Source organism: Ranitomeya variabilis, chromosome 3 (assembly GCF_051348905.1).
Source record: "Ranitomeya variabilis isolate aRanVar5 chromosome 3, aRanVar5.hap1, whole genome shotgun sequence".
NCBI classification, from domain to species: Eukaryota; Metazoa; Chordata; class Amphibia; order Anura; family Dendrobatidae; genus Ranitomeya; species Ranitomeya variabilis.
In genome coordinates, this window is record NC_135234.1 from 27,783,825 (window position 1) to 27,855,913 (window position 72,089).

Here is a 72,089-nt window from a genome sequence, read left to right on the forward strand (position 1 = left end):
GAGTGGATGATGAGGGTTATACTTCTGACTGTTTATCTGCGGTGTGTGCTTCTATGCACGCTGGGGTCTGGCTGGAAACTGGGTTACTATCTATCTGGGAAATGTCCTTTTATCACTGAAGTTCAGCACAGACCTTGAGTTACTGTCTCTGAAAGCAGGATATTTCTTTTTACTATTCTGACTATTCATGGATATGTAGAACGTAGTAGTGCCTGGATAGACCTCTACTTTTAGGCGCTTCCGTATTCACCTGTACTCACATTCATACTGATTAATCAGACAGCTTAACTCAGCCACGATCTCATGTAAGAAGACTTCAGGAAAAGAGGGTTGCTTTAACTGAAATTCTTGTATTATGATGAAAGTAGCAGGTAAAAAGGAATATTCAACAGAGGACATGTAGTAAGATGCATACAGATGGAGGAATGATGACAAAATGGAGAATAAGGGCGAGAACCAACATACATCACAGGACTACAGGGAGAGAGTTGGGACAAAATACAGAGAAAGGCAAACTTCTGCCTAGAAAGAAGGATTGAACACAAGCAATGCAAATATTAAATGATTTCCCAAGTCGTGAGACATGACATGAACAGCAGGACTGAGCTTGATAGTAGAAGCTGGTTGCAGGATAGCAGATAATAATTAGAAACTTGGCAGTAGCAAAGTAGAGTGAACGCGGTAACATTGTGCATTACTACCTCAATACTCGGGCAGTGTATCAGTGCTTAAGCCGACCGTAAAAGTCCTTGAAAGATGACATCAGATGTGCTTGTTAACATTGTAACTCAGTGCGGAGTAGCACAGAGGGAGCAAAGCCCGGCGCTAGAGCCGGGGCAGATGAGTAGCAGCAGCACTTCCCCCACATTTGTTCGGTATCTACCACTTAAACCACCATAAGCATAAAATGATTCTATGTATTAATAGCATTTCACCAGTTCGATGTTTGATCATGTTTGGTTTTGATGATATTCTCCTCTCATCTACATCCGTGGAGATATATCAGAAGTTACATTTACTGACATTAACTACTTTTAATAATGAGATATGACACCATATAAAACAGCTAATGTTTTATTTCTAAGAACATTTAGTGTAAGACATGGAATTTGTTAGAATAAAAGTCCAGTAAAGATAATAATAATAATATGGATATTCTCCAATCAGCAAATGGGTCCAAACTCCTGGAGGTGATCACCTATTACAGTATGGAAGAACATCGTCCAATAACCTGACCAGGAACCTGTCATATGACCTAAAATTATGGATTCTGGGATTCCCAATTCAATTAGCATCAAATAAATTTGATGTAAATTTCTGTCCAAATTTGAGCGAATATGTGAACTCGATTTTCGTCAAATTCTTTTATCACTAATTTTCTAATTGGAATTCATAAAAATGTTCCTTCATACTGTATATTTTAACAAATTCTTACAAGCTGCAATACACTAATATCTACATAAATGCCCTTTGAGATTCATCACTCCTAAGTAGAAAGTTTATCCCCGGAAGCTGAGTAGACATTTTTGGGCCTCCGACAAGCGGTGGATTCTCTGCTTTAGGAAATTCCTGTTGCTCGTGAGATTTTTACTTTCTTCTAGAAGAGTCTTGTGATCTTCCCTTTCTTGCAGAAGCTGCAGCATCTCTTTCTGGAGCTGCTTCCCATATTCTTGTAAAAGGTAAAACTGGATGATCAGAGGAATCTGATTGGCAAGCCGGTCCGCAGCGCCCTGTGTGATCAAAAATGACAGTGGTGACCACAAATTTGAGCGGCTGTTCGAGGTTGGAATGTGTCCATCCATATAACACTATGTGATAAGTTCTAATACTAGCCAACAGTCTCACACATTTCCACCAAAATGTCCAAAATTCTGGTCATGCAGCCTGGTTGAGTACCCCTCAATTGCAGTTGATCTGGCCCATCTAATTTCTTACTGCCTAGAAGATCACTTGTGAGACGTCCGGTTTACAAACACATAACTTCTACTGTTTATTTTATGTTCTTACACTTCTTTGAATATTTTCAGCCTCTACTAATTGGTTGATAGTAATCTGATTCTTGGAAAAGGGGTAAAACTAAAATTTTGGGAAAGTTCAACTTAAAAAGTTGGACATCTATGTACCAGTTAGGGGCCCCTTGTGTTCCGTACCTATCACTTGGACCTACCTTGAAATACGCCTCTACATGGTTGGCCATCTCTTTGGTGGAGCACTGAAGGAGGTCGACCACCTGTCTCTGTTGTGCCACAGGAAGATCAGATCTTTGTTGAGGAGCGTTATTTTTAAAGATGGTTTCCAACTCAAGTCTGTAGCATTTATCTTGGGAGTAGACCATTAGCTCCATCAAAAACTGGATTTTGATGAGATTGTCCGCAAGGTCTTCCTGTGATTGTTTCAGATTTTCAATTTTAGACTAGAAGGAAAAAAATAATAGATCTCGTGATCTTGAATATTCATTGACCAACTGCTTTGTGTACTTTTTTGCCTTCCTAATAATACAGTTTGGGGCAGGTTTATTAACAGCGTGTAATTTAGATTAGACAGACTTAAAATACTCCAGATTTATCACAGTGGTTCATGCTGTTAATAAATGTCGCTTATTTTAAGACTGTCTTGTTTAAGTTGACTCCACCAATTAGTTGGCTTACTTTCTGCCAGAAATTGGTGCCATAATTTGGTGCATTCTTTAAGTATTTTTTGACCCATGTTATCACACATTAGGGCAAAACTTTTTTCTTCTCTTTGAGCGAGGTCACGTACCCTTATTAGAAGAGGTACTAAAAGTCTAAAACACAGAAATATGGTGCAAAACATAAGACAATTTTTTTCCTAAAAAATTGCACAAGAATTCTGGAGTATTTAAGCTAATGACATATGCCCCATTCCCTGTTTGTACTGGCTTTAGCGTCGTGGTTTACTCATTTTTTTGCTATTAAGAGGTTTTTTAAATAATTATTTGGCTTTACTTGTTTAAGATTAAAAATGCCTATTATTTATCTAACATACACTCTAATGCCATTACACATGCTGCAGATTGTGGTGGTGATGGTCGGGGTACTGAGAATCTCAGCGTGCTGAGAAACTGCTCTAAACATTGCTGCTCGGCAGACGGAAACACGGACCTCAGGAGGGAGAAGTGTACAACTTCTACATGAGCCCGTATACTGGCCCGTGCACATGGTACATTGCTCTGCGCGCTCTGTACACTGCCATATTCAACCCAGACACCATCTTGTGCACCCCATACTCTGTCTTGCGTGCCCCATACACCATTTTATGCGCCCCATACATCATCTTGTGTACCCCATACACTGTCTCGTGCGCCCCATACACAGCCCCGTGTGCCCTGTACTGTACACTGCTCTGTACGCCCCACACACTGCTCCGTGGGCCCCCATACACTGCTCCGTGGGCCCCATACACTGCTCCGTGGGCCCCATACACTGCTCCGTGGGCCCCATACACTGCTCCAAGCACTCCATACACAGCCCCGTGTGTCCCATACGCTGCCCCGTGTGTCCCATACACTGCTCCGCGTGCCCCGTACACTGCTCCATGCGACCCATACACTGCTCTGTGGGCCCCGTACTGTTGTGAATTTGCTTTTTGCTCCCTCTAGTGGTTACTAGTTTTTTGACTCTGGTTTTTCTGTCTTTCCTTTTATCCGCACCTGGGTCGTTAGTTAGGGGTGTTGCTATATAAGCTCCCTGGACCTTCAGTTCTATGCCTGGCACCGTAGTTATCAGAGCTAGTCTGCTGTGCTCTTGTCTACTGATCCTGGTTCCAGTTATATCAGCTAAGTCTGCCTTTTGCTTTTTGCTATTTGTTTTGGTTTTGTATTTTTGTCCAGCTTGTTCCAAATCTATATCCTGACCTTTGCTGGAAGCTCTAGGGGGCTGGTGTTCTCCCCCCGGACCGTTAGACGGTCCGGGGGTTCTTGAATTTCCAGTGTGGATTTTGATAGGGTTTTTGTTGACCATATAAGTTACCTTTCTTTATTCTGCTATCAGTAAGCGGGCCTCTCTGTGCTAAACCTGGTTCATTTCTGTGTTTGTCATTTCCTCTTACCTCACCGTCATTATTTGTGGGGGGCTTCTGTCCAGCTTTGGGGTCCCCTTCTCTGGAGGCAAGAAAGGTCTTTGTTTTCCTCTACTAGGGATAGCTAGATTCTCTGGCTGGCGCGTGTCATCTAGAATCAACGTAGGAATGATCCCCGGCTACTTCTAGTGTTGGCGTTAGGAGTAGATATATGGTCAACCCAGTTACCACTGCCCTATGAGCTGGATTTTTGTATTCTGCAGACTTCCACGTTCCTCTGAGACCCTCGCCATTGGGGTCATAACAGTTTGCCAGGCCAGTATTAAATGTTTAATGCATTGCAGAAGAGGGATTATAAGAAAGAAGATTCTGAGTTTTTTTTTTCTCCTTCCCCTTTACCTCAGAGTGGCTATGCTTGCTGCAGACATGAATGTCCAGACCTTGATTACAAGTGTGGACCAGCTGGCTACTCGTGTGCAGGGCATACAAGACTATGTTATCAGAAATCCTAGGTCAGAACCTAAAATACCGATTCCTGAACTGTTTTCCGGAGACAGGTTTAAGTTTAGGAATTTCGTGAATAATTGTAAATTGTTTTTGTCCCTGAGACCCTGTTCATCTGGAGATTCTGCTCAGCAAGTAAAAATTGTTATTTCGTTCTTACGGGGCGACCCTCAGGATTGGGCTTTTTCGCTGGCGCCAGGAGATCCGGCATTGGCTGATCTTGATGCGTTTTTTCTGGCGCTCGGTTTACTTTATGAGGAACCCAATCTTGAGATTCAGGCAGAAAAGGCCTTGCTGTCTATGTCTCAGGGGCAGGACGAGGCTGAAGTGTATTGCCAAAAATTTCGGAAATGGTCCGTGCTGACACATTGGAACGAGTGTGCACTGGCCGCTAATTTTAGAAATGGCCTTTCTGAAGCCATTAAGAATGTTATGGTGGGTTTTCCCATTCCCACAGGTCTGAATGATACTATGGCACTGGCTATTCAAATTGACCGGCGGTTGCGGGAGCGCAAAACCGCAAATTCCCTCATGGTGTTGTCTGAACAGACACCTGATTTAATGCAATGTGATAGAATCCTGACTAGAAATGAGCGGAAAATTCATAAACGCCGGAATGGCTTGTGCTACTACTGTGGTGATTCTACACATGTTATCTCAGCATGCTCTAAACGTATAGCTAAGGTTGTTAGTCCTGTCACCGTTGGTAATTTGCAACCTAAATTTATTCTGTCTGTAACTTTGATTTGCTCACTGTCATCTTATCCTGTCATGGCGTTTGTAGATTCAGGTGCTGCCCTGAGTCTCATGGATCTCTCATTTGCTAAGCGCTGTGAATTTACTCTTGAACCATTAGAAAATCCTATTCCTCTTAGGGGTATTGATGCTACACCATTGGCAGCAAATAAACCGCAGTATTGGACTCAGGTTACCATGTGCATGACTCCTGAACACCGCGAGGTGATACGTTTCCTGGTTTTACATAAAATGCATGATTTGGTCGTTTTAGGGCTGCCATGGTTACAGACCCATAATCCAGTCCTGGACTGGAAGGCTATGTCAGTCTCAAGTTGGGGCTGTCGTGGTATTCATGAGGATTCCCTGCCTGTGTCTATTGCTTCTTCTACGCCTTCGGAAGTTCCGGAGTATTTGTCTGATTATCAGGATGTCTTCAGTGAGTCTGAGTCCAGTGCACTGCCTCCTCATAGGGACTGTGACTGTGCTATAGATTTGATCCCAGGCAGTAAATTTCCTAAGGGAAGACTGTTTAATCTGTCGGTACCTGAACATACCGCTATGCGTTCATATATCAAGGAGTCTCTGGAAAAAGGACATATTCGTCCGTCTTCTTCCCCTCTTGGTGCGGGATTCTTTTTTGTGGCAAAAAAGGACGGATCTTTGAGACCTTGTATTGATTATCGGCTTTTAAATAAGATCACTGTCAAATTTCAGTATCCTTTACCGCTGTTGTCTGACTTGTTTGCCCGGATTAAGGGTGCCAAGTGGTTCACCAAGATAGACCTTCGTGGTGCGTACAACCTTGTGCGCATTAAGCAAGGTGATGAATGGAAAACCGCATTCAATACGCCCGAAGGTCATTTTGAGTACTTGGTGATGCCTTTTGGGCTCTCCAATGCGCCTTCAGTTTTTCAGTCCTTTATGCATGACATTTTCCGGAAGTATCTGGATAAATTTTTGATTGTTTATCTGGATGATATTTTGGTTTTTTCTGATAATTGGGATTCGCATGTGGAGCAGGTCAGGTTGGTCTTTAAAATTTTGCGTGAAAATTCTTTGTTTGTCAAGGGCTCAAAGTGTCTCTTTGGTGTACAGAAGGTTCCCTTTTTGGGGTTCATTTTTTCCCCTTCTGCTGTGGAGATGGACCCAGTCAAGGTCCGAGCTATTCTTGATTGGACTCAGCCCTCGTCAGTTAAGAGTCTTCAGAAGTTCTTGGGCTTCGCTAACTTCTACCGTCGTTTTATCGCTAATTTTTCTAGCATTGTGAAACCTTTGACGGATATGACCAAGAAGGGCTCCGATGTAGCTAACTGGGCTCCTGCTGCCGTGGAGGCTTTCCAGGAGTTGAAACGCCGGTTTACTTCGGCGCCTGTTTTGTGCCAGCCTGACGTCTCACTTCCCTTTCAGGTTGAGGTGGATGCTTCGGAGATTGGGGCAGGGGCCGTTTTGTCGCAGAGAGGCCCTGGTTGCTCTGTTATGAAACCTTGTGCCTTTTTCTCTAGGAAGTTTTCGCCTGCCGAGCGAAATTATGATGTGGGCAATCGGGAGTTGTTGGCCATGAAATGGGCATTTGAGGAGTGGCGTCATTGGCTCGAGGGTGCTAAGCATCGTGTGGTGGTCTTGACTGATCACAAAAATCTGATGTATCTCGAGTCTGCTAAACGCCTTAATCCGAGACAGGCCCGCTGGTCATTGTTTTTCTCCCGCTTTGATTTTGTTGTCTCGTATTTACCAGGTTCAAAGAATGTGAAGGCCGATGCTCTTTCTAGGAGCTTTGTGCCTGATGCTCCTGGAGTCGCTGATCCTGTTGGTATTCTTAAAGATGGAGTTATCTTGTCAGCTATTTCTCCGGATCTGCGACGTGTGTTGCAGAGATTTCAGGCTGATAGGCCTGAGTCTTGTCCACCTGACAGACTGTTTGTCCCGGATAAGTGGACCAGCAGAGTCATTTCCGAGGTTCATTCCTCGGTGTTGGCAGGTCACCCGGGAATTTTTGGCACCAGAGATCTGGTGGCCAGGTCCTTTTGGTGGCCTTCCTTGTCAAGAGATGTGCGGTCATTTGTGCAGTCCTGTGGGACTTGTGCTCGAGCTAAGCCTTGCTGTTCTCGTGCCAGCGGTTTGCTCTTGCCCTTGCCTGTCCCGAAGAGACCTTGGACACATATCTCCATGGATTTCATTTCTGATCTTCCGCTATCTCAGGGCATGTCCGTTATCTGGGTGATATGTGATCGCTTCTCCAAGATGGTCCATTTGGTTCCTTTGCCTAAGCTGCCTTCCTCTTCCGATCTGGTTCCTGTGTTTTTCCAGAACGTGGTTCGTTTGCACGGCATCCCTGAGAATATTGTGTCAGACAGAGGATCCCAGTTCGTTTCCAGGTTCTGGCGATCCTTTTGTAGTAGGATGGGCATTGATTTGTCGTTTTCGTCTGCTTTCCATCCTCAGACTAATGGACAGACGGAGCGAACCAATCAGACTTTGGAGGCTTATTTGAGGTGTTTTGTCTCTGCTGATCTGGACGATTGGGTGACATTCTTGCCGTTGGCTGAGTTTGCCCTTAATAATCGGGCTAGTTCCGCCACCTTGGTTTCGCCTTTTTTCTGCAACTCTGGTTTCCATCCTCGCTTTTCTTCGGGTCATGTGGAGCCTTCTGACTGTCCTGGGGTGGATTCTGTGGTGGATAGGTTGCAGCAGATCTGGAATCATGTGGTGGACAACTTGAAGTTGTCACAGGAGAAGGCTCAGCGCTTTGCCAACCGCCGCCGCGGTGTGGGTCCCCGACTACGCGTTGGGGATTTGGTGTGGCTTTCTTCCCGCTTTGTTCCTATGAAGGTCTCCTCTCCCAAATTTAAACCTCGTTTTATTGGGCCTTACAAGATATTGGAAATCCTTAATCCTGTATCTTTTCGTCTGGATCTTCCTGTGTCGTTTGCTATTCACAATGTATTTCATAGGTCCTTGTTGCGGCGGTACATTGTGCCTGTAGTTCCTTCTGCTGAGCCTCCTGCTCCGGTGTTGGTTGAGGGCGAGTTGGAGTACGTGGTGGAGAAGATCTTGGATTCTCGCCTCTCCAGGCGGAGGCTTCAGTACCTGGTCAAGTGGAAGGGCTATGGTCAGGAGGATAATTCCTGGGTGGTCGCCTCTGATGTTCATGCGGCCGATTTAGTTCGTGCCTTTCATGCCGCTCATCCTGATCGCCCTGGTGGTCGTGGTGAGGGTTCGGTGACCCCTCACTAAGGGGGGGGGTACTGTTGTGAATTTGCTTTTTGCTCCCTCTAGTGGTTACTAGTTTTTTGACTCTGGTTTTTCTGTCTTTCCTTTTATCCGCACCTGGGTCGTTAGTTAGGGGTGTTGCTATATAAGCTCCCTGGACCTTCAGTTCTATGCCTGGCACCGTAGTTATCAGAGCTAGTCTGCTGTGCTCTTGTCTACTGATCCTGGTTCCAGTTATATCAGCTAAGTCTGCCTTTTGCTTTTTGCTATTTGTTTTGGTTTTGTATTTTTGTCCAGCTTGTTCCAAATCTATATCCTGACCTTTGCTGGAAGCTCTAGGGGGCTGGTGTTCTCCCCCCGGACCGTTAGACGGTACGGGGGTTCTTGAATTTCCAGTGTGGATTTTGATAGGGTTTTTGTTGACCATATAAGTTACCTTTCTTTATTCTGCTATCAGTAAGCGGGCCTCTCTGTGCTAAACCTGGTTCATTTCTGTGTTTGTCATTTCCTCTTACCTCACCGTCATTATTTGTGGGGGGCTTCTGTCCAGCTTTGGGGTCCCCTTCTCTGGAGGCAAGAAAGGTCTTTGTTTTCCTCTACTAGGGGTAGCTAGATTCTCCGGCTGGCGCGTGTCATCTAGAATCAACGTAGGAATGATCCCCGGCTACTTCTAGTGTTGGCGTTAGGAGTAGATATATGGTCAACCCAGTTACCACTGCCCTATGAGCTGGATTTTTGTATTCTGCAGACTTCCACGTTCCTCTGAGACCCTCGCCATTGGGGTCATAACACCGTACACTGCCACATGTGCCCTGCACACTTCCTTGTGCACCCTGCCCTGCACACCACCCTGTGTGCCCCATACACTGCCCTGTGTGCCCCGTACACTGCCCTTTGTGCCCCGTAAACTGCCCTGTGCGCCCAGTACACTGCCCTGTACACCCCGTACACTGCCCTGTGCAGAGCTCAGTAATTCATGGCATTTTTTGGACTGATGGTAGTAGCACTTGTAAAATGCTAAGCACATTTCAATTGATCTTTATGCAACAGAGGAACCCATAAAAAAAGAATGATTTTACCTTAGAAACTCTGTAAAAATTGTTAAAGTTGTAGAAGTGTTTCCGGGCAATTTCACTGAACGTTTTTCCTACAATGTCTAAAAGAAATAATATTGTTATCATTGGAGAGAAATTTGAGACCCTGAGCAACAAACATAAAATACTACCGCTGCGTGCTATGGAGGTGTGCAGCAGAAGTTGCAGTAAGGATGCCGCCTTTTCTGACATCACTTTCTGCTCTGCATTTATATGTTACAGATACACCTCTCATCCTATGCACCTTCAAGGATCGTTTAGCAACTACTGCCCAACTCAAAAAAATTGTACCAACTCAATCCTTTAGTTCGGTCATCATATTCTACAGGGACTCCTTTAGGCATAGGTCTCTGTGGATCCCTCCTGCATTTGGGCACCCATAGCATTTGCTAGTGTTGCTCCAGATATAATTATACTTGTAATTTTTCAGATTCTTAAAATTGTAGTTTTTCTGTTTCCATTGGCTTCAAAATGGAAGATACTTTCAGTGACTAGGAAATAAAGGGAAATAACTAATCCTCTTAAGGGGCTCACCATTTTTGACAATCTATTTTTGTTGCAGGATTCCTCTGTTGATAAACTGATTACATGATTCGGCTCTAATATGTCCTTGGGTATCTAAAATTAAGTTTCTGATTTCCCTGCAGCACCCCCTCAGGGGACATAGAGAATTACACAGATATTATTGACATCCATGGAGTTTGGGTCTTCTCTTTTTGTAGTTCTTTACTCAATGAGAGTCCTGAATTGGTAACTCCCCTGTACAAACCAGATAGCCTCTTTCAGCAGGGGTGTCAAACTGCATTCCTCGAGGGCCTCAAACCATGCGTGTTTTCAAGATCTCCTTAGCATTGCACAAGGAGCAGGAATCATTATCTGTGCAGGTGGTTAAATTATCACCTGTGCAATACAAGGAAATCCTGAAAACATGACCTGTTTGCGGCCCTCGAGGAATGCAGTTTGACACCCCTGTCTTTCAGTCCTTTTAATATTATGGCTTTAACTATGGATAGATAACTACACTGTCTATTTCTACAGGTTGTTCCCAACCTATAGAGTTAATAGGATATAATAGGGCTACAAAAGCTAAACCGATGGGATATCTTGCCACAATTTTGAATCTTTTCTCTGGCATAACACTGCCTTAAGTAATTAACCGCGTAGTCCTTAACCTACATCCACCAAACCTCCATAAAAGACAAGGATATTCTTACCCGTCACCGTTTTCAGAATGTTTCTTGCAGGATCTTCCATATTTTCAATTTTTTCTTTAACGATCGCTTCAAATGTTTTATAATTAATAAATCCCGGAAGTTCCCTTCCACGATGAAACTCTTCAAATTCCTCTATTTCACTCTTAAGAGTGGCGTTAACTAGGAAAAAAGAAAAAAAAAAATATATATATATATATATATATATATACAGGTCCTTCTCAAAAAATTAGCATATAGTGTTAAATTTCATTATTTACCATAATGTAATGATTACAATTAAACTTTCATATATTATAGATTCATTATCCACCAACTGAAATTTGTCAGGTCTTTTATTGTTTTAATACTGATGATTTTGGCATACAACTCCTGATAACCCAAAAAACCTGTCTCAATAAATTAGCATATCAAGAAAAGGTTCTCTAAACGACCTATTACCCTAATCTTCTGAATCAACTAATTAACTCTAAACACATGCAAAAGATACCTGAGGCTTTTAAAAACTTCCTGCCTGGTTCATTACCCAAAACCCCCATCATGGGTAAGACTAGCGACCTGACAGATGTCAAGAAGGCCATCATTGACACCCTCAAGCAAGAGGGTAAGACCCAGAAAGAAATTTCTCAACAAATAGGCTGTTCCCAGAGTGCTGTATCAAGGCACCTCAATGGTAAGTCTGTTGGAAGGAAACAATGTGGCAGAAAACGCTGTACAACGAGAAGAGGTGACCGGACCCTGAGGAAGATTGTGGAGAAGGACCGATTCCAGACCTTGGGGAACCTGAGGAAGCAGTGGACTGAGTCTGGTGTGGAAACATCCAGAGCCACCGTACACAGGCGTGTGCAGGAAATGGGCTACAGGTGCCGCATTCCCCAAGTAAAGCCACTTTTGAACCATAAACAGCGGCAGAAGCGCCTGACCTGGGCTACAGAGAAGCAGCACTGGACTGTTGCTAAGTGGTCCCAAGTACTTTTTTCTGATGAAAGCAAATTTTGCATGTCATTCGGAAATCAAGGTGCCAGAGTCTGAAGGAAGACTGGGGAGAAGGAAATGCCAAAATGCCTGAAGTCCAGTGTCAAGTACCCAGTCAGTGATGGTGTGGGGTGCCATGTCAGCTGCTGGTGTTGGTCCACTGTGTTTCATCAAGGGCAGGGTCAATGCAGCTAGCTATCAGGAGATTTTGGAGCACTTCATGCTTCCTGGCACCTGCTCACAGTGCCAAAACCACTGGTAAATGGTTTACTGACCATGGTATTACTGTGCTCAATTGGCCTGCCAACTCTCCTGACCTGAACCCCATAGAGAATCTGTGGGATATTGTGAAGAGAAAGTTGAGAGACGCAAGACCCAACACTCTGGATGAGCTTAAGGCCGCTATTGAAGCATCCTGGGCCTCCATAACATCTCAGCAGTGTCACAGGCTGATTGCCTCCATGCCACGCCGCATTGAAGCAGTCATTTCTGCCAAAGGATTCCCGACCAAGTATTGAGTGCATAAATGAACATTATTATTTGATGGTTTTTTTGTTTGTTATTAAAAAACACTTTTATTTGATTGGACGGGTGAAATATGCTAATTTATTGAGACAGGTTTTTTGGGTTATCAGGAGTTGTATGCCAAAATCATCAGTATTAAAACAATAAAAGACCTGACAAATTTCAGTTGGTGGATAATGAATCTATAATATATGAAAGTTTAATTGTAATCATTACATTATGGTAAATAATGAAATTTAACACTATATGCTAATTTTTTGAGAAGGACCTGTACACACACATATACACACAGTATATTTTGGAAGAAAGCAGGAGGTATTGTCCTGGAGAGCAGATATGAGTCACTGAGGTGGTTGGCCTCAGTAATGTAAAGTCTGTACCAGTAACACTAAGTTTCTGAGAGAGTTTTAATAACACTGGACTTTGGGTCTACTGAAGAAACAGATTGGAGAGATCAGCGCAAATAGATTCTTAATTTCTTATCCAATGTACAGTGAGATAGCAAATGGATTATACTCACCAGATGAAGCTATTGTTGTAGTGTGTGCAAATACCCGCTGCAGCAGATCCACAGGTCAGCTATTGACCATACTATAGATAGATGAAGGGGTTAATGTCGATACGGTCCGCACTGCAGATATATAGTAAACCCAAAGATGTTTCATATAAAGAATGGTGGTTTATGCAACGCGTTTCAAAGTCTTAATGACTTCTTCATCAGGAAATACCACACAAATTAAGACTTTGAAACGTGTTAAATAAACAACCATTCTCTATATGAAACGTCTTTGGATTTACTATATATCTGCAGCGCAGACCGTATCCACATTAACCCCTTCATCAATCTGGATTTTGGGTCTGGGATTTAGGAACGACCAAAAGAGTCTGGGTGGGAAAGGTTGTTCTCATAATCCAGACCGTGGCTTGCAGGCCTAATATTAGCAGCTGGGTTAGCTCAGCAGAGTGGTGTTGGCTGAAGCTGAACAGAGGTGTGTTTGGTGAACACATTTAAATTGCTGTAGCTGTTACTGTCTGGAATACCAATACAGCATTGCAAACATGGTCTGAAGTCATGGAGGAGCTTGTTATGCAACTGGGCAAAGCCAATGTGCAGCAGCAGCAGCAGTGGCAGCATCAGCTGCAGTAGCAGTGGCAGAAGCAGCAGCACCACAAGAAGCTCACAAACCCCTGATCGAGCAGTTGCAGCAACAACAGCAGCAGCAGATGGCTCTTGACAGAAACTGTCCGGGTCAGAAAGACGGCACCTCCCGCCAGTCAAAGTGATGGTACCCTTTTAAGGCGAACAGTACGGGAGGTCTTACAGAGGTTGTCTTAGTCCACATCTGAGGGGTACACAAAGTCCCAGGAAGGGTTAGAGTCATTTTACATCTCTTACCATTGTCTGTTGGAGGTATCATGCTCCAGATCATATAGCAGTCCATTGTCCTATGGTGTCAAAAACCAATGGACTGCTATGTAGGCCGACACTTCTCATTTTTTCCACATCCTACCTTCAGGGTGAATAAGGTGTATCCATGGAGATAACAAAAACTATCCCATGGCCCTGAACAACATACCCACAAACTGTGGTTCAATGGCCCACCAAGTAGGAATTGTTGAGGACTTATTCATGCTATTGTTATTGGATGAGATTTTCCTTTTTTTTGGAACTCATAAGCTAAAGCTGTAGCACCCAGTAGTCCAATATGCAAAGTCCAAAGTCGCATGATGTAATAGGTGAATTTCCTTTTAGTGTACTGACTAGAGAGGATGATGAGGAAGCATTCCCTGAAGCCAATATTCCTGGTCTGGAGGAGCCTCAGGATAGCTTTGGGACTGCACAGAGAAGGGCCTTAACAGTGAAAGGTACTCTGGAAAATGTAATAATGTTGAATGCTGTTCCTCTGGAGCCAATAAATGTTTTCCACATTTGGCCGGGCATAATGATTTGTTGTGTTGCTTGAACAAAGTGAGTGGCCAGGAAAAAGAGAGCCTTCTCAAGGCCCCAGAGGCATACTCCAGGGGGTATAAAAGTGAGACAATTAAATCTCCGGGACCGTATAGTAAGTGGCATGGACCTTATGAGGTGGGAGAAAAGGTAGGAAAGTTCAACTATAAAATACACCGACCAGGGAAAAGGAAGCCTATCCCAATATATTACGTCAACCTACTAAAACCCTGGAAGGATAGAGACCTGTTCGAAACCCCTTGCTTGCTAGCTCCTTCAAAAGCCAACATTGCGAGTGTCAAAATGTCAGAAACGTTGTTGCCTTCCCTAAAACAGCATGGCTGGAAGTTGGTAAACCAGAATAGGGATAGGTTCTCAAAGCTACTCGTGGCATGAGGCATTAGATACTCACTGAGCCCCAATTTAAAGGCTATAGGATTCCTGAAACCCATGGTAATTTCAATGGAGACGATACAGAGCTGGCTTCACCCCCTCACAAAAAAACAGGTCAGAGCATTCTTGGGAATTGTAAGTGTGGAGACATGGGGGATCGGTGGGCGAGATAAATTGACTCTGGAAGGATGAGATGGATGGTCAGTGGCAGGATCTGTAATGGGCACAGACCTCCTCTTCCACTCAGCGAGGTGGAGGTCGGGCACTGCTGTGGGCTGGTGTTATTAAAGATCAGTTTGTTGGACCTTTTTGGGTTGAAGATAGAAGCAAAATCGCCTCCCAAAACTCCTGCCGGTGTTTAGAAGACGCTTTCTTCAAACAGTGGTACAGGAAAAAGGCTGCAACTTTCAAGAAAACCATTATTTTTTTTGCAGGACAATGCTCCATCTGCCACTAAAGGCCTTAAAGATGAAAGAATAATTATTTAGCCACTTCCTCACCTGACCTAAACCCTTGTTAGAACTTGTGGGTCCTTCTTACATGGCAGATTTATGATGAAGAAGAACAGTCACCTCTCTGACCACTGTCTGGTGGCCTGTGGTTGGTGCTGCCCAAAAAGTGACCGACAACAGATGAAGAAGCTGACAGACTCCATGAATGGAGCTTATGGCTGTTATTGAGAAGAAGAGAAGCCATATTACTATGTTAATTAGTGAGAATTTTTTTTGTGAAATTTCTTAAATGTATTTTTGTACATATTGAGCTGTTTGGTTCTTATTCTCATTGTAACAGGTGAAAATAAAAAAATGAGATGGAAAATTTACATTTTTCCTTTAGTTGCTCAATAATTCTGCACCAAGAGATATTCCCCTAAGAAAGAAGAAACCGCACATAATTTCTTAAATAAGCACATTTCAGGTTTATTAACCTTTTGAACTAACAACACTGGAGATTTTAAATAATTAAATTTATCATATAAAATACAAATTGCCTAATAATTGTGCACACAGTGTAATAGAAGCCACTACTGTTTAAATGAAAATAAATGCTCATAACTTACACCTGATGATGGACTCATCCAGTTCTTTTTGCCAAATGTTGAAGCACGTCCGAACTCTAGTGAAAAGCTTAGGGGTCTTTGTAAGGGACACACTTTCCTCTCCTTGAGTAACATGGGCAATGTCCAGGTTAAACTTCTGAATTATCTATCACAGTATAAAGTAATATATAGTTAAAGTCTGTAAGACGTGCACCAAGGAGTATGGATACACTGGTCTTCGAAGGATAGAGGGATTTCCCCAGTGGCTGAAAAAATGCAGACAGACACCCGTTACAGTTCTAGTGTATTTTACTCATTGAGAGGCACCAAGCTTGATGGTTACAAACCCTATAATGTAACAGGCCTGAGAAAAGGTAGGCGGTTGTTTATTTATGCACTACCACTGGAGATACTTTGCTCATATGTGCAATAGTCTGCTGGCAATCACCTCAGCAGCACTTCCTTCACTCAGGAGCAATCTTTTTGTTTCCTTCATAGTGGAACACATTTTCACAGTGATTGTCACGGAGCCTTCTCATGGTCACCTCTCCTGGCCGAGGTGCCCCATCTTTCATTTACAAGACCCTTCACTATACAAGGAATTTTAAACCCTCGAAGCCAATTTTAGCCAGGTTGCACTCTATCTTTATTTGCTATTCCTCTTGCAAACTAAAATTAAAAGTGTTTTCTTATTATTTATAAAGCAAAGCCTCATTTAAAGACTGGCAACTTTCTAATCCACTTCCTGATTCAATCCTCCACAATTTTCAGCTTGCTGATTGGAATGGGAATTTTATTGTTCACACTGAGATCCAATAGATCGAAATCTATAGCGATAGAGAAATAAATCCTTTCTTTTTTTGAAACTATTAAGTCCAGACTAAATAACCTTTGTGGACTCTTCACTGACAGCAAACAGAGATCTTGAACAGGTAATTAATTCTATACACAATATATTTGAGATGCAGAACATTTGATTATACAGCTACAATGATTCATTTACCTCCACCAGGAAAGACAGTCTCTCGCTCTCATCCTCGGGGACTCCTCTTCCGCACCTCTCTAAGGCTACGTTCACATTTGCGGTGTGCGCCGCAGCGTCGCCGCCGCAACGCACAGCGCAAATGTGAACACATGCACAACGCTGCTTTTTGCGCCGCATGCGTCCTTTTTTCCATTGATTTTGGACGCAGCAAAAATGCAACTTGCTGCGTCCTCTGCGCCCCGACGCGGGCGCCGCAGGGACGCATGCGGCGCAAAAAGCAAGTGCACCGCATGTCCATGCGCCCCCATGTTAAATATAGGGGCGCATGATGCATGCGGCGCCGCTGCGGCGCCCGACGCTGCGGCGCTAGCCGCAAATGTGAACGTAGCCTAACTCATCTTTTGTGATCTGCAGTTTAGTTTTTATCTGTTCCTCCAGTGTAGGAAGTGATCCCTGTGAATGAAAGAAAATGTGAAAGAAAACAGACCCTCTGTGGTCTTTTGCAAAAAAAATAAACAATACTCGCCTACAGATCCCCCATTGCATATTCCTACATGTCTCCTTCTTCTCTGTTCCTGAGGGAGCTGCACGTGTTGGCTGCAGAAAATTAGTGGCCAAAGTAGTGACACGTTGGTCATTGCCGCAGCCACTGATTAGCTCGCATCCAGAAGAGGAATCAAGTAGATTGGTGAGGGACACAAAAGTAGTATGGGGATCAATAGGTGAATGTATATATCTTGATTTATACACAAAATTTGATCTGTTACAAAAAAATTAAAAATCCTGATACATCTTGTTCTGAATAGGTCACTTGACAGCAGTTATGTTATAATCACTACTAGCAGGATGACAAAAACAAATAGGACATATACATAGATTACACTGGATTCACCATTCACAATAGGTGATGTCACAGCTCACCTCCTCCTGTACAATGACTGATAACACCTCTATATACAGTAGATAACACAGGATCCACCATTCACAATAGGTGATGTCACAGCTCACCTCCTCCTGTACAATGACTGATAACACCTCTATATACAGTAGATAACACAGGATCCACCATTCACAATAGGTGATATCACAGCTCACCTCCTCCTCCTGTACAATGACTGATAACACCTCTATATACAGTAGATAACACAGGATCCACCATTCACAATAGGTGATGTCACAGCTCACCTCCTCCTCCTGTACAATGACTGATAATACCTCTATATACAGTAGATAACACACGATTCACCATTCACAATAGGTGATATCACAGCTCACCTCCTCCCACTTCGTGAATAAGGACCTTAGCACAGATCACGGAACATTCGCACAACAAGCATAAGTCAGTGAACATTTCCAGACTACAAGTTCCTGAGACCTTTGTGGCAGCTATAAAGTATATATTTAAATGCTGTTAATAGAAGGCTCAGGTAAAATGGATGACCCCATAATCATGTACAAAAAAATCTACAAACAAAAAAAGAATATAAGAAAACTATTTTAGTCTATTATTTTTAATTATTGAAAAATAATTAAGGTCTAGCATTTCCTTTAAGATGAAGACCTAATACCCTAGTATGTGATGTGTCATCAGTGACTAAATATAGACCTAATACTAGAATGTGTCATCAGTGACTAAATCTGTAGGATATTAATTTGATTACAATCAGAGTTTACTCTATATTAGATAAATGATATGTTCCAATTTAATTCAACGGGCCGTGTGTAATGCATTATTCCTCTGCAGTGCTGAAATTAGTTGGGGTCTTCAAAAGACAGCCCCTTTAAATAACACCCTCCTTTAGTACTACAACAGGTAATGGATTTGTTAAGAACGCCATCTATTAATAACGATATTCTTATGACTTACATTAATGTGCTCCACAAGTTCTGACGTGAGTCGTTGAGCTAGAAATGGGATGGTGGCCTTCTCCTCGTACATGAGGTCACTGTAGAGATTGAAATGAGTTCATTATTAGATGTATTAAATGTAAAACCTTAAAGATGTAGCACAGATGAAATTATCATTTAAAAGAGTTTTAAACTCATACAAATATAAAGTCCCACAACTTTAGAATACACTTTATGCTTCACATCCGTAGCATCATGTTTAAGTACTTTTCTTGTTATCAGTCTTGTTTGCATTCAAAGCCAGTAAACCTATTTATAATGAGAGGTTCACAATTGTATCCAGTCTGTGCATTGCTGTGTGAGCTAAACATCCTGCAATTCAGACTGATCCATTGTAACAAACTACCAGAGATACTTCTGCTGATGTGTTTAGATTTCAGAACATTGTCTAGGCTGGATATGAAGTAGTGCTGTTACTATATCTATGCAGAGTTATGTTACAGTATATTTAGTAAGTTTGGTTCTGTTAATGTATCTATATAGTAAACTTAGATGTTAATGTATCTACTGTATATAGTAAACTTACATCTGTTATTGTTTCTGTGTACTGTTCTTGGTCCTTCTACAGTATTTATGTACTAAGGTTGGTTCTGTTACTTTATCTATATAGTAAGTTTTGTTTTGCTACTGTATCTACATAGTAAGTTTGATTTTGTTACTGCACCTATATAGTAAGCTTAAATCTGTTATTGTTTCTGTGTACCATTCTTAATTCTTCGACATTATTTATGTAGTAAGTTTGGTTCTGTTACTTTATCTATATACTGTAGTAAGTTTGGTTTTGTTACTGTATCTATATAGTAAGATTGATGCTGCTACTGTATCTATATAAAAAAACTTTGTTCTGTTACTGTATCTATGTTAATCGTGGTTCTGTTTCAGTATATATATAATAAGCTTGGTTATGTTACTTTTTTGTACTATACTATTCCTTTTTTCATTACAGCATGTATGAAGTAAACTTGCTTCTTCTGTTAAATTTATGTAGGATGCTTGGTGGTTCTGCTGAATCTATATACAAATATATTGATTGGCAGATTAGGTACAGATGCTGTCTAGGCACCAGCAGCTTCAGATTACACCTATCATTTTCAGGAGCGCCATTTATTCTATATTCAAATATTATTGAGAAACAACAAGTGCAAATAGGGTCTTATCCAGTGGGGAAAAAACGAGATGTCAGTGAACTGCTCACCTTTTGGGATTGTGAAACCCACAACTGAAGTATCAATGCGACTGTAGCTGCTGTAGCATCCCCAGAGCAGAGGAAGACTGTGCTGTTGATCAATGCTTGAATAATGGGAGTGGTGATCTGCACTTGCTGTTTTTTATCTAATGGAATCCAAAAGGTGTGAGGCCAGTTGGATTCAAAAGTGGTTTATTCTCAACACGTTTTGAAGTTGAACTAACTTTTTCATCAGGAGAACCACTAGGCTAGGTTCCCATTGCGTTAATGGGAGAGCGCTAACGGACAGTGTTGCACGGCGAAATTAACGCCGTGCACCGCGTTCGTTAGCGCTCCCATTGCCGGCAATGTTAAAGCGCATTGCTAGCGCGTGTCATTTTCGGCACGCGCTAGCGATGTGCCGGTCTTTTGTAGCGCGCTTCGGACAGCGTTCGCGGCGCACCAGAGGTCCGTTCCCCGCTCTCGCAGATCGGGGATCTGCGAGAGCGGGGACGTTAACACGACCCCTAAATGCGGCCCCGAAAAAGACATTGCGTTAGCGCAATCCGCTAGAGCTAGCGCTAAACGGATTGCACTAACGCAATCTGAACCTAGCCAAACTCCTGATGAAGAAGTTAGTCCAACTTCGAAATGCAATTTTTAAATCTGACCTCACGTCTGTTGGATAGAAATATCACAGCAAGCGCTGATCACTACTCCCATCCTCCAAGCATTTATTTAGAAATATTCGCTGTGTTTCTGTGTCTACAATATGTAGCATGCTTGGTTTTGTTACTGGTTCTATATACTATTATTTTAGTTGCAGTAGGCATGGTGCTGTATCGGTATATTTGCAGTGGACTCAGTTTCATTTCAGATTTTGGTTCTGTTAATGTATCTGTTAAGTAAGCTCGGTTTTCTTAGTAAACCTATATAATAAGCTTTGTTCTGATTCTGCTTCTATATTTAATAAGCTTAGGTCAGTTATCGTATCTCTGGAGTATGCGTGGTTCTGGTCTAAGAAGAGGGACAGTGCTGTGGATACCTGTTCTGTATCGGTTCCGGAACTGTCGGGGCTGTCTCCTCTGTTGTCTGGGGGAAAGCTTAAGGGACCGGACCAATCCTTGCAGGCGGAAGCAGGGGGTGTGGCTAAGGGTACACAGCCTCAGCGCGCGTGGAAACAGGCAGATCTGGCGGGAACAGACAGCCCGCAGCAGGGAGAAGTGAGTGCTCTGGCCTGTGAGTGTCGGTACAGCGCAGGACCGCGCCCGAGCATCGCCGCTGACAGACTGTGAGGTGAGGTGTGCAGTGTGCCCGTTGGCCATCACAAAGCTATGTGCCAAATGCTCCGGGCCCGTGAATACTGTGAGCACGCCGCCTAAGAGAGACCAGGTGCAGGACCGCCATCTGCGCCCTGATTCCTCAGTGTATATCTGCCGGACCATGGTGAGCTCAGACAGTGCAATGGCTCATGCTTCCCCTGCCACATCAGTATATGGACTAGGGGCTCAGAGGAAGATACCGGAGACCAACCGCTGCCGCCAGAAGACGGATCATCGTTGTCTTCAAAACTTCCTCGGACAAGTGCCGCTCCAGCCGTTGTGGGTGCCGTCACCTGCTCTGTGGTCCACCACGTCCTAGGAAACGACTGACAGGATAAGTTGACCCCACAAGAACTGTTAATACCTTTTCGACTGTTCTTTTACCCTGCATACTATTAACGTTTTGAGCTGTCTATCCCCCTGTTAACCATTTATCTCTCTGCTAGGAGTAATCCAATGTTAATTAAAATTGTTAACCCTTGCTCTGCCTCCTGCCCATCACTGCATCCAGAATCTGCTGACACTGGTACTTTATCTGTGTAACAAACTTGGTTTTGTTACTGTACCTATGGATGAAGATCAGTTCTTTCTCTGTAATTATGTAGTAAATAGTCCTCGACATGATGTATTTGTTACAGTTTACTACTATTAATTCTTCTTGGGATGCTGATGTTTTATAACACCGATAACTAGTTGTAGTACAAGACTTCATCTCTTGATTTCACTTGACTAAGAACTAATGCAAAATGAGAAAAAAAATATACTAATTCCTGGTCCCTCTAAATGATCAAGCTACTACTAGCAGCTAAATGATGTATCAGGGGTTACATATCGTTGTAGCACCTGGTGACTAGATTTGAAGACACCATACATTGGTAGGCAGAGGTAAGCGGGATAAGGATGAGTCTCTACTAATGACTAATGCTAGAATTTCCTAACTTGGGTCTCCTAATAAATTTTGTGTATTTTTCTCCAATGTAAACCTGACATAAGAAACATAATTCTTAGGAAATTTCCTCAAAAGTATATTAGAAAGTTTGAAGAACTTTTCATTATACAGCTGCTAAATTGTACCTACTGTATATAAAATAGAAGGTAGACCCATAGATTACACACTGATGAGTTGTCCATCTTTACGTTATGTTACCCGTCCTCCTTAGAGAAGAATAACCATATTGCTAGAGCCTAAGTCCTGTTTTTTGTATTGCAAACCCGTAATTTATAGAAATGAGTGAGCACTAAAATGCTTAGAAGCTCGTTCCTCAAACCGAGCAATTCCTAAAGCTCAAATGCTCGTCTCGAGTAACAACTATAATGGGAGTCACTGGGAAATCCGAGCATTTTTCTAGCAGACCCTACAAAGATCTGGGGGGCAGTGAAAATGTTCAAATGGATGGAAAAATTGCTTAATGGAAGGCGAACAGGAAGGGGAATGCTCCTGGAAGTGTCACTGACTCCCAGATCACTGCGGAGAACAATGGTGTCACACTTTTATTCCACTTTAAGGACTGACAATAAAACATTCAAAATCAATGAGAACTTGGAGTTTACAGGAAAAAAAAATGTTAAGAAACATTATTTCCTGTATAATGACTTTTATATAAGGAAAATTTTAAAAAGGATTTTTAGCAAAATTGTAAGCTAAGTAAACCAAAATTGAATTTTTTTGTAAAAAAAAAATGGAAATATCAGTGTAATTTATGAAGAAAGGATGTCTCTGACATCATGTCCTACCTCTGTCTGAAACTGAGTCTCTCCAAAACTGAACTTCTTGTGTCCCTGCCGCTCTCTTCTAATAGCCTACGTACTGTATACCTGACAATTAAATTACCTTGGAGGGTTCAACCATAACTTCCAAGCAGTGTGCCCGCTGTCTTGGGGTCATATTTGACACAGAACTTTCCTTTTATCTCTATGTCGGATCACTCGCTCGCTCCTGTCACCTGCGTCTTAGAATATCTCCAGAATCCGAAGTTTCAGATTTTTCGCATTTTTTTTCACTATAAAAACGCGAAAAAAACGCGAAAAAAAACGCATACATTATGCATCCCATCATTTAGAATGCATTCTGCAATTTTTGTGCACATGATGCGTTTTTTTTTCTGCGAAAAAAACGCATTGCGGTAAAAAACGCAGCATGTTCATTAATTTTGAGGTTTTTTTGCAGATTTCCCACTATATTATTGCATTGGGAACCTCCGGAAAAATCCGCAAAAAAAAAACAAAAACGCACCAAAACGCGGTAAAAACGCAGTAAAAACTTGAGAAAAACGCATTCGGATTGCTTGCAGAAAATGTACTGTTTTGCTCAGGAAATTTCTGCAAGAAATCCTGAACGTGTGCACATAGCCTTAGGTTGTGTGCACACGTAGCAGATTTTTCGTGTTTTTTTCGCGGTTTTTCGCTATAAAAACGCTATAAAACCGTGAAAAAAACGCTCACATTAAGCATCCTATTTAATAGAATGCAATCCGCATTTTTTGTGCATGTGCTGCGTTGTTTTCCTGAGCGGAATTGCATTCCAGGAAAAAATGCAGCATGTTCATTAAACACCTAGGAATGCATTGATCTGCTTACTTCCCGCACGGGGCTGTGCCCACCATGCGGGAAGCAAGCAGATCATGTGCGGTTGGTACCCAGGGTGGAAGAGAGGAGACTCTCCTCCACAGACTAGGCACCATATAATTGTTAAAAAAAAAGAATTAAAATAAAAAATAGTGATATACTCACCTTCTGATGGCCCCGGAGTCTTCCCGTCTCTCAGCGGTGCACGCGGCCGCTTCCATTCCTATAGATGCTTTGTGTGAAGGACCTGCGATGACGTCGTGGTCACGTAACCGTGACGTCATCGCAGGTCCTGCGCACAAAGCATCTATAGGAACAGAAGCCGCTGAGGAGATCGGCTGCCTTCGGAAGGTGAGAATAACCATTTTTTTTTATTATTATTTTTAACATTATATCTTTTACTATTGATGCTGCATAGGCAGCATCAATAGTAAAAAGTTGGTCACACTTGTCAAACACTATGTTTGACAAGTGTGACCAACCTGTCAATCAGTTTTCCAAGCGATGCTACAGATCGCTTGGAAAACGCTAGCATTCTGCAAGCTAATTATGCTTGCAAAACGCTAGTTTTTAGCAGGAGTATGCATGCCAATTCCGCATGCGATATACCCGCGGCAGGAGTTGCAGAATTGCCACAGAAATTTCCACGGCAATTCTGCGATGTGTGCACGTAACCTTTACTGTCTCTCTTATTCATTCCTGTCTGGACTACTCCAACTCTCTTCTGATTGGTCTCCCTCTAATCAAACTTTCTCCTCTTCAATCAGTCCTGAATGCAGCAGCCAGGGTCGTATTTCTGTCCAGCCCCTACACTGGTGACTCTACCCTGTGTCAGTCATTGCACTGGTTACCCATTCGCTACAGAATACAATATAAACTCCTATCTCTCACCCACAAAGCTCTCCACAGTTCTGCACCACCCTATATCTCCTCCCTCATCTCTGTCTATCGCCCTACACGTTCCTTCCATTCTCAAACTGACCTAAGACTAACATCCTCCAAAATCTGAACCTCGCACCTCTGTCTCTAAGACTTCTCCTGTCTCTGGAATGCACTACCCCAGACGATCCAACTGATACCCAGCCACCACATTTTCACGTGTGCTTTAAAACCACATATGTTTAAACAAGCCTATAACCTCAACTCACTAACTTAACTCTCCACTGCTCTCTCATTCTAAAGATTATTCAGAATCTACTCCCTCCTATTCATCTGTCTCCATGCACTTGATATTTGAACTTAAACACACTGGCCGATGACTAGATCATGCAGCTTTATATGAAAAGCCCTATTTATTAGAATTGCTGGATGTGAAATAACAAGCACTTTTCACTTATTGTGTTTTCCCTATTTCCTTGTAGATTGTAAGCTTGCGAGTAGGACCCTCACCCCTAATGTAATGATCTAAACCGTTCTACCTTGTATGGTATTTATTGTTTGCATATGTCACCACTTATTTGTAAAGAGCAAAATGTTGGCGCTATAAAAATAAAACTATTATCATATTATAAGGAAGCAAGTACTGACAAAATGTGATGTAAGAGGGACTCAGATATACTCTGTATTAGACATAAAGGAGGGCCTCATACACATTGTGTTCAAATTGTCATGTAGTGGTACTCCTAGACACATAAAGGCTATGCATTAAGTGCAAAGCCTGCCAAAAATTACAAGCAGGGTCATCCATACACCCTTGAAGGCACCAACGGTACTGTGTCATTCAAATATTGTGAGAAAAGTATAGTTGTGCTACTCCTACACTCCTAAAAGTTTTGGAGAGTGCAAATACTTCCAAAAATTACAAGCAGGGTCATCTATACACTCTTGAAGGCAACAACTGGACAGCCTCAGTAAAATATTAACAAAGTTTACACCTGTAGCAGGACAATTTTGCTTTTTATTTCAAAACAACTAAATTCCACACAAAGCAGGTTCTACAGTATATATGACAATAGTCAATTTGTTGACTAAAGATCATTTGTGAACTATACCAGGCCAAGCGGTTTTTAAAAATGTTAACCCACTGAGGTTTTAAACAAAGCACATTAAACAGTATGCATGAATCACTGAATCCATAAAAATTTTGTAAGCTTTTTTTTAGAGCTTTATATACCAGTTGTAAGGTTTCTCTTACTGAGAGTGTTGGGGGACACTCACTTGGCCGCGATATTCAAGCACACGGGCACGGGTTTATAAAACAAAGCAGTCCATGCGGTTTATTAAGCGTCATAAACCGGGTTACGCACAGTTCATAACATGGAACACAACAGGTACCAACTGGTGATATTAACTTGCATCTTCAAACACTTCAGTGTACGGCTTTGCCTCACGGACACTAACGTGCTGGGCCTCTCACTTCGCCCAGTTACCAGGGTGTCCGTACGCCGTACACTTCACCAACGTCCCAAGTCACAGACAGCACAAGTGACTCCGGGTTGTCGTCTCTAAACACGCTGGTACTCCCTTAACCAGCTCCCAAGGGAGACCACACAGTTCATAGAACTCACAAGCACTACCGGCCTGTACGGTACCTGACGGGAGCTCCGGCTCCACCTGCTGACTCCTTGCCAGTCCGCACCTCCGGGTAAGCTGCCTTACAGGGATCACCAACTTGCCTGGCCGGCACACACTAGTCAGTCCAGAGCCACTGAAGGATTGTAGCTTCCCCAGTTCCACTGTGCACTGCTCCGGGATCCGGTCCTCCTACTAGGACCTCCCACGCCAGCAGGTGCTTTCCAGGAAGCCTCCTCTCAGGCTTCCAACACAGGAACACACCGAGCCCTCAGGAACTCCCTCAGGGATTTTGCACTTGGACCCTTCAGGTCCAAACACTGGAACCACACAGGAACATGTGACCCACACCCTGGTCACGTTATGTACCTGTAACCACACCCACAGTAATGGATCACATGGGCTGGTCACGTGATCCTGACATCACTGCAGGTCAATTCTCACGGCCTCAATACAACTCCGTGCACATCCCGGGGAGACCATGCAGCGCCCCCTACCTGTTACAGGGGTTACTGCATCACATATATCACACAGTGAAATGTAACAATAACCATGTTACAGAGTGTGGATGAATCCTTGAATCTGTACAAAGTTTTGGAAGGGTAATTGAGTTTGACATACCAGCAAAATGTAACAAAAACCATGTATGGATGAATCCGTGAATCAATAAAAAGTTTTTCAAGGTTTATATATATATATATATATATATATATATATATATATATATATATATATACTAGCTGAAGAGCCCGGCGTTGCCTGGGCATAGTAAATATCTGTGGTTAGTTATAGCACCTCACTTCTCTTATTTTCCCATCACGCCTCTCATTTTCCCCATCACATCTTTCATTTTCCCCCTCACATCTCTCATTTTCCCCCTCACTCATCTTATTTTCCTCCTCACTCCTCTCATTCCCCCCTAACACTTGTCATTTCGACCTCACATCTGTCATTTTCCGATCACTCCACTATTTTCCCTCACTCCTCTCATTTTGCACTCACACCTTTTCATTTTCACCTCACACCTCTCATTTTCACCTCAGTATATACATGTTTGTCATCTCCCTTATATATAGTATACACCTGTATGTCATCTCCTGTATATAGTATATACCTGTATGTCATCTCCCCTGTATATAGTATATACCTGCTGTGTGTCATGTCCCCTGTATATAGTATATACCTGTATGTCATCTCCTCCTATATATAGTATATACCTGTATGTAATCTCCTCCTGTATATAGTATATACCTGTGTGTCATCTCACCTATATATAGTATATATCTGTGTGTCATCTCCTGTATATAGTATATACCTGTATGTCATCTCCTCCTATACATAGCATATACCTGTATGTCATCTCCTCCTGTATATACTATATACCTGTAGGTAATCTGCTCCTGTATATAGTATATACCTGTGTGTCATCTCCTCCTGTATATAGTATATACCTGTATGTCATCTCCTGCTGTGTATGTACCTGTATGTCATCTCCTCTATATAGTATATACCTGTGTGTCATCTCTCCTGTATATAGTATATATCTGTGTCATCTCCACCTGTATATAGTATATACCTGTGTGTCATCTCCCCTGTAAATAGTATATACCTGTGTCTTCTCCTCCTGTATATAGTATATATCTGTGTGTCATCTCCTCCTGTATTAGACCTCGTTCACACGTTATTCGGTCAGTATTTTTACCTCAGTACTTGTAAGCTAAATTGGCAGCCTGATAAATCCCCAGCCAACAGTAAGCCCACCCCCTGGCAGTATATATTAGCTCACATATACACATAATAGACAGGTCATGTGACTGACAGCTGCCGGATTCCTATATGGTACATTTGTTGCTCTTGTAGTTTGTCTGCTTATTAATCAGATTTTGATTTTTGAATTTTTGAAGGACAATACCAGACTTGTGTGTGTTTTAGGGCGAGTTTCGTGTGTCAAGTTGTGTGTGTTGAGTTGCGTGTGGCGACATGCACGTAGTGACTTTTGTGAGATGAGTTTTGTGTGGCGACATGCGTGTAGCAAGTTTTTGTGTGTCGAGTTGCATGTGACAGGTTAGTGTAGCAAGTTGTGTGCAGCAAGTTTTGCGCATGGCGAGTTTTGCGCGTGGCGAGTTTTATGTGTGGTGCCTTTTGAGTATGTGCAAGTTTTGCGTGAGGCAACTTTTGCATGTGTTGCAACTTTTGTGCATGTGGCAATTTTTCCGCGTGTGCAAGTTTTGCGTGTGGCGAGTTTTCCATGAGGTGAGTTTTGCACGTGTGGCGAGTTTTGCATGTGGAGAGTTTTGCGCGTGGCGAGTTTTGAGCGGCGACTTTTGTGTTTCGACTTTTATGTGGCGAGGTTGGTGTATGTGTGGTGAAATGTGCGCTGAGGGTGGTATATGTGTTCGAGCACGTGGTAGTGTGTGGTGCATTTTGTGTGTGTGTTCATATCCCCGTGGTGGTGTGATTATCCCATGTCGGGGCCCCACCTTAGCAACTGTACAGTATATACTCTTTGGCGCCATCGCTCTCATTCTTTCAGTCCCCCTTGTTCACATCTGGCAGCTGTTAATTTGCCTCAACACTTTTCCTTTCATTTTTTCCCCATTATGTAGTTAGGGGCAAAATTGTTTGGTGAATTGGAAAGCGCGGGGTTAAAATTTCACCTCACATCATAGCCTATGACGCTCTCGGGGTCCAGACGTGTGACTGTGCAAAATTTTGTGGCTGTAGCTGCAACGGTTCAGATGCCAATCCCGGACATACATACATACATACACACACACACATACACACATTCAGCTTTATATATTAGATATATATATATATATATATATATATATATATATATATATATATATATATATATATATATATATATATATATATATATATATATATATATATATATATATATAACACTGAATTGTAACAGAAAGCACATAATACTGTATGGATCAGTAATTGAATCCGGACAAATTTCTCACTGCTTTTTTATAGTGTAATATATATCACCGAAATGTACCCAAGAACATGTAACACTCTATGGATTAGCAATATAAAGCCGAAAAAAATTGAACAAATGTTTTGAAGGTTAGATACCACCGAAATGCACTCAAGAAGACTTATTACTCAATGGATGAGCCATATAATACCGATAAATTGTTGAACATATTTTTTGGAGAGTTAGATACCACTGAAACCTACACAAAAATGTGTAAAACTCCATTGATGAACAATATAATACCGATATATTTTTGATTAATTTTTTTTAGGGTTATATACCAACAAAATGTACCCCAGAACATGTTATACTCTATGGATGACTAATTTAATCCAGATACATTTTTTTACTTTTTTCGGAGTGATACATATCATAGTAATGTACCCCAGACCACGAAATACTGTATGGGTGATAAATTTAGCCAGCAACATTTTTTACACTGTGTTGGAGTGTTAGAGATCACAAAATTGTACCACAGAATATGGAAAACTCTATGGGTGAGAAATTTAATCCCGAAAAAAACACCAAAGTGTACCACTAAACACATAATACTTGATGGATTACACAACATATTCAATCTTTTCTCACAAAAAAAAGTGCAGCAGCTTTATATTTTGCAAAGGACTGCACAGCCCTAGTCCCTGTCTACTCACTAGATTCTGTCACTCTCCCTGCTCCTGCGACTCTCTCTCCCTCCCTAGACTAAATGCAGATTGTGTGTGATACAAATGATTAGAAGGGCTGTTAGTATGATGGCTCAGCTTCAGCACCAGTATCAACACTACAGGCCTCTGATTTTTTTATACTGTGAACACACAGGCATAGACAAGGACCCTCCCTCCAACACAAAGTGTGCAATGGCGTCAGTGTGCCGAGCCGGACAGCGCATGTCCTTTTATAACCCCTAATGTTGTTATACGGCCAGCCATTCATAGTAATGAACACAAGCAAGATGGCTACGGCATTACAGTCATGCGTAATCCCCACATGCTTATTCAAGTTTTAATTCGAGCACCACCCAATGCTCACCAATTAATGAGCATATTCAAGCACCCAGAAACTCGAGTTATGTCCGAGTATGACCGAGCACATTCACCGATCCCTAGTAATTTACCCTCTTGGTTAATGTCTTACCAGAAAATCTTATGGTCTTTAAAAAAGTCTTTCTCCTTCTCAATGGCATCTTTCAGTGACAGCTTGTCCTGGATTTCTTGCTGCCCCCGACATTTCACTATCATGTAGCCTTTCTTTAGGTAGATGACCTCATTATTTATTACATTGATGACATTTTCCTCTGTTCCCTTGTCAATTAAGTCAGGCTTAGTTAAGATTCCTGCAGTTACAAAAAGAAAAAAAATTAGGGTCCTTGGTCTAACCACAACATGTGTACATGCCACTATAATCTATAGACATCTTGGAATTTAGCTGTCCTTGATAGGTGGAGTGTAGAAGAGCTTGACCAATAGAGTTCAAGAGCAAAAATCTATTTTGATCTCCTTCCTGGAGCTGGTTTCTCCTCCGCATCACCACCATTCAGCCAAAATGGATTATTTCTTGCCATTCTTCATGCCCAACCATTTTAAAATCCAATGATGGGTGCCTCATGGTTGATTTGCTTCGTATTCTCTAATGCTTGAGTGCAAAGAGTTCCAACCACCCATAGAAAACTTAATGATGCCAAGAGTATACTCATTTCAGAAGAGGTCCACCCAGTTATCTTTGTAAAATCTAATAAATACATTTTTGCATATAATTTACCCTATTCTATGATAAGAAACTCACCTAAAGTTCTTTCTCCACTTGGGTCCACCTCTCGTGCCATCTCAAGGGCTTCAGTTGTTGCAATATCAACATTACAGGGCACCACAACCAAACAGATGGTTTTTTGCCTAACAATATACTTCTTGATGAGGTCTTTGATCTGAAAATATAAGTTGTCATTGAAATCCAAATGAGGAATCAGTCAGATTTCTTTTTATATTTTGAAGTATGGGTCTCTAGAAATTTCCAAGGATAATTGTAATGGCCATTTGAGGTCACTACACAACATCCATTAGGATAAGATGATGATTTGACCAAGATAGTTCAAACAATCTTTAACTTATACCAATTTTCAAAAATTTTGCAAATTCAGCTTTTAATACAAAAACAACTTCTGGTTTGGTCAGGATCTGTGTGTGACTGTCGTGTTAGTAATTTGGACAAACCAAAAACTATGCAATAGGTATTCCGCACAATTATTATAGGTAAAATCAAACCTTTTTCCCAATATCTTTGGGTTGGTCCCCTACAGCGACTCGAGCAATTCCGGGGAGATCGATGAGAGTCAGGTCAGGAACTTCAGGAGAGACCACTTTAAGGCTGATAAGCTCTGAACTAATCCCATGATCTGATCCAGCCATTACATCCTGAGCTAAAAATGAGATAAAATAGAATAAAAAGCTGAAAAATGGCCTAAAGATAATAGTATCCCATTTTCTTATATTCATTACCACCTAGGGGGAAGATGATACTTATGGATCTCCTGTGAAGGAACAAATTATGAAAGGTTCTCCATTTTGTGCTAGATTCTCCATTTTTGTGTTTTTGACTCCATTTTCTTGTTGCTTAAAGATAAATTCTGTTATTTAATTAGGTAAAAGGTTACAGCTGCCATGAAGTAACTTTATCTTGTTCACAAGCCTGGTATGCAACTAGGCTATTGTTCATAATTGGTATAAAGACCTTGAGTCTTCTGTCTCGAGCCAGATAAGAAATTCGTTGGTGTATCACTATACAAGACTGAGGCATCTGTTAGAAAAACACATACTGTGCCAAAAAGACATGACCATATCTGTAGTTTCCATTTTTCCTGTATCCTCATGGGTTAAGTTTTTCCTGCATTCTTATAGGTTAAGAACTGTGAGCGTGTTCTTATGCTGATTGGTTGAAGTATAATTTCTGTGACAATGAAAACTCATATGCAAAATAAACGGGGGCCAGAGATCAGCTCGATCCCCCATACAGAGACACACGTCTCCGTCTGGTCATTTTCAGTTGCCGGCAACACCTTGTATATTAATTTGGAAATCACTGGGTTAACCGTGAAGGATCAATTTAAATCCTCCCTCAACAGTTGGCGCCCTTGAACGTGGGGCTCTAAGCAGGAACGCCTCTGCCCCCCGGTGGACAACAAGACAAAGGACCCTCGGACTGGACGCAGGCACTGGAAAATTGGGACTGATCATCCCCCACAACCACGGTAGGTTGGCAGTTATACTGTCCAGACTGACCGTTTGGTGTGGTTTTCCTGTGTTTGTTGCTGCAAAGAGGATCTGAGGTTTGTCCCCGGAGGTGGGATGATTTTTGGGTGGAATCATATAGAGGTGTAGTTCCGTTGGAAGCCCAGTGCTCGAACCGTACCTCATAAGGGACGGACACCCCGGATTGACCAGTGATGTAATTCTCTTTATAGTCAAAATATCCTGAATTCCTGATCACTGTTAGAATCAGGCGCGGTGAGGTGATCGAAGATTGGGTAGGATGCGTAACTCAGGAATATATTGATTTAAATATTTCCAGGGGTGTCCGGAGGGTTAAGTCTAAGACGCCCTCCTCCTTTCACTGAGTACCGCGTTTTTGGGTTGTCCCAGCGGGGGACAGAGAGAGACCCAGTGGAATAAAACCGTAAGGCCGTCGGTATTATGCACAACTAAGAAGGATATTTAGCTCTAAAGGAGAATCCGTTTTTGTGGAAGGAAAAGAAGACTTTGAATTGTGTGATAAAAATTTGATATTGTTAGCCCAAAGAAGGGAAAAGAAATCTGTCAGGAATGCAGGGAAAATATTCTCAATCTGGTATGTGAATTGTGCGATGAAGATTTTGTAGAAATTAATTAAGTCTAAGAACTATTGTATTTCGTTTGTGTTTGTCTTTGAAATATCCGATGGGAGGGGTCGCGTAGCTGCGCTATTGCTTGTCTCCTTTCTCTGTGTAGAGGAATGCTGTGATCCTCTCCTGTTACTGCCCCCTCCTTACCAGAATGTGGCTGCATTCCAAGGTTTCTCTGTATTTTTTTGGTGTAGATTACGCGCTGGTAGATTTGTGTTCTGTTTAAGGTGACAATATTGTTTTGAAGTACAAAGAAATATTATAATCTGGAAAATTGAAGGTGAAATCTAGTGTCTAGTTTTAGAAGGAAATTTGTAAGTGATTGAAAGACTGGTAAAAGTAAGTTGAGTGGTTGATATATAGCAAATTGAGGATCAACAGAGAAAGTGAATTCTAGTTGTTTTTGTTACCGTTACATTGAAAAAGGAAAGTTGTCTACTACTATGATAAAGTCTGGATGTTTTGTGGTGCAGGAAGGTATTGAGAAAGCGTTTGAGAATAATGTGTCAGAAAGACAAACAATTAAAAATGATGATCTGGAACAGGGGGTCTCCCTGCTTGATGATAAGGTCCCTCCCCAGCCCCATGTCAATTCTCAGATCAAGAGCTTGTTTTAATTAGAGTAGATGACAGACCCAATAAATATACTCTTATAAAACCTAACCCTGTGGGACCTATCCCTGAAGTTACTGCTCAGTTCGTAATCTCTCCCTCATGTCCGGTAAATTTACTGGGGGCAGATTTATTATCACAGTTCCGCTCCAGAATACAATTCCAAGATGATGGTCAGATGGTCCTTGCGTTATATAACCCCTATGCAGATGAATATAATGAGATCTGTATCCTACATGCCCTTCCCACAGTTATGATGGTCCTGATAGACCCAGATTCTCCCCCAATAATGCCTGTAGAACCAGTAAAAGTGTTTCTCAAACCTGGTGCCCCTTTTTCTAAAGTCCATCAATACTTTTTGAAACATGATCAGGAGCAGTGTCTCAAGGGGCAAATACAAATGTTATTCGATAATGGTGCCCTGATACCCTGTGTTTCCCCATGTAACACACCCTTGTTTCCCGTTAAGAAAAAGACCCCACCCGGCCAACCCCCTGTGTACCGGTTGGTACAAGGTCTACGGGCAGTTAATGCAGTTACTGTTCTAGAAACTCCGGTGCCTAATCCACATACTCTTTTGTCCCAGATATCTCAGGATGCTGCTTGGTTTATAGTTATCGATCTTGCCAATGTCTTCTTCAGCATTCCATTACACCCAGATTGCCAGTTCTGTTTACATTCACTTATCAGGGATGACAATTGACGCGGACAGTTATGCCACAGGGGGCCCAAAAAAAAGAAGTCCCAATCAGTTTGCAAAAAATATGGGCGGGTGTCTTTTACCCTGGCAGTTAGATCACCCCTATGTCACGCTGCTTCAGTATGTGGATAATCTTTTGTTGTGTGAACGGACAGAGCAGGAAACCATTGTTGCCACTGTTAGTTTTCTCAAGTATCTGGCAGATCTGAACTGTCGGGTTTCGGCCTCGAAATTTCGGTTCTGCCTTGGTCAAGTGATATTTTTGGGTCACTGTCTCCTTCAGGGTGCCAGACACCTCACAAAAGAAAGAAAAATAGCCGTCAGCTCCCTTCCTTTACCAAAAGATGAGACTGAACTCCAGCGTTTTCTTGGACTATGTACTTATTGTTGTCAGTGGATACCGGACGCATCCCGTATAATGCAACCTTTCTACAATGCCCTGAAAGACGGTTCAAGATATGCTGATGATTTTGGCAGATTCCACACCGGATACGCTGTTACTACGGAAGATACTGTAGTGCATGGAGCTGCACTCCCTCCCTCGCTGTCAGCGCAAGAAGCAGAACTTCAGGCTCTGTCTACTGCATGTGTTCTGGCCAAAGACAGGCGGGCTAATATATACACGGACTCACAGTATGCATTTGGTATTGCTCATGATTTAGGAGCCCTATGGGCCAATCGAGGGTTTATTACCACCGCCGGGACTCCAGTGAAGAATGCTGAAGCTGTTAAAACCCTCATGGACTCAATCAAATTACCCACTGATGGTCCATACCCCACACGATGTATATAGTATCCCTAACCAAGTATAATCTAGCCACATGTCCATGGCTGGACAGCTGCGACTTTGGTGTGCTATTCTCATGCCTACTAATGTGACTTTGAAAAGGTGCACTGTCCTGAACCCCGCTACTCTTCTCCTAGTTCCTATGGATCCAAAGGGGGGAGGAGTAGGTGATATGAAAAAGGACTCTTTTTCTTTCTAAAATGGATCCAGAGGAACAAGATTAGGTTTCCAAACCACATGATTGTCTAGAATTGATGTCTAAGGAAACGGCTGGTCTCTAGTGTGCCCATTCTAATGCTGATTTTGAGCTTTTTGTAGATGGATCCCGTCACCCAGATGACCAAGGACGCTTCTGTACCGGATATGCTGTGGTCTCAGAACATGAGGTAATCAAGGCAGAGTTAATGCCAGCTCATATGTCTGCACAAGCAAACTAGCAGAAGGTAAGACTGTAAATATCTACACTGATTCCAGGTATGCTTTTGGCATTATACACGGTTATGGGCCTATCTGGAGAGCCAGGGCTTTCCTGACAGCAAATGGCCACCCCTTTAAATATGCTGAGGCAGTCCAGCAACTTATGAATGCACTACAGCTTCCCACCCAAACAGGCATCATAAAAGGTAAAGGCACATACTAAAGGCACTGATGGACGGACAAAAAGGGTAACGCAAAGCAGCAAGCACTCCTGTGGCCTCTAGAGTACATCACCTAGACACCCCACCATCCCCACTTGTGTTGAAAGACATCTTAGCCCGGTTACAAGAACAGGCAAGTAAGGAGGAGAAAAATAGGTGGCAAAAGATAGGGGCTTGCTCTGATACCGTCACTGGACTATGGGGGAGGGGTGAAAAGGTCTGCCTGCCACAGGTACTGTACCCAATGATGGCACAGGTTCTGCACGGGAATGTGCACCACTCGAAGACGGCCATGTGTGACACCCTACAGAAACAATGGATTACCCCCGGGTTTTCCACCTGCGCAGAAAGGCAGGTACAGAGCTGCATGATATGTGCCACACATAATCAGGGTAGGACAGTGAAAACCCCATCCAAACACACTCCCCGGCCCTTTAACCAATTCCAGAGACTGCAGATTGATTATATTCAGTTACCCAGGGTAGGGACGTATGAGTATGTGTTGGTCTGCATTGATTTATTTTCAGGTTGGCCAGAAGCCTACCCAGTTGCCAAAGCTACGGCTAAGACAACGGCGAAGAAACTGATGGCTGAGATCATATGCAGGTATGGAGTTCCTGAAGTCATTGAAAGCGATCAGGGTTCCCATTTTACTGGAGAGATCATGTCAGAGGTAATGGCAGCACTGGGGGTAAGTCAAGCATTGCATACTCCATCCGCAGAGCAGTGGAAAAGTGGAGAGACTAAATGGAACTCTTAAGCTTAAAATCCAGAAGGCAATGGCAGAGACTGGTAAACTACGGACAGAATGCCTTCCTCTAGTTTTGTTTTCAGTAAGATATACCCCAAACAGGAAGACAGGACTGTCACTGTATGAGATTCTGTTTGGCAGGAGCCCCAATCTTGAATGTTTCTTTCCATAACAGTTGCAGCTCAAGTACCAGGACTTGACTAGCTATGTGCAGGCCTTACATGGACACCTTGCCAAAGTGCATTTAACCGTTTTCAGTTCTTTTCCAGACCCAGACAAGGTTCCTGGACACCATCCCTTTGTGCCAGGAGACCTGGTGTATGTGAAAAAGTTTGTGCGCAGAGATTGTCTCCAGCCGAGATTTGAAGGACCCCATACGGTGATCCTGGTTACCCCCACTGCAGTAAAACTTGAAGGAAAGAGCACCTGGATCCATGCCTCACACTGTAAAAGAGACTGTTGTTTTTGATCCTGGAACTGAGGGCCATCCTCGCCCCTACCTCTTCGGCCCCTATTGTAAATAAGAATTCTGGCCCCACTATTATCTGGGTAAACCTGACAGCCCTGGTGAATATCTGGCGATTTGATTTCTGTGATGTAGTCAAATGCCTCGAGACTGAACGGGTGGTAGAGGGAATCATCCAGTTTTATATGTGTGTTACCAGAAATGACAACAATAACTATTATTATTGGTCAGATGCTGCCTGGAATACGGGAGATGATTGGGGATATAAATCTAGTGAAGCCATGTTCCCAAGGATGGGACGGGTAGGAGTCTCCGTGAGAGAATGCATCTAACAGCCCTTCTGCAACCACCTAGAGGCTGTAAATGGGGTAGAAACTGTCACCCCCTCCTCCTAAATCTCGAAAACCCCCAATCTGCTGATCTGCAGACGTATGTACTGGGAAGGCATTATAATTATGTATTTAGTAGTGGATACCATGGGAATTTAGGCCCAGGTGAGCGTTTGCAAAATGTAGTCAATGAATTGATCCCCATTCCAGGTCTCAGTTGGCAAGAGGTTTTCTCCATAGAAACACAAACAGCCCCAAGGAAAAACCTATGGTTAGAATGGGTGAGATACAATGTAAGAGTCCAGAATATCTCTGTAGGATGTATTGCTTGTGCTGCTGCGAATACGCATCTATACACACATGTATTGCTTTTTCCTGATGACAACACCACTGCCTGTGTCATGAATCTGTTGAAAGGTTTGAAGTCCACTGATTGCCCAGATTATGTCCCACTAATTCGTAAGGAACCCAGACTAAAGGTCCCAGGAGAAGTAACCGTATTAGCTGACAATTACACCTGCTATAATTCCCACGACACCACAGGTACACCAGTAGGGATCTTCGAGACAGGTTTCTACAAAGGGAGCAGTTCTCTAGATACTGATTTGCTAATCAAATATACAGAATATATGTACGACATTTATTGGTTATGTGGAGATGGTAAGCTCCGTCCTAGGTTGCCTAATGCCTGGATAGGCCAATGCACCCTTGTTAAACTAGCCATGCAGTTCAAGATTTTACTTTGAGATCCAAAGATACCTGATGAATTTACCAGAAAGAGGAGAAGTCTCGATCAGCTCTACATGAGTTATGAAGAAGATCCACTGGTATATATATAGATGCCATTGGAGTGCCAAGGGGGGTGCCTGACCAGTTTAAAGCCCAGAACCAGATTTATGCTGGCTTTGCTTCTATAGTCCCACAGGTGCAGATTAATAAAAATGTTGAATGGATCAAATATATATATATTACAGTGAACAAAGATTTGTCAATTATAGCTGTGATGCCTTCCAGGGTATAGTTGAGGATTTGGGCCCTAACACTTGTATGACCCGTGCTGCAACCCGACCTAAGAGAATTACACTGAATCCTGTCCAGACAAGATCACATGCAGTGACATAAGAAGCTGACACAGGATTGTGGTTGGTGGATACTGGAGACATTAACTTTTGGGAGTAGGCTGACAGTAATCCTTTTGGGAAGGAGCTGTAGACCAGCATGTCATGTCGCCCCCACCACCAGAGAACCAACCTTTCCCATTTTACAAACAAATAATGACAATATGATAGATGTATAAGTACACCTGGGCAGGCCTAGGTAGTTAGTGAAAGCAACTCCGACTGGCACCTTCCTCAATCAAGAAGTAGACCCACCAGAGTACGATGGTACTGATCCAAGGGAGATCCCTAAGTATGTCCCCCTCAAGAGAGTAGACAGAACCCCCCATTCTCAGATGATGCTAAGAGATTTAGTTTAGGGACAGCGGGAGAACTCCATGTGAGGTTAGTGAAGGGTTCAGCTGCCTGGAGGCCTCTCGCTAGGGGAGAGTTTCTGAGGTGTCTGGATGAAGAAATCCACCTCCCCTTTTCCCATCACATGGACAGTCTCGAAGGATCTTTCTTTAAGGGAAAAACTTAGTGTTTAGGGGGGATTGTCAAGGTGAAAATATATTTTCTTATATACTTTTTGTACTGCTATATCTTAGACTGTGTAATAATAAGATTTTTCCCTCGCTTGTAGATATTAATGAAACTGTATTTAAAATGGCTGGTAACATGGCACCAGTCATGTGAAGACCAGTACCCCTCGAGCTTAGAGCTCGGGATAGTATCTCTGATGCTGGACAATAATTAACAAAATTTATCTAGGGGGGAATGTGAAGGAACAAATTATGAAAGGTTCTCCATTTTGTGCTAGATTCTCCATTTTTGTGTTTTTGACTCCATTTTCTTGTTGCTTAAAGATAAATTCTGTTATTTAATTAGGTAAAAGGTTACAGCTGCCATGAAGTAACTTTATCTTGTTCACAAGCCTGGTATGCAACTAGGCTATTGTTCATAATTGGTATAAAGACCTTGAGTCTTCTGTCTCGAGCCAGATAAGAAATTCGTTGGTGTATCACTATACAAGACTGAGGCATCTGTTAGAAAAACACATACTGTGCCAAAAAGACATGACCATATCTGTAGTTTCCATTTTTCCTGTATCCTCATGGGTTAAGTTTTTCCTGCATTCTTATAGGTTAAGAACTGTGAGCGTGTTCTTATGCTGATTGGTTGAAGTATAATTTCTGTGACAATGAAAACTCATATGCAAAATAAACGGGGGCCAGAGATCAGCTCGATCCCCCATACAGAGACACACGTCTCCGTCTGGTCATTTTCAGTTGCCGGCAACACCTTGTATATTAATTTGGAAATCACTGGGTTAACCGTGAAGGATCAATTTAAATCCTCCCTCAACACTCCAAACTTCACGGAAGACCTGGTCAAGTTACTACTTTAATTGGGATGGACAGGCACCATTAGCACCTTCACTCCCAGTCTTCAGAAGGTGGCCACCAGTTGTCTCTGAAGAGTACCAATGAGAGCATGTCTCCTAACTTGAAAGTTCTAGAGAAACCACTGATTTTTCTTTACCATGTTTCCAAATGATCGGTGTAAATGTTGGATTTTAGTGGTACCTGGAGTCCAAGTAGCCCACATGAGAATGCCAATAATATAAGTTTTTGAAAAAGTGGGGGGTCTTGTAAGATATTTTTCAGGCTATTCGGTCTTGGATAATTTAATATATTGATATTTAATTATTATCTGGACAAGACACAAAAATACTTAGGCATATCTTTTATAAAGAACATTAACTAAACACATGGAAAGAAACCATGAGGCCATGATATTAGTCCAAAGCTCTTTTTCAATAATTCAGGGTTCTATAGGAATGTAACAGTTCTTTCTACTCACCTTCGATGATCTCTGACTCCACCTTTGAAGGATTATTCAGGGCTTTCTTGACTTTTCGATAACTTATTCTTCCGTTCCATTTGGAATCCTTTTTACCTTTGATAAGTTTCAGCTCTAATGGACACCGGGTGACAATACCTATAAAGCAAGGGGAGGGTCAGAAAGTCAAAAGTCTGGGATTCAACTCAAACTATGGAGAGATAAGTTTAGAGTTTGCCAAAACTCCAATTTCTATGAGGTCACCAAGGACTTGACCCGTCAGAGAAATGTGAGAGTGAAACAGGTAAATCTTGATTGCCCTGAACGACCACACCAACAATGTTGAGTCTATGGAAGTTGTTGCCTATGTTATGTTGTCTTCATTGCTGTGTTCTAGATTAATTAACTCAAGCTCACCGCTGCCTCGGGGGAGTGTGATTCCAGACAAAGCCTCCAGAACAGAACTTTTGCCGGAGCTCTGATCACCAATCACAGCGATCGCTGGTAATGCCAGATCCTTCTCCACCCCTAGTGACCGCAGGGAGTCAATGAGGTCAATACATGGACGGATTTTCTCCTCATAGTTGTCATATAAGTAGTTTGACATCCTGGAAGCACAAAAAATGCAGCACATACATTAAGAGTTTTTAAGAATTATACCTTAAAACTTGACTTTTCAGAATAAGCTGTCGTGTGTACATGAGAAATAATACTATTTATTTCTTGTAATCTGCATTTTTTCACCAACGTGACCCTCTGCTATCTCTAATTTTCATTTGTCTCTGAGCTAGAGGGTGTAGACCAGCTGTTATTAAGTCTCCCATACAGCACACCCAGACATGAGAGTTCTTCTCCCCTGTCTCTATGTAGTATTTGTTCAGAAGCAGGAGCAGCATGGAGAATATTATACAGCAGTACTGAGCAGTGTAGCTGTGAATCTAGCTTTGGGATGAGATAAACAGAAATTAGTATGTATGTCTCTCACGCTGTTCTTTTCCATAGACTTTAGAGGCAGCTGTATACTGATCCCTCAGTGAGTCTTGCCTTGTTTTTGGCCAAGGATTTTATCATTTTTTTCTGAGTGATTGATGATATTAGCAGGTTGGGAATGGAGGGAAAGAGGTTCAAAAGTCGAGAAAGAAGCATATTTGGCAGATTAGTTATATTACATTTTCTTTTTTCACTTGTATCGTTAATTTATGCAATGTTTGTTGAAACAACAGTGATTATTTAAAGGAATTTTTTCTAGGAACACAAATTTGATGGGATATCCTTTATAGAAGCAATCACTACCAGACTCCTGGCACTCCTGCCGGTCATTGCAAACCAGCAAACACAATGCCTCCTGCTTACCGGGCAAAATGCCCTATTATTATTAGTGGCTGCACCTGATATTGCAGCTCAGTCCAATTCAAGTACATTTAATAGCAGGGATTGATCTTGCTAACATGTTCCTTTGAAGGGGGAAGTGATGACATCTAGTAATCATTGTTCTTCAGTGTCCATTACTGCTATATAGGATCCATCATCCTTTCCAAATAGCAGCAATGTTCTAGGTAGTAGAACGACCTCCGATCAACCCATACGAGATACTCAATGTGTCTACCTCATCAGTCTCAGCACTTGCCGATCTATGCCACAAAACCACTACACTTGGGTATTTATTATTTTGGTGTAAGAGGCCTTTCAGCGACCTTTTTTTTTTTTGGCCCAAACGCTGCTATGATGGGAAAAGTAGATCACCACAGCCTCTTTAGTAACAAGCAATCTCATGATAAAATAACATTATATATGTTACGCACATGCCCTGATTGCTTTGATTTTTTTATGCTCTATGTCTGGCTTTGCAAGTAACCTCGCGTGATCCGATGTGTTGTATTTCCTGGGCCTATATAAGGCCTCCCAGAACCTGTATCTTGGTATTGCTCAAAGGTTTTCTAGTAACTATTTTAGATGTCTGTGCAGTTTTCTGTCCTCAGGCTCCATGTCGTCTCCTGGTCACCTGTGGTTTCCAGTCCCTGAATCACTTGTCTTTGGTCTCCTTGCTACTTGTCTATGGAGGACCTCACCTACTTGTCTGTGGTTTCCAGGAACCTTGCTACATGTCAGTGAAGGACTTCACCTACTTGTCTGTGGTTTCCAGGAACCTTGCTACATGTCAGTGGAGGACTTCACCTGCTGGTCTGCGGTTTCCAGTAACCTTACTACCTGAAAGTGGAGGACCTCTCCTTCTTGTTTGCAGTTTCCAGTATCCTTTCTCACCTGCTGTTGTGGTTTCCAGTAACTTTGCTACCTGTCAGTGGAGGACTTTACCTACTTGCCTGCAATTTCCAGTATCGCTACATACTTATCTGCAGTTTCCAGTATCACTACTTGTCTGCGGTTTCCAGTATCGCAACCTACCTGCAGTTTCCAGGACTTCCTGGTTGTCTATAGCTTCTAAGGTTTTCATATTTTCTAGTTTATTATTATTATTATTATTATTATTATAATACATTTTTATAGCGCCATTTATTCCATGGCGTTTTACATGTAAAAAGGGGGCAAATATAGACAAATACATTAAACATGAGCAAAAATCAAGGCACACAGGTACATAAGGAGGGAGGACCCTGCCCGCGAGGGCTCACAGTCTGCAGGGGATGGTTGAGGAAACAGTAGGAGAGGGTAGAGCTGGTTGTGCGGCTGTTCAGTAGGTTGAGGATCACTGCAGGCTGTAGGCTTGTCGGATGAGGTGAGTCTTCAGGTTCTTTTTGAAGGTTTCTATGGTAGGCGAGAGTCTGATGTGTTGTGGTAGAGAGCTACAGAGTATGGGGGAAGCACGGGAAAAGTCTTGGATGCGGTTGTCGGAAGAAAAGATGCGAGGGGGCAGAGAAGGAGATCTTGAGAGGATTGGAGGTTGCGTGTAGGAAAGTACCTAGTTCTTCTGGAGTTCTGTCTGCTCTCTGTCCTTGGTCTTCTAGTGCCTTTTCTATGTGGTTTTGAGGACGTCTTCCAGGATGTGAGCGGCTTCCATGGTATTAAGACTTTCTTGTTACTCCATGGTTTTGTCTACTACCTGGCGGCGAATCCATGACACCTCCTGTCTGCCCAAGGTCTACAGTAACTCTGTTATATACCTGAGGTCTTAATTAACTCTGCAATCTGTCCGAGGTCTTCAGTTATTCTATAATCTGTCAGAGGTCTTCAGTATGGGTACCGTCACACATTGAAATTTTCATCGCTGCGACGGCACGATTCGTGACGTTGCAGCGTCGTATAATCATCGCTCCAGCGTCGTAGACTGCGGTCACACGTTGCAATCACGGCGCTGGAGCGATGCCGAAGTCCCCGGGTAACCAGGGTAAACATCGGGTTACTAAGCGCGGCCCTGCGCTTAGTTACCCGATGTTTACCCTGGTTACAAGCGAAGACATCGCTGGATCGCTGTCACACACAACGATCCAGCGATGTCAGCGGGTGATCAAGCGACGAAAGAAAGTTCCAAACGATCTGCTACGACGTACGATTCTCAGCAGGGTGTCTGATCGCAGTAGCGTGTCAGACACAGTGATATCGTAACGATATCGCTAGAACGTCACGAATCGTAACGTCGTAGCGATGGAAATTTCAATGTGTAACGGTACCCTAACTCTGCTATCTGCCTGAAGTCTTCAGTTAGGCTGCCGTCACACTAGCAGTATTTGGTCAGAATTTTACATGAGTATTTGTAAGCCAAAACCAGGAGTGGAACAATTAGAGGAAAAGTATAATAGAAACATGTCACCACTTCTGCATTTATCACCCACTCCTGGTTTTGGCTTACAAATACTGATGTAAAATACTGCTCAAATACTGAACGTGTGAACATGGACTTATTCTACAATCTGTCCGAGGTCCTCAGTAATTCTGCTATCTGGCAGCGATCTTCAGTAACTCTGTAATCTGTCCGAGGTCTTCAGTAAAGGTACCTTCACACTAACCAACTTTGCAACGATAACGACAGCGATCCGTGACGTTGCAGCGTCCTGGATAGCGATATCGTTGTGTTTGACACGCAGCAGCGATCTGGATCCTGCTGTGATATCGCTGGTCGTTGCTGAAAGTTCAGAACTTTATTTGGTCGTCAGATCGGCGTGTATCGTCGTGTTTGACAGCCAAAGCAACGATGCCAGCGATGTTTTACAATGGTAACCAGGGTAAACATCGGGTTACTAAGCGCGGCCCTGCACTTAGTAACCCAATGTTTACCCTGGTTACCCGGGGACCTCGGCATCGTTGGTCGCTGGAGAGCTGTCTGTGTGACAGCTCCCCAGCGACCACACAACGACTTACCAACGATCACGGCCAGGTCGTATCGCTGGTCGTGATCATTGGTAAATCGTTTAGTGTGAAGGTACCTTAACTCTGCAATCTGCCTGAAGTCTTTGGTTATTCCACAATCTGTCCGAGGTCTTCAGTAATTCTGCTATCTGGCAGCCGTCTTCAGTAACTCTGCAATCTGCCCGAAGTCTTTAGTTATTCTACAATCTGTCCAAGGTCTTCAGTAACTGTGCTATCTGGCAGAGGTCTCTAGTAACTCTATCTGCCTGAGGTCCTTAGTAACTCTGCTATCTGTCCAAGGTTTTCGGTAACTCTGCTATCTGTCTGAGGTCTTCAGTAACTCTGCTGTCTGGCAGAGGTCTTCAGTAACGCTGCTATCTGTCTGAGGTCTTTAGTAACTCTGCTATCTGTCTGAGGTCTTCAGTAACTCTGCTGTCTGGCAGAAGTCTTCAGTAACTCTGCTGTCTGGCAGAAGTCTTCAGTAACTCTGCTGTCTGGCAGAAGTCTTCAGTAACTGCTATCTGCCCAAGGTCTTCAGTAACTCTTTAATCTGTCCAAGATCTTCATTTATTCTACAATCTGTCAGAGGTCTTCAATAACTCTGCTGTCTGTCCTAGGTCTGCTTGCTTGTTGTCTCCTGAACGTTTCCTGATTGCCTGCGGCTTCCAGTATCCCACCTGCTTGTCTGTGGTTTCTAGATCTTTTATTAAACTTTTAATTTGCCTCCACGTGTCTGAATGTGGCTTCTAATAACTCTGCTTTCTGTTTCCCATGTGCTACACCGACGCCCGTGTGCCCACCTGGACCTTAGGCTTTGAGGATCCCCCTCACCGTGTGAGAATGCTGTGTGTAATTATTTGTTTGAACCTGAGTAGAGGTCTTACCTGTGGCACCTCCTCACCTCGGGACAGACAAAAATTTTAAGGTACCATATAACTGTCATGGAATGGTCTGGGTTCATGCCCTGCCTTCGCAGGGTTAATGGTTGTGGCCTCCTTTTGGTTCTGGGAGGGTTACTTATACCCACACTGAACCGGGATTCTTTGTCAGTTATACTCTGCTCCTCGGCTGAGTTCTGACCCCCGTGTCTGTGGTTACAGTCTGCTTGTGCCCGTGTTGCCTGTGTATGACCTGGTCTGTCTACGTTCTTGCTTTTGCTATCTGATTCCGTACCTTCAGTTCATCTTCTGGTTTGACTCTTGGCTCTATCCCTGACCTCCCGTCTGTTTGATCCCTCTCTGTACTGCGTCGCCCTCTCCGGTTCTGACCACGGCCTGTTACTGACTCTGTCTCTAGTGTTCCCCCTTTTGGTATCTCTTAACTCTCCGTTTGTGTCCATGTGGTTCCGGCACCCTGTCCTGCACTCCCCGCCGGTACTCTGTTCCCCAGGGCTCCGGGTTTAGGCTCCGCACCCTCTGCCACTCCTCCGGTGGTCACGTGCTTCCGGTCCTGTACCTCGTCTCCGTAGCTGCACCACCTATCTGGACATCCCGGTCTTTACCGTCCCTGCTCAGGACATGCGCACAGATGCACAGTGAGTACCGTACGGTGTTCTTGACAATAACTATTTCATTTGACCTTGTACCATGGTTCCTGCACCCAATGGGACCCAACAAACCATCATCCCCTGATGGGACCCAACAACATTAATCAGAGACATATAAGACCTCCCCACAATGGCATAAACACTACAATAATTGGTTCTCCACTATCCTCCCTCACACTCCACCAATCTTGAATCTCAGCACCACTAGCCCCTTTATTCTACATTAATCCCATAACTATCCCTCCTCATCTCCAAATCCAGTCCTATTTAAAGGGATTGTCCGGGACTTTAACATTGATGACCTATCCTTAGGGCATCAATGTCTGATCGATGTGTGTTCGACACCCGACACTCCCACCGATCGGCTGTTCTCGATGTCAACGGCAGCCAAAACTGCGTACATATAGAGCTGCACATCTTCGTCGACGTAATAGTGGCCGCGGCCGGGTACTGCACATCTATCCCCTATTCATTTGAATACGTGGCGGATGTACAGTACCCGGCAGTGGCCACTATGGAGTTGACGGACCTGTGTTGTGCAGCTCCGCAACTGAGCAGCTCCAACACCAACAGCTGATCGGCGGGGGTGCCGGGTGTCACACTCCCACTGATAAGACATTGATGCCCTTTCCTAAGGCCATCAATATTAAAGACAACCCCTTTTAAAGCCTTTTTGCAAGAGCTACAAGCATATATAAACAGTTTTTTGGGGGATGAAATCAGATCCATTTTGATTGGTTTAATGCAGTCATCCGTTCACTTTGTTGTATAAGTTGTTACGATTAAAGGGATACCAAATATGTCTTGTCTAAGTAATTTACTGGTGTGGGACATTTTATTTTTAGAAAGTCTATATACGGTAAATGTGATTATTGTAATTGTTTTTCTTTAGTTTTTTAGTAATTTTATAGGCAAAATTTTACCCCTAATGTAAAAGGTATACAGAGATATACTGGTTTATGGCACCACTCCCAGGGCTCACGTGAAGTTGTTGTGTGATGTTGTCCCATGTGAGCCTGCACGCAATCAGCCCTGGCGTCGCATCGCATATCAACAATAAAGGTTTACTCACAATACGGAGAAGTGCAATGCCAGAAAATCTCGCATGGCGCACACCCATTGAAGTCAATAGGCACATGTGAAACATCAGACTGCACTCAGATGTTGCCTGACATATGCCGATACAGACAATGGAGAAGATGGAGAGATTAATGTCTCCTTCTTCTCCACATCTGTGATCCGATTCTTGCATGCGAGAGGATCGGAGCACAGTAGCACTGACACTTGGTTATTGCTCACAGCAGAGTTTGAGCCGAGTGTCATTAGTGTATGGCATTGGATATTCTCGCGTGGGATACTATATGCTAATGTGACCCCCGTCCTTAAAAAAAAACAGCTGTCAATGAAATAAACCACAAAAGAAGACTCAACACTCAACTAGTTTTCTCCGGTCGATCCCGTGCTGCTACCAGGTTTTTTTTAATGCAGCAGTCTCATGCCGTAGTGCTGATGTGGCACCCCAGGAGTTCGGGTACCACAGTAGTGCTGCCTTCCTCTCGGGGAGGGTAGTGCTATGCCTGGAGACAGGGCCGGTTTTAGGCAAAGTGGGGCCCTAGGCAAAGTTTAAAATGGGACCCCAAATGCTAACATATTGCACATTATACAGGAGCATTTTGGTTGTATTTACATGCGCTGATCTCAGGACGCTAAACAAGTGTGATCGACAATACTGACAAATAGTAGTGCATAGCACAGCCCACACAGTAGTATACAGCACTGCCCACAGTAGTATACAGCACTGCCCACACAGTAGTATACAGCACTGCCCACACAGTAGTATACAGCACTGCCCACACAGTAGTATACAGCACTGCCCACACAGTAGTATACAGCACTGCCCACACAGTAGTATACAGCACTGCCCAAACAGCAGTATACAGGACTGCCCACAGTAGTATACAGCACTGCCCACACAGTACTATACAGCACTGCCCACACAGTATTATACAGCACTGCCCACACAGTAGTATACAGCACTGCCCATAGTAGTATACAGCACTGCCCACACAGTAGTATACAGCACTGCCCACACAGTAGTGTATAGCACAGCCCACACAGTAGTATACAGCACTGCCCACAGTAGTATACAGCACTGCCCACACAGTAGTATACAACACTTCCCACAGTAGTATACAGCACTGCCTACACAGTAGTATACAGCACTGCCCACAGTAGTATACAGCACTGCCCACAGTAGTATACAGCACTGCCCACAGTAGTATACAGCACTGCCCACACAGTAGTATACAGCACTGCCCACAGTAGTATACAGCAATGCCCACAGTAGTATACAGCACTGCCCACAGTAGTATACAGCACTGCCCAAAGTAGTATACAGCACTGCCCACAGTAGTGTACAGCACTGCCCACACAGTAGTATACAGCACTGCCCACATCCCCCCTTCCCTCCCCACCTCTCTCCTCCTGAGAATGGCCGCACAGCCCAGTAAAAAAAATAAAAATAAAAAAAAAGCTCCTCACCTCTCCCCGAGCCCGCGCTGCTACCTGCTCCTGTGTCGGCGGCTGCCGCCGCACTGCCTGGCACTCAGTGAGTACACGATGACGTGCGCCCGCTGTGTCAGAGGCAGAGCGGGGAATGATGGGAGAGGGAGCGTCAGGTGACGCTCTCTTCTCCATCATTGCTTTGAACTGTACCGGCGGGGGAGTCGGCGCTGGCGGCAGGCGGCAGGCGGGCCCCCCTGCCTCACAGGGGCCCCATAGCAGCTGCGTGACTTTCCGCTAGCTGGGGGCCCCTGGGGGAGCGGGGGCCCCAGGCAGCTGCCTGATCTGCCTGCCCCTTACGACGGCCCTGCCTGGAGACAAGTGAGATTCCCTTTGGCAGGTTATCACACACACAACACCTTCCAAATCCAGGCCAGGAGGCGGAGCTCCAAACCCTGTTTTAGGGCAGCTTCCCTGAATAAAGATCCTGGTTTGGAGGAGGAGTCAGACATTTGGTCCCAAGAGACCAGTGAGTGCAGATCAATCTGTGAGCGAGGACAGACAGGAAGGGAGCAGAGGAGATACAGGACTCCAGGAGGCTACGAGTAGGCCTCCAGGGAGTCAGTGTGCAGAATCCGGGTACCGGGAGCCCGAGGCTTTTGTGGAGTACTAAGACACAGAGCAGAACCGAAGGGCAGAGGATTACATGGACTTTGCCCATATTCACCTGTGGTACAGCAGCACCTTGGAGCCTGGAGTCACCGTGAAAATACCCCAGTAAGCACGGCTCAAGCTGCCTCCCATACAGGTACCTGTCCCAGGACAGGGGAACGAATTAGGACTTTGCTGGGAACACTTAGTGGCAGCAGGGACCTCAGTTACAGCAAGCGCAGAGTGGAAGGCTTCTACCTGACCTGCCAAGGGGATTCCGCTTGTCTCTGGACTGCCTGGACTTCTAATTCACTTGTTGTCGGTGCCCTGGACTGTGGCCTGTCACCCATAGTAAACCAGGTAAAGACTTACAGCTTGTCTCCTCCATTTATTTACCAGCTCTACCATCCATGCCCTACACCATAGGACCCCTGGGGACCCCGCTTCAACTGAGGGAAGTGCAACATCTGTGCTGTCGCAACTCCCCTAGGGGACACCTTCAATGCAGCGTCAGTCCTACTACTGACCGAACTCCACAGGTGGTGTCACGACAAACTTTGAACATTTTTCCCTTTAACGTTGAGGCCCAGGGCCACGGACCAGGTCGCAGCCACCGTGACATCCCCCCTTGCGACTGGACCCGGTACCGATTACCCCCACTGCCCTGCGGGCGACTCACTGACATCGCTGCTCTATGATGGGAACCATGCTGCCGTTTGTACAGCATGTGATTACTGCACACCTGCACCATGAGAAAAATGCAAAAACAGCACACCTGCACCATGAGAAAAATACCTAAAAACAGCAAAATAAAAAAAAAGAAATACACCAAAAAGAAAAAAGATAGAACGGCACTAGATAAGGCGAAAGTCAACAGATGGAAAACAAAATGCTACACGGACCAATGTCTCATGTGACAATAAAGCGGTGGTGGTTTTGCAGCGCCCCAGAGTCCTGGTCGTTGCAGTAATGTCGCTTCGCCGCTAAGGGGAGTGATGTTACGTCTGATGGCACTGAAGGAGTTCACCTGACCAGGTATCACAGACACCAATACATTTCACAGTCTGGCCTCCAGGGGGAGCTAAGGGTACTATTCATTAGGCCACTCCTCACAGTCTGGTAAAACTGGGGGTTAGGCAGGAAGTTAGATTAGAAAGCTGACTGGGTTGGAACCAGGCAACACCTTGTGGCAGAGGGTGTTGCAGGGGAAGATTCAGAGGGGTCCCTGTCAGGGGTGGGATCCTGATAGAGGCCTGGCAAACAGAGAGAACGTAGCGGGACCGTGCCTGCACGACATTGCGGCGGTGCCCCAAGAAAGGATAAGAAGCGAGATATATTGTGCTGAGTGAGAAACGAGATCAACGCAACAAGGAGAATACCAGTAGGAGTCGTGCTGTTAGATGAGGCAACATCCTACTGAGGCGCATAACCGGTGGCCGGAACGCCGAGGAAGTACAGTGCTCCAGGCCATACTTCAAACCTACGGCAGGACAGTCAGTTAGAGGCGGGCTGTCTCACGAAGATCACCTAGGAAGGCACAGGGGGGTAACAACAGGAGTAAGGCGACGCGAGGGTCCCGGAAGAACCTCCGAGCCTCCCCGTCAGACGGGTACCAAGAAGAACATCAGAATCGAGTTGTGAGGGAACATGAGAAACAGACACAACAGTTGTGGGGACTTTCCGTAAGCACAGCAGGGGAGGACCACAACACACTAGCGCTGGAAGGTAGGCACAAATTTCCACCTGTGAAGGGAACTCTGGAGGTGCCATTGGACCGGCCGGACTTGCAGCCTGGTTAACCGTATTCCGGATTGAGGACTCAGAAACCTTCAGTAAAGAGGTAAAGAGACTGCAACCTGGTGTCCTCGTTATTTACTGCGACCTGCACAGCACCACAACCTCACCACCATTTACCACCACCTTTCACTGGACGCCCCTCAGCAGGGTCACGGACCGGGTCTAGCCACCGTAACAACCCCAGAACAGAGACTCAGAGGCCCGGTACTGGGTACCACTCGGCCCTGCGGCAGTGGGGGCGCTCCATTTTGGCGTCACGAACAGGATCTACTTAAGCCTGAAGAATCAGGTCATGTGTGCCTTGGAACTGTGATTTACTGTGCTTGGACTGTGCTTTATTACAAGGACTGTGTACTGCCATTTACTGCCAAAATCCGCCATTACAGCACCCTGGGAGAGCGCAGGAGAAGAAGAGGGGCGTGAAGTGGGCGTAGACAAGCTGGAGAGCGCGAAAGACAATGGCCGCCCAGTCTAAATATTTCTGTGTCCTGAGGACGTGACCGTCAGCAGCCGAGATCCGCCTCCTGATCCTCAATGGGGGGCGGAGGCAGAGAAAACGAAACCGCCCACAAAGGAGAGAGCGGGAAAAGGACCAGGAAGAAGTCAGCGACATGGAGGACGCCATGGCGAGCCACCCGGAGCGGGAGTGTGGGGTCGGAGCCGAGGACTCCCCCAGCTACTCGGAGAGGCACCGCAGCCAGACCTCCACAGTTGACGCTGACCTCCTGCAGACCGGAGCGGACGGGATGATCCACCAACTCCTGCAGACGCAGCTGAGTACTGAGGCCGGGTGGAAGAAGACCATCATCGGGAGCCTCACCAGACGTCTGTCGGCAGCCTCGTCTGGTCCGGAGCAGGAAAGAAGCTCCAGCGCTCCAAAGCCAGAAAGCAATGCCCTGCCGAAAAGCGAGATGCTGCGAATGGAGATGACAACGCCGCAGCGCGAGGCCCTGCAACCAGCGCTACAGGCCGCAGTGGAGACGGAGCAGGTCGGCACCGGAGGAACCGCATCTGAAGCAGGTATGAAGAACGACCCTGCCCTGACGACCGACACCACTCCAGTGACTGCTGGTGCCACAGCTGCTGACTCCGTTCCAGTGACTGATCTTTTAGCAGCCGCTACCTCTGCTGCAGTAAATGCCCATACTCAAGCTGCGCAGATCTCCATCACTGCGCATGATTTAACAGTATGAAGCGCCCCCACTCTGCCGCAGGGCCGAGGGGTACCCGGTACCGGGCCTCTGAGTCTCTGCTCTGGGGTTGTCACGGTGGCTAGGCCCCAGTCCGTGACCCTGCCGAGGGGCGCACAGTCAGTGAATATAGATGTAGATAGTGGTAGCGGTGGTGAGGCTGTAGTGATGCGGTGCAGTGGTGCGGTGCAGCAAATAACGAGGACGCCAGGTTGCAGTCTCTTTACCTCTTTACTGTAGATCTCTGGGTCCTCAGTCCAGAATCCAGATCACCAGGCTGCGCAAGTCCGGCCGGTCCAATGGCACCTCCAGAGTTCCCTTAACAGGTGGAAATCTGTGCCTTCCTTCTAGCGCTATGTGTTGTAGTCCTTCCCTGCTGTGCTTACGGAAAGTCCCCACAACTGTTGTGTCTGTTTCTTAAGTTCCCTCACAACTCGATTAGATGATCTTCTGCTAATCTTCCGTCCCTCCCTGATGTTGCGGTCAGGACGGCACCCGTTTGACGGGTAGGCTCGGAGCTCTTCCGGGACCCTAGAGTCGCCCCTCTCCACAAGTTGCCCCCCAAGACTGCATAGGTGATTTAGGTGAGACAGCCCGCCTGAGACTGACTGTCCTGCCGTAGGTTCGCTGTATGTAGAAATACTTCCTTCGGAGTTCCGGCCACCGGTTGTTTGCGCCTCAGTAGGATGTTGCCTCGGTCTTACAGCACGACCCCTACTGGTATTCTCCTTGTTGCTTTGATCTCGTTTCTCACTCAGCACAATCTATCTCGCTTCCAATCCCTTCTCGGGCACCGCCGCTATACTGTGCAGGCACGGTCCCTTTACGTTCGCTCTAGTTGCCAAGCCCCTGTCAGGATCCCACCCCTGACAGGGACCCTACTGAATCTTCTCCCGCAACACCCTCTGCCACAAGGTGTTGCCTGGTTCCCATCCAGTCAGCTTTCTGTCTAACTTCCTGCCTGACCCCCAGTTTTACCAGTGTGTGGAGAGTGGCCTAGTAAATAGAACCCTTAGCTCCCCCTGGAGGCCCGGCGGTGAAATGTATTGGTGTCTGTGATACCTGATCAGATGAACTCCTTCAGTGCCATCACATGTACCATAGCTCCCCTTAGTGGCGGAGCCACAGTACTGCAACGACCAGGACTGGAGCGCTGCACGTACATGAAAGACGGATTAACGGCGTTTGTCCAGCACTGGGTGTATCCCTGGACCTCACTTTTCCCAGGCCAAGAAGGGTTAAGTGCCAGGTGCAGCCCTGGAAGCCGTCCAACTAAACCTCGGAACCACGAGAATGTAAATAGTTAACTGTTTGCTTCCCTGCTTTTTGCTGCTAATACCCGACCTGGGATATTCTTAAAGGGATCCCTTCGTTTACCCGGGATCCCTATTGCTTCTTGTTTGTTTTCCACTTTTTGCACAAGTTTTCAAAAAAACTGCTGAATCATGAACAATGCATGATACAAACTTCTTGTAAATAGTTTGCACCTTCTTAAAGGTGCTCTCTACTGGTTTTACATACGGAAAGGCCTCTTTGCAAAGATACTGCTCCTGGAAACAGCACCGGAGTCCTTACTGTGAACAGACTTGCAGCTTGAGAAGTTGCACTACCTCATAGAAACTTGGTCCCCTCTTAAAGGGGATGTTCACGTGTTGCACTTAAGAATGGTATTGCCTTAAGACAGCTAGATGGCAATAATGTCTTAAAAGAAAGAAAGTAATAATGTTGATATGCAAAAGTTAAATGTAACGAACTAGTTAATTGTGAGAAATGTTTGATAATGTTGATAGAAGAATGAGGACAGAAAGTGAACCCGTACGGGGTTAGTTAATGAGTCCTCCTAGGAGCCATGTAGAGATGGCTCAGTAATCTTGAACTGAAGGAAAAATGATATGTTCTATACTGTGTATAGTAGTGGAAAAGGCAGAAGGCTCGGGCGGAAAGGGGCGGTCCTGCATAGAAAGGAGAGGCAGCAGGCCTGGAGCAGTTAGGACAGGCGGTCCTGCAGACTTAAAGAAGGAGAATGAAGTTAATTAGCCTTATAATGTGTTATAAGAAGGTCTTTAGTGGATGCAGAGTGTACATCCTTAAAGGCAATGTTAAATTATTGTTCAAAAGTTTGCACTAAGTAGAATACCCGGTTGGGTGAGAAAAGTTATTTATAGTAAATTATTCAAAGTATTTAACCATGTTTGTAACGTTCAAGTGTCCTCACCTCCCATAAAGGGAAGCTCTGTTCAAATTTGCTTATTGTTATTACACTCCAAGAAAATTGTATGTCTTTTTGCTGACATGTATTGTTGTTTTCTTCCCAGTCCAGGAGTACTGGATTTAACCGGGGGGGGGGGGGGTGCAGCGCCCCAGAGTCCTGGTCGTTGCAGTAATGTCGCTCCGCCGCTAAGGGGAGTGATGTTACGTCTGATGGCACTGAAGGAGTTCACCTGACCAGGTATCACAGACACCAATACATTTCACAGTCTGGCCTCCAGGGGGAGCTAAGGGTACTATTCATTAGGCCACTCCTCACAGTCTGGTAAAACTGGGGGTTAGGCAGGAAGTTAGATTAGAAAGCTGACTGGGTTGGAACCAGGCAACACCTTGTGGCAGAGGGTGTTGCAGGGGAAGATTCAGAGGGGTCCCTGTCAGGGGTGGGATCCTGACAGAGGCCTGGCAAACAGAGAGAACGTAGCGGGACCGTGCCTGCACGACATTGCGGCGGTGCCCCAAGAAAGGACAAGAAGCGAGATATATTGTGCTGAGTGAGAAACGAGATCAACGCAACAAGGAGAAACACCAGTAGGAGTCGTGCTGTTAGACGAGGCAACATCCTACTGAGGCGCATAACCGGTGGCCGGAACGCCGAGGAAGTACAGTGCTCCAGGCCATACTTCAAACCTACGGCAGGACAGTCAGTTAGAGGCGGGCTGTCTCACGAAGATCACCTAGGAAGGCACAGGGGGGTAACAACAGGAGTAAGGCGATGCGAGGGTCCCGGAAGAACCTCCGAGCCTCCCCGTCAGACGGGTACCAAGAAGAACATCAGAATCAGAATAGAGTTGTGAGGGAACACGAGAAACAGACACAAGAGCTGTGGGGACTTTCCATAAGCACAGCAGGGGAGGACCACAACACACTAGCGCTGGAAGGTAGGCACAGATTTCCACCTGTGAAGGGAACTCTGGAGGTGCCATTGGACCGGCCGGACTTGCGCAGCCTGGTTAACCGTATTCCGGATTGAGGACTCAGAATCCTTCAGTAAAGAGGTAAAGAGACTGCAACCTGGTGTCCTCGTTATTTACTGCGACCTGCACAGCACCACAACCTCACCACCATTTACCACCACCTTTCACTGGACGCCCCTCAGCAGGGTCACGGACCGGGTCTAGCCACCGTGACAACCCCAGAACAGAGACTCAGAGGCCCGGTACTGGGTACCCTTCAGCCCTGCGGCAGTGGGGGCGCTCCAGTTTCATCTCGCACTGTGGTGCTCGACCAAAAAGTAATCCATCATGAAAAAACGAAGAACAAAGAAATAGTGGCACTCACCAAGCGATGTATTTAAAAGTCCTTTTATTCTCCCACTTAGCTGGGTGAGGACATACCTCTAGGGTGGCGGGTACACATGAAGGTGCAAGGAGCAAACAGGACGACGGCCGTTTCCCGCCCTCTCCGCTTCACTGGATCCAGGTGTGTGATTAGAACTCATGTCAGTTCCTTTATAGGGAACTCTAAACTATCTGTGTAGCACGAGTCTCTAGTTAACAAATTGTGCATAAAAATATGCAATCTAAAAACATAAACAAGAATCACATGCAAGTGCAGAACAAACAACGAACAATAACCATAAAAAGACAGACATGTCTAGTTTATCGTTCAGACCCATTGGACCCTGAGCATTTGTTCTCATAATCCATTTAGCCTCATGCTGCAAAAGAATTTTGTTGTGGTTTCCTCCCCTCGAAGGGTACTTAACTATTTCCAAACCTGCAAAGCTCAATAGTCTAGGGTTAGCATCATGTTTTTCCTGCATATGACTAATAAGACGCAAAGAACCTTTACCTGAAGTTATGGAACTAAAATGTTTTCTAAACCTCGTACACATAGGACGGATAGTTACCTATATAATAAAAAGATAGAGAATATACACCACATTTTTACTTCTACATGAAATAAAGTATTTAGTTCTAAGTTCTAAGAGGGCTGTGTGTAAAGGCCCCGTCTCACATAGCGATTTACCAACGATCACGACCAGCGATACGACCTGGCCGTGATCGTTGGTAAAGGCCCCGTCTCACATAGCGATTTACCAACGATCACGACCAGCGATACGACCTGGCCGTGATCGTTGGTAAGTCGCTGTGTGGTCGCTGGGGAGCTGTCACACAGACTGCTCTCCCCAGCGACCAACGATCAGGGGAACGACTTCGGCATCGTTGAAACTGTCTTCAACGATGCCGAAGTCCCCCTGCAGCACCCGGGTAACCAGGGTAAACATCGGGTTACTAAGCGCAGGGCCGCGCTTAGTAACCCGATGTTTACCCTGGTTACCAAAAAAAACAAACACTACATACTCGCCTTTCGGTGTCCAGGTCCCTTGCCGTCTGCTTCCTGCTCTGACTGAGCCGCCGTACAGTGAGAGCAGAGCGCAGCGGTGACGTCACTGCTGTGCTCTCACTTCTCACTGTACGGCCGGGAGTCAGAGCAGGAAGCAGACGGCAAGGGACCTGACGGACATCAGAAGGCGAGTATGTACTGTTTGTTTTTTTTTACATTTACGCTGGTAACCAGGGTAAACATCGGGTTACTAAGCGCGGCCCTGCGCTTAGTAACCCGATGTTTACCCTGGTTACCAGTGAAGACATCGCTGGATCGGTGTCACACACACCGATTCAGCGATGTCAGCGGGACCTCAACGACCGAAAAAAGGTCCAGGCCATTCCGACACGACCAGCGATCTCGCAGCATGGACCTGATCGCTGGTACGTGTCACACATAGCGAGATCGCTATGGAGGTCGCTGTTGCGTCACAAAACTTGTGACTCAGCAGCGATCTCGCTAGCGATCTCGCTATGTGAGACGGGGCCTTTAGATGAAACCGGCAATAATTGCAATTACCGCACTTAAAATTTCCTGGGCTGGAGGTGGTTTTTAACCAATTTTTTTCCGCCGGTATAATGCGATTATGCACCAATATATCTCCCAAATTTTGTGTGCGTCTATAAGCAAATTGTGGATTGCCACTATTTAATTTAGCTATATCTCGGTCTGATTGCAGAATATGCCAGCTTCTCCTAATGGCTGTATGAACAGCTCTATCCATTGGACTGGGTTTAAAGTTAAAATTAACTCTCTGCTCGACTTTCTCTTTTTGAGTGTGCATTCTATTGTTCTTATGCCTTTGTTTTTTAAGGAGGTCCATCTGTGTGATATTCTCAGCACGTTGTTCTGCTTCATCCAGCAGTAATTTCGGATAACCTCTTTCCAAGAAGCCTGACTTCAGATCTTTTAATTGTTCTCTATAAACCTCTTCAGTATTAACAATCTTTCGATATTTGAGCATTGCCATGGGTACACCGGTCGCATGCGTTTTTGCAAACTTATTCCTAGCGGTATTTGAAGAGAAATATATCTATAGCACTCTCAATCCTTATCTTAAACACATTCGTTGTCTTTTAAGATTCGTTGATGACGTATTTATTATATGGGATGGGATGAAAGAAGACTTCGAGGGTTTTGCAGATTACCTGAATTCTGAGAATACTGACAATATGCGTTTTACATCATGCTTTGGAGGCAATAGTTTAGTGTTTTTAGATGTTAAGATCGACATCATAGATGGACGGATAAATACTTGTGTCCATAAAAAATCTACGGCTACAAATAATATGTTACGATTTGACAGCGCACATCCTGTTCACACTGAGCGAGGATTGCCCTATAGTCAAATGCTCAGATATCGAAAGATTGTTAATACTGAAGAGGTATATAGAGAACAATTAAAAGATTTGAAGTCAGGCTTCTTTGTTCTTTGTTTTTTTCATTTAAAAAAAAAAAAAGAAACACCACAAAATAATTTCTATTTTTTTCTATTGACTTAAGGCCAACATTTGGTTGCTACGTTTCTTTTTGCCAACATCCAATACCCACTTAAAAAAAAGCTCAACCCAGATAAATAAAATGCCTAATCCAAAAAAAGCGACTTTATTGCAAAAAAAAAGTGCAATTTCTGAAACCATCCTAATTCTGGACATAGAGAAAGTAGAAGAGCGAAAAAAAGTTGTAGCAAGTAAGGAATAGTCAGAAATCCATTCTCCCTTATTAGCAGCTATACTGAGCTGTAGCATCAATGTATGAGTCTCCAAGAAACACCCTTTAAAAAATAATACACAGAATTGAGGCTCTCTCACCTCCTGGGAATGCAGAGCTCGGTCTGTCAGAGTCAGGCAGCAGCAGAGTCTCAGCGCAGATAAAGCAATAAGGTAACAATGCCTCCTTAAATACGGCAGGACTGGAAACCGTGGGTGGACGAATTTCAAGAAAACAAAACGGAAACTACCTGCTTCTGGGAAAACGTATCCTTGGAGAGTTCAAAACAAGAGAAGCAACTGGTCATACTGGTTCTGATTTGTTATAATATGCCCGAGGTTTTCTTAGTTGTGGAAACGTAAAGTGGACACCACGCTCCTATCAATGCTTCCATGACGTGATATGAAGTCAACGGCCAAAGAACAAAAGCATAAAAACTGTTCCGATTACTTCTAAAAAGATTTAAAATATTTAAAACATTTTATAAATTAGGCTACAAGTGAAAAAAGGAGCACTCAAACAGCTCTCCTGAAAAAAACATCTGTGTGTTGGTTTATTTAAGGGCATCATACTGTGGGTGGGGGGGGGGGGGGTGTCTTTCAATATTGACCTTTCCTCTTTGTCTTTTTAAACCCTACAGTGTTGCATTGATCTCGGTACATAATCAATTCTTTGACCATTACCAGAGTTACCAGAGATCTATTGGAGAAGTTCACTACCACCACCACAATGGCAATTAGACATTATTTGAGCTGCCAAAATATGAAAGCAGCCACTTCTCTACAGAGGTGTCTCTCCCTGGAAAAGTAGCTATAGAGAGAAATGGACCTAGACACAGCAGGTGGTTACCAACTATTCGTTGATGTCTACCTGTGAAGTGACTACAGCTGTTGTAATAATCAGGAAAGTGATGTCAAGAAATTGCAGATGTGAAAAGTTTTCTGGGCAACTCTGTGGACCGATGGGGGAATAACCAACATGTCATAAGCTAAGTGTCACAATATTGAAGTCTAACCAAAAAGCTTTGTACCAATGCTGTTGTGTAATCACTAAGCTCTGTACCACTGCTGTGGTTTATCCAACAAACTGTGTGCCAATGCTGTTGTGTAACCACTAAGCTCTATACCAACACTGTAGTTTATCCACCAAGCTTAGTACCGATGCTGTAGTCTAACCACCAATCTCTGTACCACTGTTTAGTGTAACCACCGAGCTCAGTACCATCACTGTAGTCTAACCACCAAGCTTTGTACCATCACTGTAGTCTAACCACCAAGCTTTGTACCATCACTGTAGTCTAACCACCAAGCTTTGTACCAACACTGTAGTGTAACCACCAAGCTTAGTACCAACACTGTAGTGTAACCACCAAGCTCAGTACCAACACTGTAGTCTAACCACCAAGCACTGTACCAACACTGTAGTCTATCCACCAAGCTCAGTACCATCACTGTCGTCTAACCACCAAGCTTAGTACCAACACTGTAGTGTAACTACCAAGCTCAGTACCAACACTGTAGTCTAACCACCAAGCTTAGTACCAACCCTTTAGTGTAACCACCAAGCTCAGTACCAACACTGTAGTCTAACCACCAGGCACTGTACAAACACTGTAGTGTAACCACCAAGCTTAGTACCAACCCTTTAGTGTAACCAACAAGCTTAGTACCAACACTAGTGTAACCAAAAGCTCTCTACCACTGTTTAGTCTACACCAAGCTCTGTGCCAATGCTGTTGTGTAACTACTGTGACGCCCAAGGAGACCGAGGTACCCAGCACCAGATCAATGAGGTCTGTCTCTTGAGGGGGATGTCACTTGTGGCTTTGTCAAGGTGAAAATGTATTTTCTTACATACCTTTGTACTTTTATATAAATCTTTATACTCTCTTTGTACTGCTATACTTTTATACTGTGAAACAATAAGTTTTTCCTATCTGCTAGCTAATGCATATGTAATTGTATTTAAAGATGGTCGCCAGAGTTCAGTTTCGTTTCTGGTTTGTGTCTGGAGGGATGATTCATTTCTTCAGAATCGAAACTCAGGAATGTGGAGAAAGGGAGGATTCACCAGAAGACGTTAGAACAAATCAGAAAGACTGGATGCTAGCTTAAACCCCGCCTAATGCACGCCTTCCCCTAACACTCAATATAGTATTGTGTATTTTAGAATAAAGCCAGTTGGTGTGACCGCTGCAGACATGTGTGGATGCACGGGGCATTAACTAAGTTTGAACCAGCTACCTGTCTGATTTATTCTTATCCGGTACCAGATGCCCTGCACACATATTAATTTGGAATGACTGGTGAATGAGGATTAATTGTCGTATTACGACCCCGACAATTTTGGCGCGACCAACGGGGGGCGTGGCCAGCGATCCGAGACTCTCTGGACCCATGCCTGGATGTCTGTGGATGATACCCGTAGTGGCTGACCTCGAGGACTGATCACCCTCCTGATACGGTAAGTGGCGATCATGTACACTGTATATGTCACACTTGCTAGTGTCTCAGCCGTTATTGGTTTGTCTGTAGTCTCCTTGGGTCCGGGAGGTGAATGATCGAGTGGTGAGATCGAATGTGATCCTGTGCCACGCTCTGAACCAGCAACTGAGAGACGTCACATCCTGTGCGACCTCTGTACACCACACCTCCTCCATCGGTCATTGTACTCCGTTCAACCACCCTACCCGTGACTATTGTCCAGTAGTGAAGTGGACTGAAAAATTGAGCCAGTTGTAGATTGTGGGGCAGCTTAGAGAAAGGGATAGGAGACGCAGCCTCTGTGATATTGTGCTGACAGGTAACTAAGGCGTTCCGTGAGGGGACCACCTGTCCAGGCAGGTAACTAAGACGTTCCGAGAGGGGACCACCTGTCCAGACAGGTAACTAAGGTGTTCCGAGAGGGGACCACCTGTGCTGATAGGTAACTTAAGACGTTCCGTGAGGGGACCACCTATATTTTTGTGGAGGGGTCTCATTAGGAGGCTGCCTCCCGACTGTTTGGGATATCGTGGCAGGATAGTCTGTTAATCACTGTGTTCAGGTTAGGGACAGGAAATATTGAGCGCGAGGCTCTTTTCCTAGTACGTCGAACGTGAGGCTCCGTACTGTGGAACTCAGTGTTGAAGATCGCTGCCAGTGGTTTTACTGCAGAAAACCATAGTATCCTGGGAGCCAAGCTGCGTATCTTACAGCAAAAGAAGTCTGTGCCCCACAAGTTAGATGAGGATGTCGTGGAAGTCAAGACAATGGTCACGGGAGGGCAAGAGACAGTCAAGAAGCTTATCTGCGAGTTGCGTGAGGCTTAAAGAACAAAGGATGAAAATAGGTTGATGGAGGGGAGGATCAGATAATGTAGAGCCCGTGTTTGGTTATAAAATGCCTGTGAACTGTGATCTTACAGATTGTAAAATGGCCGCCGTGCCACTGATGATGAAAATGTAGTCCCAGCCACCGCCCTGTAATGGTGGCGAGACGAGCTCTCCAGAAGTGTAGGTGTGTCCTGTTTGTGTTGTGCAGAATCCAACCTGGGTGGAGACCTGCCGCGTGTGTGTGTACGGACCGTCTTTGGGGCTCCGCCCAGACCACGGAGGATTATAGGAAAGTTTTGTAGAAATTAGGTCTGAAAACTGCTGTAATTTGTGACTGTAGAAGATACGGAGCTTTGTATCAGTGCTGTGTACTGTAGGGGAGGGGCTGAGCAGACCGCTGCGAGATTTCTTTGTCATTTCTATTTCTTTCTCCTTATCTGCGCTACGAGCTGGAGAAAGGGGGGTATAGAGTTGGGCTCTTGCTCTCCCTTCAGCGCTGAAGAATGCAGTGGAAGTTCTTATCTCCGTGTTACTAGATGGGTGGGGCTGAGTGAATCCCTGCGCGACCTGCTTGCAATTTTTCCCCTCGGCGCTGTGGGCTACGGGGGAGGGGGGGGGCCATGTATTGCATTCTAAGTTTTCTCTGTCCTTGGTACAATACACACTGAGAGATTTATGTTTACAGCAATAAGTACTGTATGAAATTGAAAGTGAAATAGACCTGCCTAGTCCTAGATGAAAACTTGTAAGTAATTGAAAGATTGGTAAAAGGCACCAATATATCCTGGATTGCCGAGAAGTTCTATGGGCGTCTTATGGTAGTGTTTGAAGATCTGGGATTCTCACTGTAACAAAAAGCCCATTTATACCTTTTTTTTTGTAGTAGACCCGATATTGAGATTTCCACTCCAGATGATGCATTGCAAATAGTAAAAGGTTTTCAAAAGAATTTAGTCCAGCAGGAAAGGGGTTAAATCAGCAGCGCTTCTTACTGTCTATGTAACAGACTCTAGTTTCTGCCTCCTCCCTTCGTACACGTGAGTCCAGCTTCACATTCCAATACGCCTTTAACCCCGTATGGGAATTTCATTATCTCCCCAGCCCCGCCATGCAAATTCTCAGATCAAGAGCTTGTTTTAATTAGAGTAGATGACAGACCCAATGAATATACTCTTATAAAACCTATCCCTGTGGGACCTTTCCCTGAAGTTACTGCTCAGTTCGTAATCTTTTCTATATGTTCGGTAAATTTACTGGGGGCAGATTTATTATTACAGTTCTGCTCCAGGATATAATTCCAAGATGATGGTCAGATGGTCCTTGCGTTATATAACTCCTATGCAGATGAATATAAAGAGATGTGTATCCTACTTGCCCTTCCCACAGTTATGATGGTCCTGATAGACCCAGATTCTCCCCCAATAATGCCTGTAGAACCAGTAAAAGTGTTTCTCAAACCTGGTGCCCCTTTTTCTAAAGTCCATCAATACTCTTTGAAATATGATCAGGAGCAGTGTCTCAAGGGGCAAATACAAATGTTATTCGATAATGGTGCCCTGATACTCTGTGTTTCCCCATGTAACACACCCGTGTTTCCCGTTAAGAAAAAAAAAAAAAAAAAAAAGGGGGGCCAGTTATAGCCCAAGAGTGTCAGGCCTACCTTGCCGCTCATGGCCCCTTGCATCCAGGAGACGCTATGTCCACCCAGGGAGGGAATTTGCCCTGTGATATAGTGTTACACATTGCAGGCCCCGTATATGATTCCAAGACACCCGAGCACTGCTGCACAGTATTGCAGACAGAGCTCACCTGCAGGACATGCTACAGGTGTGCTGATTCAGCTTCATGGAGACAAACAGAGACCTGTTGCTTATTATAGTGGCCGCCTGGATACGGTGGCAAGAGGAAGCCCCTTCTGTATTTGGACTGTGTTGTCTGTCCAGCTGTTGCTACACAAGTCTTCAGAGATTGTTTTGGATTACCCACTGATGGTCCACACCCCACACGATGTACATAGTATCCCTAACCAAGTACAATCTAGCCACATGTCCATGGCTGGACAGCTGCGACTTCTGTGTGCTATTCTCATGCCTACTAATGTGACTTTGAAAAGGTGCACTGTCCTGAACCCCGCTACTTTTCTCCTAGTTCCCCTGGATCCAAAGGGGGGAGGAGTAGGTGACATGAGAAAGGACACTCTTTTTCTTTCTAGAATGGATCCAGAGGAACAAGATTAGGTTTCCAAACCACATGATTGTCTGGAATTAATGTCTTAGGAAACGGCTGGTCTCTAGTGTGCCTATTCTAATGCTGATTTTGAGCTTTTTGTAGATGGATCCCGTCACCAAGATGACCGAGGATGCTACTGTACCAGATATGCTGTGGTCTCAGAACATAAAAAATTGCCGTGTGCACTACTGGAAAGGAAGGTGCTAAGGTTAGGTTCCCACACCTTATCAAACCATAATCAAAAAGAACCTAGCACTCAACTTGATGCTTTAGAGTGAGTTTTATTGTAGTGGTACTTCAAAACGTTTCGGTCCTACACCTGGACCTTCGTCAGTTACTACATGTGAAATATAACCAAATGTGAAAACAATACAAAAAAGGGTAAACCATAACAAAAATAATTATACAAAAAAAGTATATACAAATGCTGAGGAGAGAATATAGCATCGATATCCATACATGGTCAAGTGTATCCAAGTAACATATGCTAGAGAGAAACCCCAAGAGTCTAGGCTAGGGTGCTCCACCTATGCTCAGAAGTGGGGGACCCCCCCTAAATGGGAACAGTGAGGGGTGAGGTACATACCGTACTGCAGAGTATAAAGAGGGACCAAGGGGTCAGAAGACACACAGTGGCGGCGTCTGTAGATGTGCAAACAAACCCCCAGGGGTTGTGTGAGTTATGTATAACAGTTTGGAGGATGTGAGAGGAGACACAAAGGGTGACTCATACCTTACAAAGGAACCGGACAGGAGCGGTACTATGGATGTGCAATGAAACAAAGGAGAGGGTTAACTACCTTCTCAAAGAAAACAGGCAGGGGTGAGACCGGCGCTCGTGTGAAAATTACCTGTGGAGACCGTGGCAGTTGTATAGAGGAGCAGACGCGGATTCCACCGCTGGTCTGCCGGTGAGGAGACACATCGCCGTTTAAGAGGAAGTAGGGTGGGACTGACAGTGCCAGAGAGCCAATCAGCGGTAACCCCGCTGACCGGAAGTGACGTCGCGCGGGAATAACCACATGATGCAGATGCATACAGAGATGTGATGTGTGGCGAGCGGAAGTGACGTCAGGTTGTCAGGGTAACTGGGCGATACACAATCCCGGCAAGGGATAACTAAGCGCTATTGTGAAACATGAATAGACACAAGTGTAGAGAACATAGGTACATAGCAGGAAGAGTGGACCTAGAGCTGGGGTGCCCAAATGGAGAATTCAGTAGAGGGTGAACGGACTCCTTGGTGGTGGTGATCCTATGTTCTATTATTTTGCCATATAACGATAGGCCGATGTGTATAGTGGACCTGGTTCAACGTGACATGCGGAAGTGACACAGATCTCAATACAGGCGATTCTAATGGCAAAAAAGAAAAAGAGAGTTAGCTCACCGTAAATACACACAGTAATGGTATATAAACAATAGGATGGCTAGAGTCCGTACAAACCAGTGGCTGGTGTCAGATTGATGGAACAATCAACAGATGGACTAATACATATCAATCACTTTTATATAAAAGAGGCTAAATCATAGTCTCTGTTAAGTCCCAGCGGATGAAGTGTCTCTAATGTATGGATCCAAAATGCCTCCCGTCTTTTGAGACGGGCCACCCGGTCCCCGCCCCTCCTGAAAGGGGGAACATGCTCTATGACCTGATACTGTAGCTGAGAGACAGTGTGGCCCTGATTGTGAAAGTGAAGGGGAATGGGTAACAGTAAGTTCTTGCGGCGGATTGTCGATTTGTGTTTAGAGACACGGTCACGTATAGGTTGTGTGGTTTCCCCTATGTATAAGAGCCCGCAGGGACATTTGATTAGGTATATAACCCATGATGAGGCACACGTGAAATAATCTGAAATGCGAAATGACTTACCGGACCTAGGATGATGAAAGGAAGAGCCCTTAAGAACATTATGGCATTGGGCACAGTTTAAGCATGGGAAGGTCCCCATGCGTGGATTCTGTAGGAACCGTTGACGGGGAGTGGACGTGCCTGAACCCAGGTCCGCCCTAACTAGTGAGTCCCTGAGGTTGGGTGGACGTCTGAAACAGGGGAGGAAAGGGTTCTGGAATTCAGGTATTTTTGGGTATCCCTTTGATAGTAGGTGCCAGTGTTGGCGTATTGACCTATGTAAGATGTACGAATACGGATGATAAGAGTGAATAAATGGAATCCGATTAGAGGCTCTGTTGGGTCGTGGGGTAGATGGGGCTACAGCCTTTTCCAGTACCGAGGGTGGATAACCCTGTTGGGTAAACTTAGTGGCCATCTCTTGGAGGCGCACCGGTTTGAGCTCCGTATCAGACACGATCCTGGAGACTCGTTGAAATTGTGACTTCGGTACTGAATTTTTAGTAGCAGGGGGGTGGAAGCTTGTAAAGTGCAACAGGCTGTTGCGATCGGTGCTTTTCGTGTAGAGATCCGTAGTTATGGAGCCATCTGGTTGGAGTATGACCAGGGTATCTAGAAAATTAATCTGTGTAGTACTATGAGACATGGTGAAGGAGATTCCTGGCCAGGCCGTATTGAGCCAGTCAAAGAGAACCGTGAGGGCTTCTAACGAGCCCCCCCATATGCAGAACACATCATCGATGTATCGTTTCCACATGATGACGTTGTCGCGGACAAGCGGGTGAGGGTATATCAGACTTTCCTCAAAATCCGCCATGTAGCAGTTAGCATAGGGGGGCGCTACGTTAGAGCCCATCGCGGTGCCACGGATTTGTAGATAAAAATCGTCCTGAAATAGAAAGTAATTCCGGGTGAGAATAATAGTAAGTAATTCGATACACAATTGTATTTGGTCTGGTGAGAGGCCAGATTGGGTCAGGAGTTTATGGACCGAGTTGATGCCCTCCGTGTGAGGAATGGATGTATAAAGATCCTTAATGTCCATGGTTACTAGTATGGAATGTGTAGGGATGGGACATATATCCTTCAGGGTGCTGAGGAAAGAGCCTGTATCCAGGATGAAGGATCTGGATGACCTAATCATTGGGGTGAGGATTTTTTCCAAATAAATAGCCAACGGGGAAAGAATAGAGTCGGTGGAGGCAACTATAGGCCTCCCTGGGGGTCTCTCTAAGTTTTTATGAATTTTTGGAATAGTGTAGAACACTGGAGTGATGGGATGTAATTTGGTAAGAAAGTCCCGTGTTTTGGGATCTAAGACACCTAGTTCCGTATACTTTATAAGTGTCTCTGAAATGATTTGTCGGGTTACGGACTGGGGATCATGTTGTAACTTAGTATAGACCGTGGAGTTATCAAGTTGGCGTTTTATTTCTTGGAGATAGTCGGATCTATTCATAATGACAAGGGCGCCCCCTTTGTCTGCGGGTTTGAAAATAAGGTTACTGTCATTCTGTAAGCTCCTTAGAGCTTGTCGTTCAATGGAGGAAAGGTTAGAGGGGAAGAATAGCTTTCCCTTACGGATGTCATCACAAAGTGTTTTAAATGACTCTTTAACGAAGCCTATAAAAGACTCCATGGCATGTGAGCCTTGTGGTGGTCTGAAATGGCTTTTAGTATACAGGCCTAGGCTTCGTGATGAGAGAGAATTATCAGGTGAGACAGTAGGGGGCTGAATGGAGGGTAACTCAGGGGAGGTAGAGAAGAAAGCTTTCAATCTTAGGGATCTAAAGAACCTCTGGAGGTCCATCTCCAAGTCGAATGTATGGCATTGGTAAGAGGGGCAAAAGGACAAGCCCTTCTGCAGGATTTTGTATTCAGCAACTCCCAACAGTCTATCAGAGATGTTGATCACCAACGGGGTGGTCGTACCTGTGATCTCGTGATCCTCCCTTGGAACGGGTCTCCTCCTGTGTCCGTGGCCGCGCCTCGTGGCCTTCTTTTCGGGAAGCGGTGTCGTTGGCCTAAAAAACGCGGTGGGAGAGTAGCAGAGGCCCCCGACTCCTGTTCTGAGCCAGATGTCGAATAGTCTGGAGAGGTGCGTAGACCTTGGCGAGATGTGTTTCGTCGACCAGAGAAGGAGTCCTGCCATCTGTATACCTGCTGGCGCTCGTAGTCCTCTGTGTCCCTGTTGAACTTACTGCGTTTCCTGTCCTGTGTCTCCCGTCGATGTTTCTCGATATTTTTTGTTATCTGGTCCTTAAGGATGGAGAGTTCCTCTGGAGATCCGGACGAAGATAGTTGAGCCTCAATGGATTTTATGGTCTCGGAGCTGGCAGAGATCGCCTTCTGTAGATGCTCAATCGTGAGCGTGATAATATCAAAAGAACACTTGTTTAGTATTTGTTCGTATTTAATGCAATATTCAGGAGAATCCCGAAACAGTGTGGGACGTAGTGAGACCCGTAACCCCCTAGGGATTCGTTGTGCTCGAAGATACTCAGAGAGTGTGGCACAGTGGAGTTCAATGTTGGTAAAGTGACGGAGCTCCCGTTCTAAATCTCGGCCTCTCGCCTCTCTGGGGGGGATTTTCAGGAAATCACTATTGTAGGTGGAGCGTGCCAGGATACTGGAGGTCTCCTCAGCATTGTAGGAGAATGTGGACATGACCCGTCAGTGTGCACAACGTAAGGGAAAAGTAACCATAAAAAATTGCCGTGTGCACTACTGGAAAGGAAGGTGCTAAGGTTAGGTTCCCACACCTTATCAAACCATAATCAAAAAGAACCTAGCACTCAACTTGATGCTTTAGAGTGAGTTTTATTGTAGTGGTACTTCAAAACGTTTCGGTCCTACACCTGGACCTTCGTCAGTTACTACATGTGAAATATAACCAAATGTGAAAACAATACAAAAAAGGGTAAACCATAACAAAAATAATTATACAAAAAAAGTATATACAAATGCTGAGGAGAGAATATAGCATCGATATCCATACATGGTCAAGTGTATCCAAGTAACATATGCTAGAGAGAAACCCCAAGAGTCTAGGCTAGGGTGCTCCACCTATGCTCAGAAGTGGGGGACCCCCCCTAAATGGGAACAGTGAGGGGTGAGGTACATACCGTACTGCAGAGTATAAAGAGGGACCAAGGGGTCAGAAGACACACAGTGGCGGCGTCTGTAGATGTGCAAACAAACCCCCAGGGGTTGTGTGAGTTACAGTGCCTACAAGTAGTATTCAACCCACTGCAGATTTAGCAGGTTTAATAAGATGCAAATAAGTTAGAGCCTTCAAACTTCAAACAAGAGCAGGATTTATTAACAGATGCATAAATCTTACAAACCAAAAAGTTTTGTTGCTCAGTTAAATTTTTATAAATTTTAAACATAAAAGTGTGGGTCAATTATTATTCAACCCCTAGGTTTAATATTTTGTGGAATAACCTTTGTTTGCAATTACAGCTAATAATCGTCTTTTATAAGACCTGATCAGGCCAGCACAGGTCTCTGGAGTTATCTTGGCCCACTCCTCCATGCAGATCTTCTCCAAGTTATCTAGGTTCTTTGGGTGTCTCATGTGAACTTTAATCTTGAGCTCCTTCCACAAATTTTCAATTGGGTTAAGGTCAGGAGACTGACTAGGCCACTGCAACACCTTGATTTTTTGCCTCTTGAACCAGGCCTTGGTTTTCTTGGCTGTGTGCTTTGGGTCGTTGTCTTGTTGGAAGATGAAATGACGACCCATCTTAAGATCCTTGATGGAGGAGCGGAGGTTCTTGGCCAAAATCTCCAGGTAGGCCGTGCTATCCATCTTCCCATGGATGCGGACCAGATGGCCAGGCCCCTTGGCTGAGAAACAGCCCCACAGCATGATGCTGCCACCACCATTCTTGACTGTAGGGATGGTATTCTTGGGGTCGTATGCAGTGCCATCCAGTCTCCAAACGTCACGTGTGTGGTTGGCACCAAAGATCTCGATCTTGGTCTCATCAGACCAGAGAACCTTGAACCAGTCAGTCTCAGAGTCCTCCAAGTGATCATGAGCAAACTGTAGACGAGCCTTGACATGACGCTTTGAAAGTAAAGGTACCTTACGGGCTTGTCTGGAACGGAGACCATTGCGGTGGAGTACGTTACTTATGGTATTGACTGAAACCAATGTCCCCACTGCCATGAGATCTTCCCGGAGCTCCTTCCTTGCTGTCCTTGGGTTAGCCTTGACTCTTCGGACAAGCCTGGCCTCGGCACGGGAGGAAACTTTCAAAGGCTGTCCAGGCCGTGGAAGGCTAACAGTAGTTCCATAAGCCTTCCACTTCCGGATGATGCTCCCAACAGTGGAGACAGGTAGGCCCAACTCCTTGGAAAGGGTTTTGTACCCCTTGCCAGCCTTGTGACCCTCCACAATCTTGTCTCTGATGGACTTGGAATGCTCCTTTGTCTTTCCCATGTTGACCATGTTTGAGTGCTGTTCACAAGTTTGGGGAGGGTCTTAAATAGTCAGAAAAGGCTGGAAAAAGAGATAATTAATCCAAACATGTGAAGCTCATTGTTCTTTGTGCCTGAACTACTTCTTACTACTTTAGGGGAACCAAACAGAATTCTGGTGGGTTGAGGGGTTGAATAATAAATGACCCTCTGAAAAGACTTTTCCCAATTTAAAAAAAAAATAAACAAAGAAATAACATTCTTTTTTGCTGCAGTGCATTTCACACTTCCAGGCTGATCTACAGTCCAAATGTCACAATGCCAAGTTAATTCCAAAGGTATAAACCTGCTAAATCTGCAGGGGGTTGAATACTACTTGTAGGCACTGTATGTATAACAGTTTGGAGGATGTGAGAGGAGACACAAAGGGTGACTCATACCTTACAAAGGAACCGGACAGGAGCGGTACTATGGATGTGCAATGAAACAAAGGAGAGGGTTAACTACCTTCTCAAAGAAAACAGGCAGGGGTGAGACCGGCGCTCGTGTGAAAATTACCTGTGGAGACCGTGGCAGTTGTATAGAGGAGCAGACGCGGATTCCACCGCTGGTCTGCCGGTGAGGAGACACATCGCCGTTTAAGAGGAAGTAGGGTGGGACTGACAGTGCCAGAGAGCCAATCAGCGGTAACCCCGCTGACCGGAAGTGACGTCGCGCGGGAATAACCACATGATGCAGATGCATACAGAGATGTGATGTGTGGCGAGCGGAAGTGACGTCAGGTTGTCAGGGTAACTGGGCGATACACAATCCCGGCAAGGGATAACTAAGCGCTATTGTGAAACATGAATAGACACAAGTGTAGAGGAGACCCGTTCCAAGGGAGGATCACGAGATCACAGGTACGACCACCCCGTTGGTGATCAACATCTCTGATAGACTGTTGGGAGTTGCTGAATACAAAATCCTGCAGAAGGGCTTGTCCTTTTGCCCCTCTTACCAATGCCATACATTCGACTTGGAGATGGACCTCCAGAGGTTCTTTAGATCCCTAAGATTGAAAGCTTTCTTCTCTACCTCCCCTGAGTTACCCTCCATTCAGCCCCCTACTGTCTCACCTGATAATTCTCTCTCATCACGAAGCCTAGGCCTGTATACTAAAAGCCATTTCAGACCACCACAAGGCTCACATGCCATGGAGTCTTTTATAGGCTTCGTTAAAGAGTCATTTAAAACACTTTGTGATGACATCCGTAAGGGAAAGCTATTCTTCCCCTCTAACCTTTCCTCCATTGAACGACAAGCTCTAAGGAGCTTACAGAATGACAGTAACCTTATTTTCAAACCCGCAGACAAAGGGGGCGCCCTTGTCATTATGAATAGATCCGACTATCTCCAAGAAATAAAACGCCAACTTGATAACTCCACGGTCTATACTAAGTTACAACATGATCCCCAGTCCGTAACCCGACAAATCATTTCAGAGACACTTATAAAGTATACGGAACTAGGTGTCTTAGATCCCAAAACACGGGACTTTCTTACCAAATTACATCCCATCACTCCAGTGTTCTACACTATTCCAAAAATTCATAAAAACTTAGAGAGACCCCCAGGGAGGCCTATAGTTGCCTCCACCGACTCTATTCTTTCCCCGTTGGCTATTTATTTGGAAAAAATCCTCACCCCAATGATTAGGTCATCCAGATCCTTCATCCTGGATACAGGCTCTTTCCTCAGCACCCTGAAGGATA

General features: G+C 44.5%; 1 protein-coding gene across 1 annotated transcript; it reads right to left on the minus strand.

The window, feature by feature from the left end:
* Window positions 1–1,060: 1,060 nt before the first annotated feature.
* On the minus strand, window positions 1,061–58,726 carry LOC143815044 (interferon-induced GTP-binding protein Mx-like). Its single transcript, XM_077293854.1, has 14 exons — window positions 58,615–58,726; window positions 40,637–40,827; window positions 40,241–40,378; window positions 31,385–31,539; window positions 30,909–31,047; window positions 30,261–30,459; window positions 18,528–18,606; window positions 17,050–17,113; window positions 16,679–16,737; window positions 15,697–15,841; window positions 10,799–10,957; window positions 9,570–9,646; window positions 2,168–2,413; window positions 1,061–1,730 (listed from the first exon to the last, which is right to left on the minus strand). Exons 2-14 carry the CDS (start codon window positions 40,824–40,826, stop codon window positions 1,500–1,502), a joined length of 1,881 nt encoding a protein of 626 aa, XP_077149969.1. The 5' UTR covers window position 40,827; window positions 58,615–58,726; the 3' UTR covers window positions 1,061–1,499.
* Window positions 58,727–72,089: the final 13,363 nt, after the last annotated feature.

Bases quoted from the DNA above. Each gene is read 5' to 3' on its own strand.
- LOC143815044 (XM_077293854.1), bottom strand. From the start codon at position 40,826: ATGTCAAACTACTTATATGACAACTATGAGGAGAAAATCCGTCCATGT. The intron at 30,460-30,908 runs GTGAGTTTCTTA...TTGTAACTGCAG, and splicing joins AAGTGGAGAAAGAACTTTAG to GAATCTTAACTAAGCCTGAC. The intron at 2,414-9,569 runs GTAAAATCATTC...TTTTCCTTCTAG, and splicing joins ATTTTTACAGAGTTTCTAAG to TCTAAAATTGAAAATCTGAA.